General features: G+C 39.9%; 2 protein-coding genes and 1 long non-coding RNA gene across 3 annotated transcripts; 2 read left to right on the top strand and 1 right to left on the bottom strand.

Moving 5' to 3' along the window:
- The first annotated feature begins 770 nt into the window (after positions 1 to 770).
- Positions 771 to 3,075, top strand: LOC144702717 (thylakoid lumenal P17.1 protein). Its single transcript, XM_078574730.1, has 4 exons — positions 771 to 1,106; positions 1,246 to 1,282; positions 2,145 to 2,228; positions 2,732 to 3,075. Exons 1-4 carry the CDS (start codon positions 861 to 863, stop codon positions 2,782 to 2,784), a joined length of 420 nt encoding a protein of 139 aa, XP_078430856.1. The 5' UTR covers positions 771 to 860; the 3' UTR covers positions 2,785 to 3,075.
- A 16,735-nt stretch (positions 3,076 to 19,810) lies between these two features.
- LOC144702609 (uncharacterized) lies at positions 19,811 to 26,095 on the bottom strand. Its single transcript, XR_013581278.1, has 3 exons — positions 25,878 to 26,095; positions 24,292 to 24,367; positions 19,811 to 19,981 (listed from the first exon to the last, which is right to left on the bottom strand). It is a non-coding gene; the product is annotated as an uncharacterized LOC144702609 (long non-coding RNA).
- A 498-nt stretch (positions 26,096 to 26,593) lies between these two features.
- LOC144701875 (uncharacterized) lies at positions 26,594 to 30,851 on the top strand. Its single transcript, XM_078573675.1, has 11 exons — positions 26,594 to 26,693; positions 27,254 to 27,357; positions 27,447 to 27,661; positions 27,774 to 27,897; positions 27,981 to 28,052; positions 28,129 to 28,252; positions 28,356 to 28,641; positions 28,897 to 28,984; positions 29,214 to 29,389; positions 29,666 to 29,755; positions 30,509 to 30,851. Exons 2-11 carry the CDS (start codon positions 27,337 to 27,339, stop codon positions 30,618 to 30,620), a joined length of 1,308 nt encoding a protein of 435 aa, XP_078429801.1. The 5' UTR covers positions 26,594 to 26,693; positions 27,254 to 27,336; the 3' UTR covers positions 30,621 to 30,851.
- The last annotated feature ends 20,684 nt before the right edge of the window (positions 30,852 to 51,535 follow it).

The following is a 51,535-nucleotide window of genomic DNA, read 5'->3' as shown; positions in this document are numbered from 1 at the left end:
AAAAAGGCAGACTGCTGGTCTGACCTAACTTTGGTCAGACCCATGACATACAGTCTAACAGCCAACTGATTTTCCCTCTAACTACAATCCATAGTGCCCCCTGCACACTTTCTCCGGCTCATCTCCCTCCTTGATCAGGACTTGGTAATACCCGCTCTTTCAGTTTGCACGCCTAGGAGGTGAATCAGACGGCTTCCACTTATAGTTCCCTATCGTCCAGGACATGACGAAGATCATCCCGTCCAATGTTCGGAATCAGTGCAGGAATGCGGACGAGATGGTTTTTTCGTCCGAATGGACGAAAACTGTCCCGTCCGAAGGTCTTTGGACGAATTTTCGTCCCAATTTCGGCCAACTTTGCAGACGGGACGATTTTTTCATCCTGGAAGGATAAAACCATCCCGTCTGCATCCCTGCACTCTCTAGTTCCGGATCGTCAAGGATGTGGACAATGGACGGGACAAAGATCGTCCCGTCCGACGTCCAGAATCACGGCCGCTGACGGGACGGTTTTTTCATCCGAGTGGACGAAAACCGTAGCGTACGGAGATCTCGAGACGAATTTCCATCCAGATTAACATCCAACCTCGCAGACGGGACAATTTTTTCGTCTTGGGATGAAAAAACCGTCCCATCCGCAGCCCTGCACTATATTAGTTCTACTGCAGCCATGTAGAGATACTTGGCACAGCCCAGTGGTGAAGAAGGTTTTATAATTGGCAATTTTAGACGATTTTTCTCAGATCATGTATTATGAAATTGGGAATTTCTCAACATGAGAGAGAGAGGTAGGTAGAGATAGAGAGGGAAAGAGATAGAGATAGAGAGAGAGGGAGAGAGAAGAGCTCGAGCACGTATCCATGGCGTCGATCTCCTCCTCGCAGCTCCTCTGCTGCTCTTCTTCCCTCTCTTCTTCCCCCTCTCCTCGTAAAATTCCATCTTTTGGTTTCCCCGGGAAGCCCAATTTGACGGGAAGAAGACCCTTGCTCGCTGGAACCCGGCATGGCGGGGGTTTTGCTACGAAGTTCTCGTTGGACACTCAGACGATCATCGTGTCGGCCAGCGTCCTCGCCGCGGTCTCTCTTTCGCTTCTCCTCGGTCTGAAGGTAACCATTGTGGTCTCATCTCCGATGATCAGTGCAAATCTGATGGTTTAGTTCCTACTTACTGTTATTTTGTGCCCTTTTTGGTAATTAGGGTTAGAGTTGTGACGTGGGGTGCTGGTGTTGGTGCTGGATTTTGCAGGGGGAACCCGTTCCTTGCGACAGATGCGGGGGAAATGGTAATGATTTTTTTTTCTATCATTTGCTTCTCATTGTTGCGTTTGGATCCTCGTTTTCGCCCAATTCTCTCGGATTTTTTTGATGATTAAGATAATTAGGGAAATTTTGATTCTTACTTCTTGACTGCGTTACATTCAGGTGGAATGCTGTGATATTTCTTCTCATTCATCCATTTTAATTTGTTTCTTGGCCAAATATTGGTCACCTTCATTATATAAAATCCAAATTTGTGATTTTTAACCTTTGTATTGTTATGTCAACAAAAATAAATTTATTTTATATGGAAAGAGAGGAAGAAAATCCAGGAATTGGGCTCTCTTTTGGGGGTTTAGAATTATGACGACCCGGAGGTCTTCTTAATTGAAGAGACATTTGGCGATATGCTTGTGCTTTTTTTTGAGAAATCATCATAAATTGTTTAAGTATGTTGTTTTCGGAATGTAAAACATTCATCCAATGAAGAAATCAAAGAGAATCTTGTTCAAATTTAGATCACTCCCTCGTTGCCTTGTGCTCCTTCAATTTGCATTTTCTCTTATCATTACGGAGGATGATTGGAATTCATTTCAAAATTGATTCTGAGAAAAATGTTTGGTGACTGTTGTCACGCCCCTGATTTGACTACTACATAAAATACTACCTTTCTATTATTTCTGCACAAGTGAAAACTTGCTAGCTCTGTACCAAGATCATTTAAGTTTTGTGTTAGTATTTCGGGAATATTATTTGGTTTCTCATAAATTAAGGTTACTCGTTTCCATTGGCCAAGCCAGTGGCTTCTTGAATAAAACATGAGCTCTTCTCACATAATACAAATTCTTGCTGATTTGGCCAAACTCTTACGGTTCATCTTCATGCTAGGTGGCACAAAATGCGTATTTTGCGTTGAGGGAAAGATGAAGATGGAAACAGGGCTGGTTGATTGTCGGGTGTGCAAAGGCACAGGTACCAGTTTGCAGAAAACATATTCTAATTTATCGTATAATATCCTTAAAGGATCAAACTGGGTCAATCCTATTGAGTATTTTTCCTTTTTTATCCTTGTAGTCCCATGATAAAAAAAATTTAGTCTAATGTTGATCCATTCGCCGACAGGACGAGGCCTACTAGGAGACAGAAAAGTAGGATCATTTGATTTGTGTGCATGATCAGATGAGTGAATCTATATTTTATTGATGAAAGTACCTCTGCTAGCTGCTTATGCCATTATCTTTTCTTCTTATTTCAACCCGTTCATAGAAAATTTGGCTACACCACTTTCCCATGATTTTGACATTCCCTGGTGAGATCTTTCATTTTTTCTCAAGCTTTGTTCAAAGGTTCACCAGGACCTTGAAAAAAATCTCAAACAGCTCTTCTTTACGGATTAGTCTTTCCAAAGATGCGTAAAGATGATTAATTCTGCTGATTTCATATAATGATGATCTGCTGTTATTCTTTTCCACCAGGGCTGATTCTCTGCAAGAAGTGTGGGGGATCAGGATATTCAAAGCGCTTGTGAGCTGGCCATTACCTTTTTTTCCAAGAAAAAAATCGAAGTATTACCTGCATTTTTCTGCCACTTCAAGTCTGACGCCACTGCCAAAAGCATTCTTTTACTGTCGCTCGTAAGGTGAAGTCTTCTGGTTCTCATGGTGTTGGAGTTCAGACTGGGAAGAAGATTTTGTGGCTTACATCTAAATCCTTATTGGAGAGAATCTCTGATATTTGATGGAATTCTTTTTATTCTGTATTTAAACGTGTAATGATGTCCCTTTTGCTGCATGTTAATGAAATCAAAATTTCGTAATTATTTAGCTGTTGGAAATGCTGGATATGATTCACCTTATTACATAGGAGGGGTTTCTTTCTTTGTACAAAGCATACTATAACTTAATATTATAGCTAATTGGTGAAATTTCAACAGCATGTCTCCCGCAAAATCAACTCATCAATTGGAGATAAAAGGACCGAAGTCTAATTAATAAGTGTAGATTGTCTATTTTTTTAGATGACAGGGGGGGCGTGCTGTTCAGTATTTTAGTTGGGTTTTTATTTCAAATATGCTTAAGGCAAATATCCTAAGTCAAATTTGGGTTTTAACCCCAATTTGTTTTCCAAGGCAGTGGTAGGTCCAACTCAGCAAATAAGAGAATAACCCAAAGAAACTTCAACTGACCCAAAAACCAAATATACCAAGCCATCAAAAAACACCCAAAAGAAGATGCAAGGAACTAATGAGCTCAAATTTGGGTGTTTAATTTATTGTTGATGATTGAGTTAGTTAATAACTTTTATTACTCATACTGAGTATACATTTCTCAACCTTTTGGCTTAGATCAAGTGTAATATTAACAATATTGATTAAAAAATGATTAGCTAGCTCTGAGAAAAAGTTCTCCACATGGAATGGTGATTAAGAAATTAACGACTTTTCAAATAATGATCAGTGATGAGAACGTATAAATTGTAAGATAATAAATAAGGTGGGATGATAAGGTGATAAATAATACTTGAAAATAAGTAAAAAATGTTGGGTTCTAGCAGCCTTGATCTCAATGAACATGATAATTCCATGCAGCGGAAGACAAACATAATCCTAACGACATCAATAAAACATTCAAACAAAGCACCTATGCATGGATCTCATTTATGATTGCTTGGATCATCGAGCAAGTCGAGTCAAGCTGCTCATGTGTGCAGCCTCTCAACGTATCCACGCGATCCTCGGCACATCAAATCTCCTCCTCCACCTCGGTGAGCTCCTTTCAACCTCTGTTGTCGTCGTTATGTCATCTCGATCGCATCGAGAATGGAGATGATCCATTTGGAGAAGGGAGAAGAAGGGGAAGAGACTTAAATAATTCTGCCTAAGGTGAATTTTGTTCAAGACCTTCCCCTATTTATACTTTCCCCTATTTTTTCATAAAACCCCAAAAACTTAAGTATATCTTCTAACATCCAAAAGACCATTTGCATGTGACCCTCTAAGCCCATGTAGCTAACGACTATATCATCATATAGATTAATTAATGTGGGATCAATATAACCCAATCGATAGGTTGAGTCTCCAACTCATGGGTTGTCAAGCTACACCTCGTGCTCTAGAAGATTCAAAAGAGTGAGGATGGACACACTCATTTAACGTGTTCATAATTGGTTACTGTGTATGTATAGTCCCTAATCCACTTTACACTCCTAGGATAATTTAGGGTATGGTTAATTGTCAAACCCTAATCAGTAATCCGAGTCAGTACTAATGCGTTCAGAAATCATCAACTATCTCCTCTTATACCAAAGGTGGAAGATCCCATTTTGACCACTCAGTCATCTTCGTGACCTTCTTGATGCATCTGAACTAAGACTATTCAGAATCCCATGATTAGGGATATGTAGGTCATATTCAAAGCACAATTGTATGTCCACAAGACGTCTTTGGTATCTCAAGTCTAAGGACCACTTACACAACAATCATATGAATCAACCTGATTAAAAGTTTGGTTTAATACCATTAAGAGATTTGTCCAAATCAATTTAGTGAAGTCTTTTCGCTAAAGAGCACCCATCATGTATCCTTGGTGTCTCCACTCTAATGGCTAGGGGAATGGCTATACTCATCATATGAATGAGGTAAGATAATGCTTTTCTATCCAGATACTTCGATGTCCTTCTCGAGTATCCTTTGAATAAGAATATTTAGAACACATGCTTAAAAAAATAATGATCTCTTTAGTATGATCTTACCATAATTTATTAAGTCCGATCATGTATTCATGGAATTCATTATAAGCATCACACTTGCACTATGATGACTATGTTTATTAATGAACATGGAACGAGATATGGAGTGTGTGATTGGCTTGACGCCACATATATTTCTCTAAACCTTCCCCACTTGGTCCACCAGATTTGCCAAAAGAGACATCTAAATGGGGCCTAGGAATTGTAGTGAGAATCAGCCTGACGACAAACTACAATTCTCATAAGGGACAACATGAAGACTATATTGAGATAACACACATCTCAACAATTTTATATTTTTCAATCAATGCATTATTGAGCCACATGCAAGCTCCAATCAGCAGCCCAAAATAGTCCAATAATAGGGCTCGTTTGATATATCACATGGCCAAGGCCAAAAATACTAGCTCTCAAACCAAAACTGACCTGCCCCATGACAATCCATGGCCTAGTCATACACATAGACCAAGGCCCCCATGCGAAAAATGATTTATACACCAACTAGAGGAAAAGCTCATAATTTGTAAAAAAACATTAATAAAATCTTAAACCTCAACAATATATATGGTTTTAGCCTTTTGGATAATGAAAAGGTTTATTTTAATAAATTAAAATAAGAATAATATAAAGGAAAATAAATAAGAATAATACACACGATAAGAAGAGATTAATTAAGTATATACAGATTGATGAGTTAAAGATAGACTATTTATCTGATTGGAGTTTAGAAATAGATACATGTAGAGAATATTTATTTTAACTTTTAGTAGGATATGAAAATTTTGGTAGAGGAAAAGGGATTGAATACAATAGAGAGTAATAAGGGTGAATTAAGAGTTAATGATAGGGATAAAAAATCAAGGAGAGTGAATTACTTTCTAGAATAAGATGTGTATCAATGTATATATTTAAGAAGGAATTTTTGGTATTTTTTAGTATAAAATCAAAAATAAAGTAAGAGAAAACTGAAGACAAATTTAGATGAATCGTAGATGTTTGAAAAAATGCCACAATGATGTTAGTCTAACATGCTCAAATCAAAATATGATCTCACAGTCGATTCAAACAAAGTCTTTGTTATACAAACTTATGAACTCTAATTAACAACCAGATTGACTTCAAATATTAACCAGATTTTTCCTGATTTTGAGGAGCAATGTTAGGGGTGTCGATTGTCTCCCCCAAACTTAAATGAGCTTTGATGGCGCGTCGCCACCGATCGTCATCGAGCCAGCAGCAGAGGAGCAGCAGGATGTCACCGACCCAGCACACGAGGAGCCGTCACTACCCAGCTCGCCACCGAGACGGATCCAGCCACCACGACGAGCCGCCGCAGCAACACGGGATCCCGGATTCCGTTATACGGCATGACGCAGACGCCGACCACCGGAGCACACCGACACCTTCGGTTACTTTATTCTATAGCTTTTCGCTTTTATCGTGTTGTCGTGTAGCGGGGGAAGGGCCCATATGAGGAACTCTTCCCCCCCCCTTTCTATGTTGGGCCTGACAAGCCTGTTTTCCTTATTTCCTTTCCTTTTTTTGTTTTTGTTTTGTTGTTTTTGGACTTAAGGAAGGGCCCATCTTCACCCATATATAAGGGGAAGAGGTGGGCGCTTCCCCTCACGCTTAACCTAATTTGAAGAATCGTACGTTGAAAGAAAAGCGTCAGGTCGTGGGGAGAAGAGGAGAAGAAAGAAGAAGAAGGAAGAAGAAGGAGAGGGAGGAGAAGGAAGGGGAAAGAGGGGACGGGAAGGGAACCGCTGCCGTGCCACCCCGGTCGAGATCGCACGGCCGCCAACCGAGCCCGCGCGGCCGCCGTTCGAGCCGCGCCGCCGCGCGACCGGGTTGCACCGCCGCGCGACCGGGTTGCACCGCGCTGCGCAGCCTCTTCGCGCGCCGCGCCGCGCCAGCCCGAAGCCGCCGACCGCGCGACCAGCCGCCGGGACTACACCGCCGCGCAACCTCCCGCGCCTCTGCGCGCCAGCCCGAGCCGCCGACGAGCCCGCGGCCGCCGCTTGAGCCGCGCGCGCGCGCAAGAACCGGTTGCACCGCCGCGCGCGATGGGTTGTACCGCGCTGCGCAGCCTCTCGCACCGCTGCTCGCACGGCCAGCCCGAGCCGACCGCGCGACCAGCCGCCGGGATTGCACCGCTGCCACGCAGGCCATTCGCGCCTCTGCTCGCGCCATCCCGAGCCGCCGACCACGTGGCCAACCGCCCAGGCCGCCGCGCCGGGATTGCACCGCCGCCGCGCAGCCTCACACCGCCCCTCGCGGCCAGCCTGAGCCGCCGATCGCGCGACTAGCCGCCCGGCCGCCCGACCCTCGTGCTGCTGCTTGACGGCCGCATCGCCGCGCCGACTGTTTTCCCTGCCCGGTGTTTGCGACTGGCGTACACCCACACCTCTGGTCCTTCTCGTGGAAGCTCATACACGAGTCAACCGTCGCCTCGCGACGAAGGTACTCTGCTTCCCTCGCTTCCTTACGTCATTTATTTCCTTCAGTATTCTTTCGTATTGCCTCCACCGCGCTCAGGTTAGATAGATGAGTGAGACAGGTTGAGCGAACGACGAAAACAAAACGAGCGTCTTACCCGTCCGGTACGAGTCGGGACACCCCGACGCGTGTGAGCAACCCAGTGGGGACTACCCCCCATTCGACGGCGTGCGCGCCCTCGACCCATCTCGGACGATTTGGAAGACCGGTTCGGCCCCACTTGGCGACTCCGTCCCTGCCCCGGGTTGGCATACCATCGCTTGTCGGCGCATCGCACGTACCAGATTAGGGCCATCATTCTCGTTATCGTCATACATACATTCCTGTTTTCCGCATACCCCTCAGTTGACGTCGCGGACGTGAACCGACTAGTTAGTGATCCGACACCGAGTTCCTACCCTCGGTGACGGTCGGACGCCGTTGAGACGACGTCCGGCATCAAATTTGTATCAGAGCCCGGCTGTGGTCGCCCACAGCACGTCTCCGACTCCGCATCGCATCGCATCGCCCTGCGCTGCCGCCCTATTGCTGCTGCTGACTGCGTCGCTACCGTGCCGACCATGCCAATGCCACTCGTGGCGCGTCGTTGTCGCGTCGACCTTGCTACTTCGCCTGCGCCACACCACTACCACCCAAGTTGTGCCACTGGCGCTGATAACTTGCAAATTAATATGATTAATTAATGAATTTTACACTCTATTTATGTGTTTTAATGATTTTATTTGCATATTATCATGTTAAAATAAAGATAAATCAGTTAATCTATCATTTTATTATTATTTCAGATTTTTTATCATTTTTTACATGGAATCTAACATCATTTCAGTGAAGAATTATTTCTTTGAGAGCTTTAATTGCTTGGTTTAAGGTCAGTAAGTGATCTCATGAATTTTGAGAATTTTCCACTATTTTTATATATTTTTCTGACCATTATTTAGCCAAGAAATGATTTTTTTACATATTTAAATAACATATATATTATTTATTTCGCATTTAAAATCTATTTAAATATTTATTTATGAATATCCACGTCATTCGCCCGAAATTCGGGCGAATGAAGGGATATATTTATTAAATAAGAAATGAGAGAGAGAAAAGAGAGAGAGAATGAGCGGAGGAGAGAGAGAGAATAGCGCCGGATATGTTTTTATTATTATTATAGAAGGAGGAGAGAGAGAAGAATGGTCAAAAATAACGGCTGCGGAATAAGAAGAGAAGAGAATAGCGCCTATGATTTATTATTATATAATAAATAGAGAGAGGACAGAGAGAGGAATAGTCAACATTAAAGGCTATGATTTAAATAATATAAAAGAGAGAAGAGAGAGAAAAGAATAGCGGCAGAAGAGAGAGAGAAGAACGCGGGCATTTAAATACCGAGAACAAAAGTTCTTTTTTGTCGTTTTGTGTTTTTTTAAAAGCAGTTCAAATGACGAGCGGCCGAGCGGAAAACGAAGCCTGCACGCGACCAGAGGACGGGGGAAACGAGGAAATCAACCCAGCCAACCAAATAAATCCGATTTTTAAGCAAATTCAAGAGATCCAATGGCTCAAAATTACCCTCACTAAAACCTTGATATCTTGAGATTTACAAGTCCGATTGGGCTGACATTTGAGGGTAGGTTCGTCTTTTCCTCCTCTACAATCCAGACGGTTGGATCTTTAATTGGAGGTCTAGAAAAGGGCGAAATTCACTTTTGGATGATCTCCCCCAAGCAATTGGCCAGGAAGGACACAGGAGGGATTCTTGAAGTCGACAGATCTTGCTTCTGAACTCCAATTTATAAGTCTCTGATTTGTATTTCAATCATCTTCTTGAACGATTCTAAAACGCCAAGGCATGGGCGAAATGTACATGCCCTAGAAGTTTGTTTTGAATGAGATTAGCACTTTGTTTTGATTCCGATTCAAGATCTGGTTTTTGATCCTTAATTCTACATCAATTTACAACATTTCTGCTTCATTAGATTTTTGATTTTGGGTTGGATTTCAATTTTTCCCCAATTTCTTCAATTTCTCTCTCTAGGTTAATTTGTTTAGTTTCTCTCTCTAGATTTTGATTTTGATTGTTTAGGAATTTAATTTAATATATAAAAAAACCTAAAAATAAAATTTGAATAAAAAATTCATCTATCTTGAACTCCAATTTAAAGTTCTCTTTATTGATTATTTAATTCCCAATTTTAATTCATAAAATTGTTTTAAAATTTATAATAATTGGGAAATTAATAATATGAATTAATCTGAGCTTAAAATTATAATATTCCTATCTTGAATTTTCTGACCGAAATATTAAAAATCAAAATTAAGTTTTACTTAATTTTGATTAATTAAAGAATATTATTAAGGATAATTAAGATTTATTAATTGCAAAATTAATTCATTCTTGAAATTAATTTATTCAAATTGGATAAAAATTCTCATTTGTTTCCTCCCTGTGGTTCGACCCCTTACTTGCTCTATATTCATATTTAGTGATTAAGGGAAATTATAAATTTTATTGCATGTCTAAAAGCCCAAATAACGACATATTTTACGTACATTTTTAGGCTTATCAGGCGCCCGCACTGTGATGTGGCCGTACCTTGAATGCACGCCTCTTTGCCCCAGATTGTTCTGCCGCACACATCCAATCGCGCCACCGCCAAACCGTCGCCTTGCCACGACCCGCTAATCTTGATGGTCTAACACCGCCATCACACCTTGACCAAAGACAACGTCGACACAGGCAGGACACAGGTTAAACTCTCATTTCCACCATCAAGACCGCCCAGGCTTCAGCCTGCAGTTATGCTCACCACCGCCCCTTTTAACATTTTCTTACTACTTTCAGTACCTCCCAAACACGTATCCATCATCATGGTTCGGGTAGATATAGATAGGGATATCGTTTTGAAGGCTAGGATTTCTATCTTAGCCCTTGGTTGGATCGTCGGGGTGCACGCACTAGTGGCAGTAGCCGTGCTTGCATCGTCATCCTTCAACTTGACGACCGAGTCATTGGGAGCCTAGTGGCATTCCTAGGTCCCTCTTACCGTGATTTAGTGGTCTCTTGTGTCTTTTGAAGCCGAGTCTGTACTTCTTATTGATTTTACCATCGCATTAGCATCAACATCCATTCGCATTTCACCCGCTTAAAGGATGTTAGACAGATCATTCAATCTTGACCTGTCGTTCCACATCACATGGCTATTAAGCCTATTTTTGCGGGCCCAAGCATTATATGTATATTGGTATGATTTAGAGTATATTATTGGACTGAATTGAAGGAGGTTTTTATTGTTCCTATTGAATAATTTATTTTGGCTTCCTATTGTACATCTTTGCAGGCTTCCACTAAATTATATTTGGCCCATTTTGAAGAACATTATTAAACTGATTTCAAGAATTATATTGGGCCTAGTTATAGGAGAATTTTAAGTTTCTTATTGGGCTCATTTTTAAGCAATAATTACTGGGTTGTTTTAAGTGAAATTGTATTGGAAACAATTAGAAGCCTTTAACGGGTCAAAGTTGGAGTGCCTTAGCGGGCCAAGATTTGAATCTTAGAGAAATTCTTTGTGTCTAATTAATTTTGGAAAATTAAGAGTTTATTTTATAGTTGATTGAGATCAAGTGACTCTAGAATTCAATAGAAACCAATCAAAGTCAAACGATAAATTTATAGGGCAAAGAAATAAACGCAAGTAAATGTATCAATTGATCTTACTTATCATTTCAACATTATTATTTATTTATTTTACTTGAAATATTTATATTAGTTTAGACTAGGATGAGTGGAAAACAGAGTGACATGTGTTGTGAAACTTGAGGTATTGGTATCCTGTCACGACCACAAAGGGAACGAAGTGAAGTGACATGTATAATCCAAAGAAAAGGAGGTGAAAGTCTCAATCATTCGACATGGCTAATGCCATGGAGGACATCAGAAAGACAATGACATGTTCAAGTTTTTGCTTGGGGATTTTTTGAACTTGGGTTATGTAGTTATTAAACAATAGCCATGATATCTCCAGGAAAGAGGTAAGGTTCTGGACCTAACATGTGTAAAATTTGTAGTGTCAAATCTCTTAATCCTCCACTCCTCGAAAAAGGGTACATCATCAAACTGATAGGTTAAATTGACAAAACAAAATACTTCAAAAGGGATAGCCTACGGATAACTAGACATATAAACCAACATCTTGAAGTTCCCAAGCTCCTACAAGTTTGTTACCACCCTTGGACACATTGAGTTGTCTTAGAAAGGGTCCTTTATTGTGATTCTTTCCTTGTAATGAAAGATGGAAAAATCAAGGTGAGAAGAGAGTGTTATTGTTTGAGAGAGGCTTCTCTCAGCCGTAGATCATGTGGACCACCCCATAAGGCTCTCCCATCAACCACAAAATTGAAATAAGGCCTCGTTCCCATTTGCCAGCTGATGGAGATGACGATCAGTCAGGGATCAGAATGGCTTTACCCCTGGCCATCTGATCTCCCTTATAGGGGATCCAATGGATGTCATTAAGCTGCAGCCTTGGATATCTTTTATTTTGGTGTCCCTGCCCCTTTTTACCATGTCAGCGCTCATCCATGTCAGCATCCAACCTTTTGATTAGTTTCTCGGGCAGCCCTGTCATCTTCAACTATGGCTCCTCATGAATCAGAAGCCTTCACAACAAGTAATTATGGAATACAAAGGGATGGACATTTAAATACCCCCATCTGATACTCCTTAAGAAGATCTAGTGGCTGTGATTATATCATATCTCTTTAAATATAGTCCATGAACATGCAGGCTTTGGCCCCCATTAGCCCAAAGACCAATAACCTTTTTTCATGTTTTTTTAGATCGTTGCCCATTATGCCATGATTTTTCGTCTTCCTTCCTTGGGTCAGCTCAGGCTTCAACTTAAAATAATCCCATAAATTAGTCCCGTATGGAAAAAATAAGAAATATTGGCTGTTGTATAAATTGATACCGTTATTTCATATTGAATAAAATAAATCTCCCTCTCCCTCACGTGGGGGCTCCACGATGTGAATGGGCTCTAAGGGTCCACCTTTCTTTTATTCCCCCTTTTCTATTTAAATTCAACCACTCAAATATTGGGCATGTGAATCATATATAATTCATTATAAAAAATGTAAACTTAACATAATGGACTAATTAGTGCCTGAAATGTAATTTTACATTAATATAAGATAGAGAGGTGTATGATTTTATGCGTCAAATTGAATTGGACGCCCAAAATATCATATCTACACTTCATCATTTAAAATTCTTTGTCACTTCTATCATATGATCCTTAGTGTTCATCATATATTCGAGCAGCTCATCTTTACTCAATCCATGCATTCTCCATTAAATACTTCCTCTTTCGTGTTCCTTGATACAATCCCAAATCAAGATTTGTAAATGTAGATAGATTTCAAGGCAATCAATCTGAAGGCTTCCTTTGTACTTTTTTTTTATTTTTGATTTTTGAAGATAGTTTCTCTCTGAATCAGAATCCTTCTATATCTATCACTCTAAAAACTTATAAATGATTTTTCATTGTACATAAGATAAGAAATTTAGGATGTTCATAAAATCAAAATATAAATACTTTGGTAGAAAATATTTGTGATTATCAATTACTTACCAGTATCAACCATTTTATGTAATTATATTTGACATGCATGCAAATCACACATTCCTCATTGCATTTAGTATTTATTAATACAAAAATGTTCATTATTATGCATGTGTCCTGCCTATAATGAAGTCTGAATATATATAAGATGTGATGACATTAGTATGTGCATTCCTCATTCATTGAGATAATAATTTGAGGATTTCTTGTCTTTAAACATATATTCTAAACATTATAATAAATAGGATTTTCAAAAATGGCACGTAGGTATCAAGATATAATAACATTATTTGCTTCCACTCCTGCGATGAGAATGTTTGACCTTGAAGACATTTGTTTGAAAATTATAAGAATAGATGGATTCTCTTCAGGAGAAAAAATATTAAATTTTTTAATAAGAATCACCGTATGGTTTTATACTCAATTGTTAAACACATCAATTCTATTCATATTTTGTAAAGTCGTTGCTTGACTTGACAGAAGACATACATCTTGTGGGCGGTCTCTTGTGTTTTTCCTATGACGTATGAGTCCATATTAAGGTCTTACATGCAGTCTTAGCCCAAATGAATAAATAACTCTACAAAGATTATTAAGTGGCCAATATGGGATTGTCCTCTCTTGATTTAAGAAGATACATCTCAAGGACCATGGTGTGATGAAGTCTTCGACCCTAGTAGTAGATATATCTGAGAATGAGTTACCTAATGGCTTCCAGATGCATCATCCCCAATGATAACATCGAATATGATCAGTACAACTACAATTTTATACATATTTTTTACCACATATTTTTAGATTTTCACTAGCATTATTCACCATTTAACGATAAAATGAGAACTTAGTGATTTATCTTCCTAAGCTATATTTTTATAAATATTATTGATTTTTGAGACTAACCCTACTTGACCCCTTAGAGTCAAGTGGATTTCTCACATCTTCTTGTAGTTTTATTCAAATGAATAGGACTTAGGTTAATACAATGGTAGATTCGGGATACAAATGGGATGAAAGGAGAAACTTAAGCGATCTAATAGATAATAAGAAGAGGCCCGATACACAAGAAGCCTACTTTAGAAGCTCATTCAAACCTCCTTAAGGAACAGGTCAACTAAAGTCATGAATTGTGGAACTAGCCCACAATTTGAATTTGAAAGCTTCATTTTCAAGTCTAGGAAGGAGAAAATGTGGATCCAGGCTGGAAATCAAGAAATCATAGCCCTCCAAATCTTTGGAATTAAATCCAATGGGTAGGAGAGTTAGGGCACTTCTATTTATTATGAACTCCCTTTTCTTGGTATCTCATCTTAGATTTCTGCTCCAAACTTGTCGTTGGATGCCTCATGCATCAGATTTCTTTGATCTACTCTTGTTTTACGGGAGAGTGTGAGTGAGAGTTCAAGGGTAATCAAGCTTCTTAGAGAAGAACCACTTGGCCCCTAGGGGAAGTGACAATAAGGTTCGTGTGATCTCCTGAATGTTTGATTTAAATTTTCTATTATTTTTCTCTAATTAAAATTCCAGTAGATAGCTTACACTTCAAGATTTACAACACATCAAACATCAGTGAAAAAATCCTCATGTAGCAAAAGATATAGCATTTTCAGACAACTCCCCTCAATAGAGTGTAACGGCCCACAAATTGCGGCCGAAGGTTTTTTTTAACATTCAATCTTATTTCTTGCCCTAAAAATTCTCCCAAAATTCCAAAAAATCATATCGAATTGTTAGAACTTATCTACAATAAAATAAATGTATATAATTCATTTATTTGAAATCGTTTTGACTCGTTTTCATTTATTTCATTGTTTTCCCTGCTTAGAAAATCTTAAAGATCCAATATATAATAACCTAAAAGAATTATTTTAAAATATATTTTAAATGCAACTTACTCTCTCATTACCTGCTCCTTGTGGATTTAACCCTTTCCCAATTCTAAGGAAAATTAATAAATATTGGTGCATAAATCAGAGCTTTAAAATGACTTATTTAACCCTAATTCTGGTTTATCACCTAACTAGGATAAACAATTATAACTTGGTAGTTGAGCATACCAGAAGTCATTATATGAGTGACAGGCAGATGAGGGGTTATTCATACATTACACTATTACTTAAATGACACCATGAACGTGTTGATGAAATATATTTAATAATTGGGTACCAGTAAAGCAATAATAGGCCCATAGATTCATTAAAGGGCCTTGGGGGTGATATAGATATGTTTCATTAGATGTTTGAGAATATACTTAAATTATAAGGATTTTACGAAATATTCTTTTAACTATAAAAGGAAGTAAGCCCCAAATGAAATATGATCATTCCATTCATTCTTTGGGAGCTTATCTTTCTTCTCTTTTTCTTCAAGATCCCTTCTTGATGCTACTAGAATTGTGAGAAAATCATCCTAAAGTGCTGCCAAAGCTCAACATTTTCAAAAATGGAGGTCAATTGTGTTGAGGATCATATGGATTCTTGTAGCAATTAGACTTGTGAGGCTTGCAATGACTCATTGAGAAACCAAATGTGATGGAACATGACAGGCGCCGGGATCGAACGGCTCATGTTATACCACAAGAAGGGCAAGGGCAGTACACCAACGACCATTCAGCTACATGGAAATGACACTAGGCTCCCGACGATCTGGACATCGGGTTGAAGGTCGACCGTGCGGGCTCAGCTAATGTCGCTTTTACGCACGTCCTCGATGGTCTCAACCAAGGACGTACTGATTGAAATCTTTATCCTCAGAACGTGAATCCTATATATCACTAATCTTAACCTGTCAGTGGAGAAAATGTTTGGAGGCACTAAAAGAAATAATATAACGCCAAGAGGGAATTGATGAGCATACCAGGCACGGTAGGCCCGCACGGTGTCTGATTCGGCAGCAGTGGGGCGACCAACATGTAGACGCGATGGCGATGCAGGTAGGTGCGGCAGCAAGCACACACAGCGGCGCAAGTAGGCAGCTAGGCACAGCGACGGGCTTGATGGCAAGGCACCGCAACGATGGGCGCAACGACGAGGCACGGCGGTGGCTGTAGCGACGGGCACAGTGGCGAAAGTGCAGCTACGGGTGAACTCTAGGGTTTTTTTCTCTCTCCTAACTTCATAGTGGCATTTCGTGAATATGACAAAAACTAAAAAATCAGAAAAAATCCTTTAAAATCACATTTTCTTCTATCTTTTCTTCCTCTTCTCTTCCTATGGGTGGACCCCACCTTTTAAGGCAAATATGGTTCTCCCTCTCAGAAATAAAGGGGAGAAGGCCCAATTTAGAGTAATTAGGGCCCCCTAATAGGAGAGAGAAACCCACTAATACGCCCATACATGAGCTCACACGCGAGCAAGCGTGTAGGTCCATACAGCGATCCAAACACGTGCGAACAAACAAAAACAATCATATACGCGGCGGACATACATGGCCTACTAAACAAGGAAAATGCACGTAAAGATAACGTCAAACCTTTGTGGCCTGTTGACGAGGCCGTGTACTCCAAAGGCTAGGTCTCGCGGGTGAGCCCTCGCTCAACAAACTGGTTTGACGGGGTCTTCAAAACTGTGGATGGTGCCCCATCAAAATGTACAGAACATTCATTTTTGATATATGAATATGACACCAACCTCAATGTTGTAATGGGCTGTCACTACATCAAATTTGGCGCAGGCGCAAGGGCTGTCTATTAAGTCTAGTAGTGCCATACCCAAAATGTAAAATCTTGCTCACAACATGTACAACTCTACCTTACGTCATTTTTATATATCTAAACCACATAGGGTCTGTGTACAGCGCATAGTGTTTATGTAAAGCTAGCATGGCATGATGGTTCAACACATATGACATGCTTATTTTCTTCATTATAAAGGGAACATCTTGGGTGAAGGCTCCATAGTTTTCAAGACCAAGAGAAGAAAATATTTCTATTCGTAGAAGTCAAGAACCATTGGCATCCTTACACTGTGAGAGAACAAGATAATAGTGTCAGAACAATGATGAATTGGGTCAAGCAGCATAAAATTTTATGGCGTCTGAAAGTTAGGGATTGAAGAATGGTTGTCAATGGAGCTAGCACGTCATGTCAGAAAGATAAAGTTGGACATGTATGAAAAGCTTTATTGGATCAGCAGCCATACTGGACCTATTGCAGAAGGGCGTAGTGCTAGAAAATAAAAACAAATAAAGTGGCAACATGAATGTCTTTTAGCGCTTCTGTGTTCTCCATCTCTCATCTTATTGATGGAAACACAACCATTGCCTAGAGTTCCAAAGTATCCCATATAATTCCCATAGATATCCTTGAAATATATTGGATCAAGAACTTTGAAGTCAAACCACATGTAATACTGGGACTCACAAATTCATTAATTCTTATAATGTATAACATTAAACGTTTCCATTTTTTGGTCTCTAATAAAAAAATCAATCATAAGTATTTTAAAAATATAATCTATAGAAAGTGCCATAAAACTAAAAGCAGATATCATATAGATTGCATTGTCATATAGTCCTGATACTTAATAATTTTATTAATATCACTTTAATAAGACACTTTTCCATATTTATGGTGTAAACACTATTATTCATACTCAAAGGTAAAAAAATTATAAAAATATAAAATAACTTTTAATATCCATGATATTATGTGTATTGTCTTTGTGGAATCCATTTTTCAAAATGTTGGGCTATAGAGCATGAATTAAATATTTTTAAAATTTTCAATTTATCTGTCATTGACATCACCTACAACAACAAAAACATCACAGATCAAGAACCTCCTTGCATCCCACACATCAATTGAATGATTGAGGCTAGTGTATCACATCAACATCAAATGTTGTCTTTGTGTCAGCCGTTGCACCATTGTCAATATCACTAAACTTCAATGGTAGCAACAAAAACACGATGGTACATGTATGCTAATTCCTACATATAGGAAAATGGGTTGTGGGGTGAAATTTGTGCAGTAGAATTTTAAATGAAACTTGAAGATTTTATATTTAAAGATAAAATTAATATGTTTAAGGATTGAAAGTTATTTATTATCAAGTTATATCAATAAATTATTAGTTGATAGGGAAATTAGATCAAGTGATTGCTTGTCAACCTATATTTAAGGTTTAAAATAAAATTCTTGAAATAGGCAACAGCCCAACTACAGCCAATCACTGGAACAAAGTCTTTACCCGACGAATGAATTTTTTTAAGTCATCGCAAGTGATACCTTTTACTTGGATTTGAGTATGAAATCAACCATGGAAGGACACTGTCCGATTTACCTAAACCTAGACCTGCAATTAGTTCCTGTCTCTGTCAAGGTTCAATCTCAATTTGGTCAGGTTGACTAGTCAAAGTCAATGTTAAAAAATCAATGTAAACCTTTTCAAATATTTCAAGTGAATATTAGAGATGTTAGAAGTCAAAATTAGAAAAATGGTGCTCACATTTTTAATGATTACACTAAAATTGCTCTTCCTCTCTCATACTTTAGCTCGCCTTTGCTCCACTTTGTCATCTCACCGCATCTGACTAGACTTCATTTGAATGTTGCCTTGGGTGCCAAGTAGTGGTTGATATTGTGTACCCCAAAGAAGCAATAATATCCATCATACATCAAATCATAAATAATGATGCAAAAAATAGAAAATAATTTCTAGAAAAAATAGTAGAGAACACATGAGAGAGTGAGCGAGTGATAGAGGAAGATAGTCAGGGGGAGAGAGTGTGAAGTGATAATGAAGGTGAGAATAGTGACAGAGTGATAGGGGGAGAGAGGTAAAGTGAGAGGGACAGAATGCAATATGAGAGAGAGGGAGAGAGAATGACGAAGTGAGTGAGAGAGAGAGAATGACGAAGCGAGTGAGAGAGAGAGAGAATGAGAGAGGGAGAGAGTGCGAGAGGTTGAGAGGTTGAGAGTGGGAAAAATCTGATACCTAGAGGGTGAGAAACAAAGTGAAAAAGGGGTGAGAGAATGAGAGAGGGAAGTATTGTAAATGAATGAAAGGGAGAGAATGAGAGTGAGATAGTAAGAGAATGAGTCTTTGGTCCAGTTCAACGCAAGAATGGAAAGTGGACCAGACTTTGCATCTGACCTAGAAAAGCAGACCAACCGGTCCGGTCAGGTCTGACCAAGTCTCCCCTAAATTCAATAAAAAAAAATAACAATAATAATAATAATACCAAGTCTTCGGTCCCATTCAACGCGAGAACAGAAACCAGACTTGAACTTTGGGACAGACCAAGAAAAGTGGAATGACCGTCTAGTTCGGTATGGTCTGACAAAACTTCTGTTAGACCGAGTCTCCCCTGATTTCAAGTGAATAATAATAATAATAATAAATATAAATACTGAGTGTTTGGTCTGGTCCAACGCAATAACAGAAATGGGACTAGATCTTTGGATCAGATCAACAAAAGTGGACCGACCGTTTGGTAGAGTTGTTGGACGTATGATGGATGATGGTTTTGGATAGACAGAATAGGAATGAATGGACTTCTGTTGACTCATCCGTCCATAACACTTAAGTTCGTATGTTTCATCATACGTCTGGCTTCGTCATCGTCACAACTCCATTGTTCATCTTTTATAGAAAACAGAACTAATAACGCATGAATGGATGATGGAACAGTTGCTTTTTTCTAAATATATAAGTAATATAAGTTAAAAATATATAGAAGAAATGAGAAATCCTCTCTTCCTCTCTCGTTGTTCTAATTACTAAATACTCTCTTCCCCTCTTCCTAAATCAGTCGTCTGCCACAGCCGCCGTCACCCGCCGCTGCCCGCCAAGCACCGTCGCGCCATCGCCCGCCACAGCAGCTGTCGCCCACCATCGACCCATGTTATAGTTTGGGGTTGCATGCCATCTAGATCATTGTATCCTCAACCACATTAATATCAACAATCCTAGTGTATAAATTTTATCATCTCAGAGAGTTTTGAAATTGCAAACTTTATCATTGATATAAAATCATGGTTTATGTAGAAACATATTTCATTCCAATTTTGTCGTTGAAGGCAGAACACTTATATTTGCTTAATTGTTTTTTTAATGAATGAAGACAATCAACATATGCAATTCACAAAAGACTTATCTCATGACTGTCGTATAGTATGAGAACGTTAGACAACACGGATTCAATGGCTATAACACCATTAGAAATATTCGTCTTCATTAGTGGAAGAAGGAAATGAAGGCAAAGGGATATATTTCTATCTATCATAATACATAAGTGGAGACCACGCCTACCAGATATGCCTAGCGAGAGATATCACTATTGGCTTGAAGAAATATTCATCTTCATTAGTGGGGAACACGCAAAGGAGATGGACTAAGCTGGAGCGTTATAAAACGAGCCAGTTTCGCCTCGCAGTAAAGTTTATCTAGGGCAAAACGGAGAGATCTCCGTTGACTTCTTTGTAATGTTTCAGAGACCCATCAACGTTGCCACCGTGAAAGAAGCTCTTAAGTCCTTGGCCATAATCTGCCCTCGTTTGCGCTCAGCGGTGAGTAAACACAAGTTACCTCAAGACCAAACTCCTTTATTTGGGAGGATTTTCATATCAATGAATAAGAGAGAGAGAGAGAAAGAGAGCGAGAGAGTGATGTAACACGACGTGCCAGGATCGAATGGCTCCTGTTACAACACAAGGAGAGAAGGGCTGATCAGCAGAACGGCAACACAGGGTGGCCGCATCGGTAACGGTGACGGGATGAGCCTCGGCTATGGCTCACAATAGGCAACAAGACAAGCATCGACGATGTAGAGCGGTGGCCGTATATCCTGCGGCGACATGTACTTTGCGGCAGTGAACTAGCGGCGGCATGTCATCCAGCGAGCGTCTCCCTTGAAGCTTCTCTAGGAGACTGTAGCGGCGGGCATAGGACGACATAAAGTCGCAGCGGCATAGGGCGGTTGCATTTAGGTACTATTTGACGTTGGCGACAACGATGTCTGGCGTCGCTTCTAGGGCTGTAAGCTAACTACTGGCGGACAGAGGTAGGCAATCGGTGACGACGGTGGCGGTGGTTTCATCCTCTGGCGGCATGTACTTCGTGGAGGTGAAGTGGCGGCGGCGGGTCGTCTGGCAATTACTCTCTTTGAAACTATGGAACACTAGGCGTGCATGTGGCGCGTGTAAAAATGGCACTGGGCTCGGAGGCGAGCATAGTGGCGAGGATGGTGATGGCACAGCTAGGCACGGTAATGGGCTCGAAGGCGAGCGTGGTATCAAGGACGATGGCGTAACTAAGCGCGGTGATGGGCTCAGAGGCAAGCGTAGTGTCAAGGATGGTGCCGTCGCAGTTTGGCGGGGCGATGGGCTCGGAGGCGAGTGGGGTGCCACGGACAGCGACGGCACATGTAGGTTGAGGGCGGCCAAGGGCGGCTAAGGGGAAGCTAAGGGCGGCAGAAGGGCAGACCAAGCGGCGACCGAGGGCGGTCGAGGCAGGTCGTGGGCGGCTAAGGGCTGCGGGCATCGGGGGCGGCCGAGGGAAACTGAAGTACAGTCGAGCTTGGCCGAAGCGACGAGGGCGGTCGAGGGTGGTCATGGTCGGCCGAGGTGGCCGGAGGCGGCCAAGACGGTCGTGGCGGCCCGAGGCAGTCCAGGCGACTGACGAGGTGACCTGCCTGAGGCGGGTGAGGCGGCCGAAGGTGGCCGTGGCGGCCCGAGGCACTTGAGGTGGCTGACAAGGGTGGATGAGGTGGCCTGAAGCGGCTGAAGGGGCTGAGGGGGCCGAAGGTGGCTGACGAGGGTGGCTGAGGCAGTTGGGGTTGGTCGAGGTGGCAGGGGTCGGCCAAGGTGGCCGTTGCGGGCAGCTCCAACCATTTTGGCGGCTACAGCCACTACGGGTGGCTGCGGTTGTTCTGGTGGTTGCGACTGCTGAGGGCAGCTGCGGCTGCTCCGATGGCTGTGGCCGTTGCGAGCGGTTGCGGTCGCTCTGACGATTCTGGCCTGCTCCGGCGGCTAAGGTTGCTCTGGCGGCCGCGGGCTACTCCGATGGGTGTGGTCGCTTTGGCGGCTGCGGCCGCTGCGAGCGGCTGCAATTTCTCTAGCAGCTGCGGCCGCTACGAGTGGCGCCCGCTGCTCGCGGCGGCGCCCACGGCTCGTGGTGGCGCCCACTGTTCACGGCGGCACCGCTGCGGGTGGCTGCGGGCGGCCGCGGGGTTGCGGCCTGGTCCGGCGACGGCAGATACACTCTGATTAGGCGGCGGCAGAGATGACGTCGTTGGCGAAGGCGGCAACGACTCTCTGGCGAAGTATCGATGGATGCCCTAACCCTTCTCTCTCTCGTAAGGGAGATTCCGTAATAACTTGAACTTTAAACCTAAAAAAATACACCTAAAATAAAACCAAAAAAACACAAAGGACTACATTTTCAAAACTTTCTTTTTCACTTGGCTCTCCTCTTTCTTACGATGGACACCCCCCCTTCTTATAGGGGAAATATGGGCGTTCCTCCTTAGAAAAAAGGAAAGACGGCCCAAAAGTTTAAAAGGGAGGCCCCAATTAAGGAAAAAAGTACATATACACACCGGGTGTGCGAAAAACATCTATGATACGCCTATAAGGCTGGATGGTCCCCCATCAGAGAGAGAGAGAGAGAGAGAGAGAGAGAGAGAATGTTCATTTTGTGGTTGCTTAAGATTGCATATTGCAGTCATCATTACCTTTTTGTAGTCTTAAAAGTATAGATAAGACCTTGATTATGTGTCAATAGTAAGCTTAATTAATCAGCACCAATTTAACGTATTCGTCCCCGCCCTTGTCAGTGATCGTCATTCCCCTCCTTTTTGTCGTTGTCCCCCTCCGTGTCCTTCACACTCGTCCAGCCGTAAGTTGAGTGAGTCCACCCCGTCCTTGGTAATCCTTGTCCTCACCCTCACTTGTCGTCATCCTTGTCCTCTGCAGTCTCATACGCCCGTTGCTTATGGCATTGTCTGTAGTGATAGTGCCAACCTATAGTGAAAAACTGTGAGTTATGCAATAAATAAATATACTACAGAATGAAGCTTGATAGATTGTCTCCAACCTTTGTCCTCAAACTGAAGTCATCCAACGCTTGGAGCATGACTGTGCTCATATTCTCACCATCGTGTTTTCCCACTAGCTCACGCATCGCAAGCACATGTTCACTAATTCACACTGGTTGTTTACCCAATGAACCTTGATGCCCAGAATACCACATGAATTCTCAGCAGTCCACGCATCCACTGTCAACGAGAGCTTGGGGACATTTGCTAATAACTCTATTAGCCTCCCTTTCATGACCACGTATAGCTTTTGTGTCACAACCTTTATTGCCTTCGATCCTAGGGGGTCAATTGTCGTCTCACAAACATACTTCCACATAATCTTGAACCCAAAATTATCTGCGATGGCCCATGGGGAGTCCGTGAGATTAAAAATTGTGCTATGATCTCCTTCGTCTTCTCTAGTGTCTTTGTCACTACAACGCCCTGTCTGTATGCCTCAGCTATCGAACGTTTATCTGAATGAATGTCCTTCAGCTTAGCATATATTCTACCATGAATGAACTGCAAATGCCTCTATAATATGTTCCTTGACCCATATTGGCACCTCTTCAACCTATTTCGTACTTGGTCAACTTTTTGGTCGCGGCATAATAGGCACACCCATATGCATGACCCAACCTCCATGAAATATCTCAATACGTCTTCATTCCCTTTGCATTTGGTACACGATGTCCCAACTAATGGCACAGGGGTTTCCCAAACCTCGTCCACCGATGACTCTCTAGCTGATTCAATGCACACATAACCATGCAGAAATTCCATGGAACACTAGTTCATAGAGACGAGATAAACTCTACTCAGCTCATTTAGATAAATTTGAAATCATTGCGTTGAGCTAAATTCAAAAAATCCTCATTTAGCTAAATTTAACACTAACCGCATTTACCTAAATTCAAACATTCATATAATACATAACATAAAGTGAACATTGAATAAGTTTCCATGAAAGAAACAATAAGAGAAAATAAACATTAAAAAATCCATTGAGAACTTCATGACATGATGATACCCAAATTTATTACTCCAAACACATAATATCAGGAGAAGGTCATCGTATATTAGCATGTATTGTGGTTTTTAAAAAATCAAACATTCCAGGGTAAACATTTCAAAATTATTCTTATCCTTAGAGGACAAACCTTTGGGAGAAGGAAAATTTCTCTGAGATTAGAGGACAAGCCTCGGAAATTAGCCAAACTCGCCTTCATCTGCTCCCTTTTATTATTTTTGTCAAAGATCAATCAACAAGGATGAGAAGCAAGTATAATTTATGATAGATAGAATGTAAATTCACTGAGATAATGAGAGATGGGAAGATTGATTGATTGATATAAACCAAACCTTTCTTTATTTCAGAGATCAATCAACAAGTAAAATTTTTGATAGATGGGTAAATTGATTGACAGAGATTTACTCATAGATAAAAGGTAATTCACAGATTAAGAGAAAGATATGTATGAATATTGATTCATTCATTCATTAGGGGTGCACAGGAAAATGTAAGTATTAGAACAAGCGAGAGAAAGATAAACAATTTAATTTTCTAGAGTCACCAATGTCTCATTTTATTTTTTTTGAAGAAAACTAACCAATGTCTGTAAGATTCTAAATATTTCCTAATTCAACTGCAATGAACAAGGTTGGCAATATAGAAAAGAAGTTGATCAGTAGTTCTGAATTAGATTGGGGGGGGGGGGACGTAGTTCTGAATTAGATCGACCTCAATGCAAATTTAATCACCAAAATCTCGAACGACTTTTCAACTTTGTCACCATATTTTTCAACAATTTTATATTGGTCACTTTTTATCTGAGTTAGACTTAGTACAATGAGAAGCCAGTAAATAAAATATTCTAACTAAGGTGAAATGGTGGAGGCTGAATCTACGGAGGACCAATCATCTTCTTTAAGGAAGAAAACTCAAGGCTTTCCACAAAATCGATGGTAACAAATATCAGAAAGGGGTATTCTTCTAAATAATTGTGCGTCTTTCTTTCAGTGGTCTCTGCATGCATAGTTTTTTTTGGTAAGGAGGATAATTTTTCTTTTCTCACCATGTCAGCCCGGAAGTCAACATTCTGGACTACTATCGAAAAAAAATTTTAGCAAAAAACCCAAAAAATTCATCGAGATAATTAGATATGGGAAGATTGATTGATAGGAAGAATTGTAATAGAAACTGAACACTTCTTTATTTCAAAGATCAATTGACAAGTATATTTTGCGATAGATGGGTAAATTGATTGACAGAGCTCTACTGATTCATTCATTGGGAGTTCAGAGGAAAGGGCAAGTATTAGACCAAGTGAGGGAAAGATAATCAATTGAATTTTCTTAGAATAGAAGAAATCAGAAAAGAGGTTCCACGATGATCATAAATATTACAAGATATAAAGAAAGATAAATATAAAGATTGATTGATTCATTCATTGGGAGTTCAAAGGAAAGGGCAAGTATTAGACCAAGTGAGGGAAAGATAATCAATTGAATTTTCTTAGAATAGAAGAAATCAGAAAAGAGGTTCCACGATGATCATAAATATTAAAAAAGGATTTTGAAGAACAAGAGGAAGAAAATGAAGAAGAATTAATGGAAGATCACGGTGCACAATATTTGCGGGTGGCGCCATTCAATACTAGCTCAGGATTGCCATTCATCGCCATAACCTGAACCAAAGATCTTTAATTTGAACCAAGGACGAAGGAATTATCGCTGTAGAACTCACGAGGCCCTGGTTGAAATGGGTCTGGACGACGGTGGGAGGGACGTCGGAGAAGTGATGCTTTGCCCAGATGATGATGGTGACACGCGAGGCCTACGAGTTCTTCCTGCCGAGAAGAGCATTGAGGTCATCGGAGGGAAAGGGGGAAGCGAGAGGAGCTGCCGCGGCTTGGGACCTTCCTTGCCAAGGGCATTTTTCAGGGTTGTTTTTCCTGTCACACAGGACGGTGACGCCATCCGGTGACGGGGACGTGACAGGACGCCGCAAAGAGTGGCGTGTGACACGAACGTGACGGATTTTTCCAAAATCCTAGGACATGTGACGGGACGCTGACGTGACAAAACTTTTGTCACATCACCGTCCGTCCTGTCACGTCCAGGGCGTCACGCCCGGGACATGTATGTCCCATTCCCTACTTGGCCATCAGCTTTTTAAATGAATAAATAGATTTTAAAAAAATTATTAATATTTTTTTATAACTCCGTCATCCGTTCATCGTTTCCGTCATCTATCATCTGTCACAGATGACGGATGACTAAAAGCTCTCCCTTCAGTCATCTGTCTGTGGCTCCGATTCGGTCGGGTCTCACAAAACTTCAGTCAGACCAAGTCCAACCCTAAAGTCAACTGTTTAATTTGTATTACTGTTATTGGGCCTTCCATTTTGGCCCAATAACAAATTCCCCTATAAATACCACAGGCCCTGCAACAAATGGGTCTTTTCTGAATTCTGAATTTCGTAGAGATCGCTATCTCCCACTTGCCTTAGGTTGCGAAGGCCAGCGATGGTGGCGGAGCACAGCGGATCTGCGCTCTGAGGTGGTCTCCCTTTCCCTTCTCCTACGCCTGAATGTGACGGTCTCGGCTTCATCTCTGATGTTCTCTGCAAATCTGATGGTTTAGTTCCCATTTGCTGTAATTTTGTGCCCCTTTTGGTAATAAGGGTTAGGGTTGTGATTTTGTGGTGATATTGACGTGGGATTCTGGTGGGTTTTCTTGATTTTTCTGGGGGAACCCGTTCCTTGCGACGGATTTGGGGGGAACGGTGATGCGTTGTTTTGGGTACTTCGCTTTTTTTCGCTGGCAGTTATCTTATTATGTTTTTGAGGATAATAATTAGGGAATTTGGATTCGTAATCCTTGACTCATTCTCTCATTCATCCAAATTGAATTCGTTTATTGGCCAAGTATTGGTTGAAGCTGCAGATTTATCGTAGCAGTAGGAATCATTCTGTTATTTACTTGAGATAAATGCGAAATTTTTGTCAAGAAATACTTCTCAGATTTCTTCAAATGGAGAGTATTTGAAATAGAGGAGGATTGTATTTAGGAGACAAGATGCGTTAAATCTGTCCAATCTGACTGTTCATTGTGTTCAGCTTTTGAAGTGGACGTGCTAAAAGTTGGCTGGGCGGTTTTCTCTCAGTTTCATCCAGACTTGAGCGGCAAAGTGATAGAAGCGATGATGGCGCACGATAGATATGTAAGATCTCTCCTCTTTATCCCCAATCTTGAAGAATACTCTGTCCTCGGAATCCTAAATGAAGCTGACCCACTTCTAAAACTTTACAGGTACCGTATGAAAGGTACGACGCATACGAAGATTATGAGGCAGAAGAGGATGATCAAGAAGAAGAAAATACTGAACCCAGCAAAGAACTGGTGGATTTTCTTAAGTTGCGCCAAAAACTTAAAGAAAAAATTAGGCAAAAATACAAGAAGGAAAATGCTGTTGCTCTTGGTACCAGTCCTTCATCAGTCAAAAAGGATAAGACGCCAAGCAATGCGTAAGTGTCTTGATCGACGAGTAATTTTTGTCACCATTCAGAAGCTTATCTGTACCTAATTGGTGTCAGAGATCATATCGTAGACTAATCGATGATCTGTGGGGTGTACCAGCCAATTTGGCTCTTTCTTCGGCCCTTCGCAACGGGTAATTGCAACTCGGGTAATTGAGGAAAGCAAGGCTATCAGGGAGACAGATCGTCATGTTGCCCGACGGCAACCCTCATCTGCTCCAACAGTATTGTCCTTTTGATGATTCTCTCTCTATCTCTCTAGCTCTCTCTCTTTCTTTGAGAAGGGCATTATTGTTTGTTCATTTAGGCAAGACAATCATCCTCAAATTCTGAGGGGAAGCATATACCGAGGGAGAGACCTCGCCCAGTCATTAACGAGGTAGATGAATTTTTGCTCTACGATGATGATCTGTAAGATCTGCATGTTTGAATGGTTTTTTTTCTCCTATTTGTAGGTGCAGAAGAAGGTACAGACGCTCAAGGAGACCCGGGACTACTCGTTCCTTCTCTCAGATGACTCTGATCTTCCCGCTCCCTCCACCGCGCCTCCGAAGGCTGCCGCTTCTTCAGCTCTTCCTCGTCAGTTAGCTGACCTTTTTCTTTTATCTTAGGTAGTTTGAAGAAGATTAAAAAATCTTGGTAGCTATCAAGGATCTTGTTGTGAACTTAGCCCATTATTCAGGTCGTGGGTCTGGGCAGCAGCAGCAACACCACCACCAGAGAGTAGAGAGGCAAGCAAAGAAGTCAGAGCCTCCTCCAAGGGCTGCGCCTGGCAACCGGCAAGCCCAACCCGGGGTGGAACCCAAAATTGCACCACCCAAGGTCATTGGCAAAGCAGTTGCCGCCACCAGGCCGGCCGCACCTGCTATGAAAAGGCCCATCTCTTCTTCCTCGCAGGCCCCGTCGAAGAACCCTTTAAGTAGAGAGAGGCCACTAGCTCCCAGCACGTCTGCCACGGCATCTTCGCAGTAGAGAAGGGAGCCTCCTACGAAGCCCAAACAGCAGACCTCCCGTGGCTCTGCGCCCTCTTCTTCAAGAGCTCATCAGGTATTATTATACTCAACTCCTGGAAGTAGTTGGGTTTGTGAGGGGGACCTGCTTCGGGATACCATCCAAAACGGTATCTCTTTCAATTCCGGACCATGTTCCGTCCTCCATCCTGACCCATTGGACGGTACGGAGGGCTTCCGGCAACCTACATTTTGGTTGTGGCCTTCTGGCAGCAGGGCGCTGCATAAAACCTCTACAACCTGCCTGGCAACCACCCTGGATAATCAATTCTCTTGGGGTCAATATGGAATTGATGGACTGGTAGGAAATACATCCCATTCATGTTCTATACCCATGCTCGTTCCGTCCAAAACAGGTCTTGTACCATGTGATACCCAACTGGATGACGGGACGGGGTGACGATTTTGGAGGGAATGAATGATGATGGGTTATCATCGATCCACGGCCTGTAGGAAGGACATATTCTCTGCTATTGATAGGTTCTGCTAGTGGCTGGTTGGGCTGATCTGTTCATAGTTTTTTGGTGCAGCTGGTGCAGAGGATGCCAAGCCGGCCGGTGGAGCGAGACCGAGACGAAAGCCGAAGGCGAGAGAAGTTGCCTGCACCAAACCCGAAGAAGAGTATCCGCCCAAGGAACCCCTTTGACGATGATGACGATGATATTGATGACCCGATGAGCTTTCTGAGGAACAAGTTGTTGTCCAGGTACTAGACTTGGTCATTCTTTCCTCAGGAATTTCATTTTCTCTCACTTGCAGTTATAAGATAGAGAGAGAGAGTGGGGTGGGGGGGGCGAATTTATTTAGAAGCTGTCCTATGAACCAAAAAATATTATTTCTTCTACTGGGATTGAGTCGTACTTATGTTCCTCTCTCTCTCTATCTCTCTGGCCAGAAATGTCTTCTGATTTCACTGTGGCCGTTTCTTTGCTCTCTTTCTCGATCTATAACAAACGTTAAATTATGTTCTTTCATGTGTTAGGTACCAGTCGAGCAAGTACCGGGACGATGACGGGGATGACAGCGACATGGAGGCCAATTTTGATGACATCATGAAAGAGGAGAAAAGAAGGTGAAGTCTGTGGGGCGCCCCCTAGAGATAAATGTAGATAGATTGAGAGAGAGAGGGGAGCAAAGGAGGTGGTGTCGAGGGTGTCTTCTAGGTAGAAAGGGAGAGAGAGAGGAGCAAATGAGGTGATGTATATGGTGTCCTCTAGATAGAGAGAGGAGCGAAGGAGGTGATGTCTATAGTGTCTTCTAGATAGAGATAGAGATAGATATAGATAGAGAGAGAGAAGGAGGTGATATCTTGGGGTGTCTTTTAGAGAGATAGAGAGAGAAACAAGGAAAGGAGGTGATTTCTAAGGGTGTCTTCCATATATATATATATAGAGAGAGAGAGAGAGAGAGAGAGAGAGACGTAGATAGATAGACAGAGAGAGAAGCAAATGAGGTGATGTGCAGAGGCGCATTCTAGATAGAGAGACATAGATGGAGAGAGAAGCAAAGGAGTTGATGTACAGAGGAGCATTCTAGATAGAGAGAGAAGCAAAGGAGGTGATGTGCAGAGGAGCATTCTAGATAGAGAGAGACATAGATAGAAAGAGAAGCAAAGGAGGTGATGTTCAGAGGAGCATTCTAGATAGAGAGAGACATAGATAGAAAGAGAAGCAAAAGAGGTGATGTATGAGGTTGCCTTTTAGAGTGAGGGGTATTTTGATAGAGAGAGAGAGAGCAGGTTTTCTTGGTTTCTCTTCTTCTTGTTTACTGGTGAGAGGTTTTCCAAATTTTTCTCCTTGCTCACTGGGGAGGGTTTTTTGTGCAGCTCAAAAATTGCGAGGAAGGAGGACGAGGAGCAGTTGCGGCTGATTGAGGAAGAGGAAGAGAGAGAGAGGATGAGGAGAGACGCGAAGAGGCGGAAGATCATGCGCAGGTGAAAGGACCACCCAGAGAATGGTAGAGAGATATATATATACATTGGTGAAATGGGAGAGGAAAAGATGGGAGAGATAGATATCTGTTTATCCTGAGGTCTCCAACACAGCAAAGCTGATCCACACTGCACAAGGTAATAATGAATCAATTCATTTGTATGTAGTTGACATCGCCTACTGATATCCTGTACTTGTATTTTCACCTGATTGATACAAGCAATATCTTTTATCAGATACCATTACTTAAAAGATAAGAAAAAAACAGGTTTGTTCTCAAATATGAATGAAAATTTAGTCTTTACTACTATAGTCATTAATTGTTAAAAGTAGGTTTATTTAATAGCAAATATGGTGTATTACAAGTATTTATGGTATAAGGTGCTTTATTTGAAATATGGTATTCAGATTTGATGATTATTTAATGTTGAGAAAATTACAAAAATAGTCAAAAAAATTACCGTTTCAGAGAATAAATAGTAAAAAGCTCTTGGTGACACTTTTATCATAATTTGTAAATTTTTTATCGCAGTGGTTCTTCTCTGAAATCAACTGCACATCAGAAGACTCAATAAAAAAGGGGATCTTAAAATTGAAGGCGTAGAGTACCATATCACTTGGCACACTAAAACTTCCTCAATCACTTGGTTATTGGGATGAGTCTATGTGAGTCGTTCAGATGTCCAACTTCTAGACGTATCCACGCATCTTCGGGGTGCTACATCTCACTGTCATTCCCTCCAACTGTGGTGCAAAAAAATTTGAGTGCATTTACGCACTATCTAGTCTCACAATAATGCAACACTTGAAAATAGAAAGAGAAGAGAGAGGATTGCTCCCAAGAGTGTCATTCCCTATTTATGTTGTGAAAATTTCATAAAGTCCCCAAATTCAAAATACATCCACAAATGCCCAAAAATCTTATGCATGTGACCATCTAGGCCCGAATATCAGTCTACTTAATAACTTTACTGATCTGTATATATATATATATATTAATCAATTTAACTCATTTGATCGGTTAAATAGGTGTCACATGGGGGGCCAGCTACACCTCGTGCCTTTTAACATACAAATGAGTATGATAACTCTCTCATATAACCTTGTCATCATCAATTATCATATATGTACAATCACTCGTCCACTTGATGCGCTTGGGATAACTTAGGGTTTGACCAACTAATAAACCCTTATTATTCAGTCTACCTATCCATTTGGAAAATCATTGGATAAAACTTTCTCCAATATTCCATTCCCAACCTTATCAAGGATTTTCCATCCTAGGCAGCACATGAAGCACCAAGGTTCACCAGCAGTTCAAGAATAATCCTATAAATCAGTTCAAATTTAAAATAAGAGACAACCCATGAAAAATCAGTAAAAAATTAATTATCATGTATCATCCGTTGTTGTATAAAGATATACTGCAAAAAAATTTTGGGGGTTTCTTACATGGCAACTGCCACATGGCGCACAAGCACAAGAATCAAATACATTAGTTAAAATTTAAAATTAGAGACAACCCATGAAAAATCAGTAAATTTTAATTATCATGTATCATCCTATGTTTTATAAAGAAATATAGCAAAAACCTTTTGCTGGTTACATGACGACTGCCACATGGAGCACAAGCACAAGACACTTAGATGCTCGCACATTTCCTGAAGTAGATCCCAATTTATTTCAATGTATGGAGATTTATAAGGCAAATCAATCTTCCTATCTTTTCTTGCTCTTCCTAAGTGCTGCTTCTGTTGAGACAAAATGGAGAGGAAATCATAAGTAAATAACACAATTTGAGGGGAATAAAAAGAGATCCAACGCCCAAAAGATATCTTGGATACATTTAGATATGTGACCATTGAAAGGCTTGAGGATATTCAAGGAAGTGCATGTGCTTAGATATTTAAGGCATCGTCATTTTACAAAAAAAACAAAAAAATGAAATAAATTGGGATACTTATAGCGCATCAAATTCAGAATTTTTGTGATTCTTATTGTATTGAATGTTGGGTTATGAGGTCATGGTTGGGGTGGTACAGATATGATTTGGCTCTCATAAAATTTTATTCTATTTAGTTTTTATCATGAAAAACTTTCATATTTGTCTCATAAATCTTCGAGTTCTCATATGCCTCGGTCCTCAACTCCTAAAGCTCTTGAAGTTATAGCATGCAGTATTTTTTTATATCTTTTAAATAGAGATTCAATTGACTAATTTCCCAGTGAGCTTGATGCGCAATATCTAATGGAAGATGACAATCTTTTCCAAATATGTCCCTATTAGGGGACATACTAGTGGGTCCCGTATACATTATTCTATAAGCCCATAATATATCATGTAATTGTTCATTGCGATCCTAACTATCCGGCCTTATGACCTTTTTAAGTATATTGGTTTCTCGATTGGTAACTTCAACTTGGCCATTGTACTGGGGGTGATTAGGGTTGTCATATTATGATGAACCAAATATTTCTCAAGTAGAGACCTGAAATGTGAGTTGATGAATTGTGATCCACCATTACTAATAATTCCTCAAGGACACCCAAATCCAGAGGAAATATTCATCAATTACAAATTTCAATAACACCTCGTGATCATTTGTCTAAGTGGGAAATGCCTCAACCCACTTGGACATGTAATCTACAACCATCAGAATATATTCATGCCCATTTGATGGTGGAAATGTTCCATAAAACCTGTCTCATAAGTCAAATATTTCTCTCTCAGTAATTGGTTCCGAAGGCATAACATCATTCTTGTTAAGGTTCACCATGCATTGGCATTTCAAGTTCTTATAAAAATCAAATAAATCTCTAAATAAGGTTTGCCAAAAGAAACCACATTGAAACGAGAAAATCGACCACAAAAATATGAATGACAAAATTTTAAGATGATCATATGTTCCTTTTCAAGCACATCTCCTTGGACCATGGTGTGCACGTAAGCGAAACAGTTCAGAATCCTCCCCAAAATAATTCAAGCACCCTAAGAAATTTCTCTCGTCCTCACTTCATTGATCTGGGATTCATCTTGAAGCTAAATTACTCACTGTATGTCCAACGCATGCAGTTCTCCTAGTGCTAACTCTAAGAATATGGTCATCACGAAAGGTTTCAGAAATCGGTATTGCAGTGTTGATGTGTAATCTAGATAAGCGATCGACAATCTAAATTTCAGATCCATGTCTATCTTTTATTTAGATATCAAACTCTCACATTAGTAAGATCCACTTAATTAATCTAGGTGCTGCTTATTTATTATTCATCAAATATCTAATAACAGCATGATCATAAAAGATAACTATTTTACTACCTAATAAATATGATATAAACTTATCTAGAGCAAAAAAATGGCTCGCAACTCTGTTTCACTTATAGTGTAATGTAATTGAGCTTCCATTTCCATTTCCGTTTCAGTTTCAGTTATAGTGTAATGTCTTGCTAGCATAAGAGATGGACACCAATTTTTTGTTGACCAAGAACTGTGTCCACCATGAAGTTAGAAACATCACACATAAGCTCAAAGGGAAGATTCTACTTAGGTGCTTATATAATTGGAGATTTCATTCGAGACTCATTGATATACATCAACGCTTGCTTCCATGATGATTCGTTTCAAAATTCACATATTTTACTGATAAATTGGTCAACATTTGAGACAATTTTCCAAAGTCTATGGAAGCCTCTGTGGCCAAGGAATCCCCTGAGTTCCATGGTGTTGGTGGGAATTGTAAGGTTTTGGATCACTTCCACCTTGACCTGATGGCGTGGCACCGTCCGACACCACTGAGCCGTCACACGAGGAGCTAGCACCGTCATCGAGCCCACCACCGACACGTGTCCAGCCGACTCGACGAACCACTGCATCGACGCGCGACCCCGGGTTCAGGTACTGAGCATGACGACGCGCCATTCCCATCGTCGAAGCGTTCGATTTATCCACTTTTATTTCCCTTTATTTCCCTTTATTAGTGTAGTGAGGGGAAGGCCCATATGAGGACATCTTCCCCTCCCACCCATGCTTAGTGAGCATGCATTTTCTTATTTCCCTTTCTCTTTTTTCTTTTGTTGTTATGGGGGCCCATCTTCATCCATCCTATATAAGGAGGGGTGGGCGCCCAAAACTCTTCACTCTTGAAATTTCAGTAAAGGTTATAACATTGGAAGTTGAAGAGTCAGAACGTGAGAGGAAGGAAGAAGAAGAAGAAGAAGAAGAAGAAGAAGAAGAAGAAGAAGGAAGAAGAGGAGGAAGAAGAAGGAGAGAAGGAAGGAGGAGAAGAAAGAACCAGCGCCGCCGCTCGCCCTCCGCGACGCCGCGCGCCCGCCAAGCCACCGCCGCCGATCCCGCCGTCGTGCTAAGACACCGCTATGATAAGCCGAAAAATCACGTAAAATTACGTGGTCGTTGCGCTTTTTAGACTTATGCAATAAATTTATAATTCCCTTAATTACTAAATAAGAATATAGAGCAAGCAAGGGGTCGATCCGCAAGGAGGCAACAATTCAGAATTTTCAAACAATTTTTATAAATCAAGTCAAGTAATTTTGAATTTTGCAATATTTAATTCAATTAATATTAAATAATATTCTTAAAATAATCAAAATTAAGTAAAACTTAATTTTGATTTCGGTCAGATAATTCCAGATAAGAATATTATTATTATTTTAAGCTCATAAAAATATAAATTATTAATTTCCCAATTTAATAAAATTTATAATAATTTTCAGAATTAAAATTGGGAATTTAATAATCAAGAAAGTGATTTTTGAATTGGAGTTCAAAATGGATGAATTTTCGGTTCAAATTTTATTTTTGGGTTTTTTATATATTAAATTAAATTCCTAAACAATAAAAACCGAAATATAGAGAGAGAAACAAATCAAATTAACCTAGAGAGAGAAAGTGAAGAAATTGGGGAAAGCCCCAATTTCGACCCTAAATTAAAAATGTAATGAAGCAGAAATGTCCTAAAATGATTAAGAGTTAACTATCAAAAGTCAGATCTCGAATCCAAATCAAAAAGAAGTGCTGATGCATTCAAAACATGAATCTAGGGCATGTACATTTCGCCCATGCCAAGGCGTTTTCGAATCGTTCTAGAAGATGATCAAATACAATTCAGAAACGTACAAATTTGATAAAGAGATCCAGATCTGACGACTTCCAGAATGCCTCCTGTGTCCTTCCTGGCCAATTGCTTGGGGAGAGCCTCCAAAAAGTGATTTTCGCCCTTTTCCAGACCTCCATTTAAAGATCCAACCGTCTGGATTGTAGAGGGGGAAAAGACGAACCTACCCTCAAAATTTCAGCCCAATCGGACATGTAGATCTCAAGATATCAAGGTTTTAGTGAGAAAAAATCTGAGCCGTTGGATTTATTTATCTCTCCTCCAATAAGCTTGGAAATGGCGCGTTTTGATTGGCTAGCATGATTATTTCTCGTTTTCCGCTTTCTCGGATCACGCCCTGACACGTTTTTGTGCGCGTCGTCCGCCCGCAATCATTGGCAAGTGATTTCGTCATTTGAACGGCTAGGAATTCTCCACGTCACCCTGAAATAATAAAAACAAAAGAAAAGGACAAAAGGTCTTTTTAAAAAAAATATATATTTTTTTTTATTCTCTTCGCCGTAATCTTTGACCATTCTTCTCTCTTTTATTTTAAATCATAAGCCGCTATTCTTCTCTCTCTTCTCTCTTTAAATATTTTAAATCATAGCCACTTATGTTGACTATTCTTCTCTCTCTCTTCTCTCTTTTATATATTTTAAATCATAGCCGCTTATGTTGACTATTCTTCTCTCTCTCTTCTCTCTATTTTTTATATAATACTAACCACTCATGCTCTCTCTCTCTTTATTCTTATTTAAATAAATATATCCATTTATTCGCCCGGGCGAATGACGTGGATACTCCTTAGTAAATATTTAAATATATTATAAATGCCAAATAAATAATATATGTGTTATTTAAATATGTAAAAATCATTTCTTGGCTATATAATGGTCAAAAAATTATATACAAATATGGAAAATTCCAGAAAAATCATGGAAACACTTACCAACCTTTAGCCAAGTATTTAAAACCCTGTAAAAAATATTTCTTCACTGAAATGAAGTTAAATTCCATAAAAAATGATAAAAAATCAGAATTAATAATAAAATGAAAGGTTAAATGATCTATCTTTATTTTAATATGATAAATGGAAATATAGTCATTAAAACACATAAATATAATATAAAATTCATTAATTAATCATGTTAAATTGCAAGTTATCACGCTACTCCCCCGCCGCCACCGCCATTTCAAGCTCCGTCCGTTACCGCCGGCGCCGCCCGTTCCACCGTCGCACTCGATCCCTGCTGCGCCGACCCACTCCTCATCACCAAGCCAGCTCACTGCCGCCGTTCTCCGCCCCGTCCACCGTCATCCCGCCGGTCCGCGGCGTGCTCGATCGGCCTCGCTGCTGCCACCTCGGCCAACTCGCCGCCCCGCGCCGCCCCTGGTCACCAGTTCGATGCCCTCGGCCCAGATCGGCGCTGCACCCTGCACGGCGCCGCGCTCCCCATCGTCGCCGAGCAGCACGCTCGCGCGCTTGCCTACGCCGCCCACACACGGGTGCGTGCCGACGCCAGCACCCGACGCTGCGCCTGGTCACCGCGCAGTGCATGTCCGCTTGCCTAAGCCGCCCACGCCCGGGGGCGCACCATCACCAGCACGCCCGCGCCGCACCTGGCTGCCACGTAGTGTGCTCGTCGCCATCTTGACGAGCGACTGCGCGCGCGACCAATCCAGTGCCTGCGCCCCGCCTGCTCACCGTGCACCGCCCAATCAACTCCCGTCTCTCACCACCCGGCTGCCATCATCCCCTGTCTTGGGCCATCAGTCCGCCCCCGTCATCGCCATCGCTCCGGATCACTGTCTCCTAAGGTCCCAGTACTCCAGATTATACGTCTCCAGCATGACGAAGGTACTCCTCATTGCTCTCTTTGTCTCTTACTTTCTTCAGTGCATCTTCGTATTGCCTCCTCCGCGCTCGGGTTAGATAGGTGAGAGCGAGACATGTTGAGAAAACGACGATACTTTCACGATAGTCTTACCTGCCCGGTACGAGTCGGGTTCTCCCGACGCGTGTGAACACTTTTAGCAAGGTCTCCCCGTTCGGCGACGTACTCGCCCTCGACCCTCTCGGGCGAGGTTCAGGAGGTCCGTATGACCTCACTTAGAGCGATCCCGTCAATCTCTGGAACGGCACAACCGCTCGTCGGCGCACGCACGTATGACACGTAGGAACTCTCGCATTACACGTCATCATATATACCTGTCCACTAGCATCACCGGACGACGCTGATCGTCGTTGTCCGATTGAGAACTCGATTCGGTACCGAGCTGCTACCCTCGGTATCCTCCGGACGACGTCTTGACGACGTCCGGCATCATGACCTTTTCAACCTCTCGCCAAGACCGCTCATTAGATGACCCAAGACTATTTACTCTAGAACCATGAAATGGGACTTTTCCTAACTGAGAACCAGCTTGTTGGCCACGCATATCTGCGAACCTTTTCTAAGTTAGCCAAGCACCAAGCATGCATCAAAATCCTGACCAAAATCCAAAATGTCATCCATAAAAAATATAAGCAATTACCTACTATATCTGAGAAGAAGGCAACTCTCATGTTTCACCTTGAAGATGTGTTTAAATGTGTTCCATATATATCGAAATATGTTAAAGATGTTTGAACACCTAGGAGAAACCCAAAGAAGGTTCATTTTTCTGAAATGTTAGTTCTCTGCTTTCAAATTTATGCCTCTCAAAAAGAAAGATCATGGAGCTCCTTTTATTAGATTTGAAATTAATTGCATGATTTTTCCTAAATCGCTTTTAGATTCAGGATCGAGTGTGAATATTATGCCAAAAGTCCTGTTTGGTAGATTTAAATTTGGTGATCTTGAACTATATGCATGTATTTATTACTAGCTGATGGATCTGTGAGACAATCATGTGGAAGAGTGAATGATTCTTTGGTTAGAATTAAACAATGTACCTTCCCTGTTATCTTTATTGTGGCATATATGAATGTGAGTAGAAATTTTATTCAATCAACTATCATTTTGGTTCACCCATTCCTTGCCATAGCAAAGGCTGTGACAGATTGGGGAAAAAGGAACAGTCGAGTTTAATGTTGGAGAGGAGAAAATTGAATTAAACATGACCAAGTTCTTGAAATTTCCTAAGGTATTTCAAGAAGAACTAGGAGCATGTGATTTATTTGATGATGATGATGAATCAGTTGGAAATCTTCTTGAGATTCAAGATTTAAATCCAAAATAAGACCCTATAGATTCTCTTGCATTTCAAAGAGATACCTCTAATCAAACCCTTGAACTCATTCCATTGCCTTCTTCATTGAAATATGCATTTTTGGATTCTAACAAAACAATCCTGTTATTATATCTTCAGAACTAACTTGTGAACAAGAATGTGATCTTTTAAAAGTTCCAAGAGATCATACAAAACCTTAGGTTGGGCATTTGATGACTTAAAGGGCATTCCATCTCATGTGTGAGCATATAATTTTTCTTGAGGCAGGATCAAAACCATGTAGACAAATTCAACGTAGGTGAAACTCTCATTTCTGAAAAAAGAAGTTTTGAAATGGTTAGATGCTGCAGTCATTTATCCCATTTCTGACAGCTCTTGGAATAGTCCTGTTCATTTGGTTCCAAAAAATCTGGATTAACTGTTGAAATTAATGCTAAAGGTGAAGAAATTCAAAAGATATTGGTCACTAGTTTTGGAGTTTGCATTGATTATAGAAAGTTAAATTTAGATACAAAGAAAGACCACTACCCTTTGCCTTTTATTGTTCAAATTTTGGAGAGACTTTCTGGTCAGAATTTCTTTTGTTTTCTTGATGGTTATTCAGGTTACAATCAAGTGAATATTCATCCTGATGATCAAGAAAAGACTACATTTACATGTCCTGCGGGAACATTTGCTTTTAGAAGAACGCCATTTGGATTATGCAATGCCCCTGCCACATTTCAAAGATGCATGAATGCTGTGGTTTCTGATTTCATAGGTGATTCACTTGAGATCTTTATGGATGAGCTTTTGGTTTTTGGTAATTTTTTTGAAACATGCTTTGTCAACTTAACAAAAGTGGTTGATATATTTATTAAAACAACCTGGTTTTAAGTTGGAAAAAATCTCATTTTATGGTGCAACAGGGAATAGCGTTGGGCCACAAAGTAAGCAAGAATGGGCTAGAGGTAGACATGGCCAAGATCGAGATCATCAAGGAGCTACCTCTTCCTACCAACCTAAGACAACTTAGTGGATTTCTTGGCCATGCAGGTTTCTATAGGAGGTTTATAAAAGACTTTGTCAAAATTTCTAAGCCTCTTACTAATATCCTCTCTAAGGACACGGACTTTGTTTTAGATAATAGTGCATGGACTGCTTTTCAGGATATAAAGCGAGCACTCATTCAAATGCCCATACTCCAGCCCCTAGATTGAAGTTTACCCTTTGAAATAATGTGTGATGCTTCAGATTTTGAAGTGGGCACAGTCTTGGGACAGAGGAAGGACAAGAATCCGATGGTCATATATTATGTTAGTAAGACCTTGTGTGGTGCTCCATTGAATTATTATACAACTGAAAAGGAATTACTAGTTGATGTCGGACGTCGTCGGGGAGATCGTCCGGTTGACACCGAATATGATGGTTTGGTGCCGATAAGGGATGATGGTATTGAACGTCGACGGTGCTGTCGTCTGACGGATCTAAAACCCTAACGGGTCGATGTAACTACGATGGGATGAATGTCCTATGTGTCTTACGTGCAGGCTCTGACTCGAGGGAGGCGCCAAGCTTTGAACTTGGACGGGGTCGCTGCGTGACGGCGATGGAGGCCTCTCGAAACTCGTCGGAGCGTCCTAGGCGACTACGGCCAAACGGAATCAATCCGTTGGGCTCGCATGTAACGGACAGTCTCGGACGTACCGGTAAGACACTCGATTATGTCGTAGTTCTCTCAATTCTTCTTCTCTCACCTACCTAACCTGAGCGCGGAGGAGTCAAGACGAACGAGTACTGCAAACGGTAATTAAACGAGCGGTGGGAGCGGACGGCGTAGCTCGTCGGCACGTGGCTCGTCGTGTAGGGTCGTTGATGGTTGGCGACGGTCGGAGCGGGTGTGGCAGAGAATCACTGGAGAGACCACGGCGGCTCGACGAGCCAATGTAGATGCCGGAGCTATAGTTAAAGGTCAGAGGAAGAGGAGGGCTATGGTGAGGCCCTGGGCAACACGGCTCAAGCGTCACCTAAGCCTGGCGAAGCGACCATCTATGGAGGGGGACAGTCGAGTGCAGGCGGTTGAGGCGAGCTGGTGGCGTGCCAGTGGAGTGGCGCCATGGGGTGTCCGATGGAGCTGAGCCCTAGGAGGGAATCCCAGAACTGTTTGTGGGCAGCCGACTATCACTCTGTGGGGAATGCTTGCGGTGATCTGAGATGACGGGCACAAGTCGACCTCGTCCTACTACACAGAGCAAACTCAGACCGTCGTACAGATGAACAAGGATCTGAGACGGGACCCCCAAAAAAAATCGGGATTGGAAGCCGCGGATGTAGACTAATAGCCTCATGGCTGAGAATCAGTCCAGCTCCTTTTTTTTTTGGCGATCTTCAAAGGGTCGTCGTCACCTTCCCTCTCCTCCCCCTCTTCCCTTTGTATTCTTCTCTTGACGAGGGAAGGAGACCAGAACAAAAATGCAACACGATAGCTTCTTGATTCTTCCTGGTTTAAGGGATTAGGGCGCCCACCCCTTCCCTAATAAAGGGGGAAAGGATGGGCCCTTAATGGGCCATAAAAGAAGTCCATTAGGGGAGCCCTTATAAATGGGCTCCCCCCATTACAAACAAAGAAGAAAGCATAAGAGAACAAAGGGGGAAATTAAGGAAATGGGAAAAGAAAGGGAGAGAGACAAGGGGAAAGGGTCAAAGGAAGGCCCCTCCCCCTTGACGGCAAAACAGCGGGCCGACAAAACACGTCGCGAATGCGAAAAAACACGACGATGTGAAAGGGGAAAACACAAAAACAAAAATGATAACTCGAGCTACTTCACCCGATCTTCAACGTCGAGGGCACGTGGCCCGGGTGACGTCGTTGACGATCCTTGATGGCATGCGCCATCACTAGCTGTCATCTTTGCTTTAGATAAATTTAGGTTGTATGTGCTTAGTAGTAAAGTAGTTATTTACTCTGATCATGCTGCTTTGAAATATCTACTCAGTAAGAAGGAAGGAAAACTGAGACTTATTAGATGGATTTTACTCCTACATGACTTTGATATTAAAATTAAGGACAAAAAAGGATCTGAGAATGTATTTGCTGACCATCTGTCTAGGATTAATGCTGCATATCCTTCACTTATTTATGAATTATTTTCAGATGATCATTTGCTGACCATTCAGGGGAGCAAGGTACCTTGGTATGCACATCATGTTAACTATCTTGTTGCATGCATAGTTCCAATTGAGTGGATTTACAACAAGAGGAAGAAATTCCTCAAGGAGGTTAAATTTTATTATGGGATGAACCCGCTTTGTTTTTTCAAGATGCTGACCTTATTCTTAGGAGATGTGTACCAAAAGAAGAACAAAGAGAGGTGTTGGAATTTTGTCATCAAAACCAGGTGGAGGCCATTACTCTTGAAAGGTAACTGCACATAAAGTATTAGAATGTGGATTTTATTGGCCTAAGTTATTAAAAGATGCTCATGAATTCTATCTTGCATGCTTACCTTGTCAAAGAGCTTCAAATATTGGTAGACGAGATGAGATGCCTCTAAAACCTATTATTGAAGTTGAAAATTTTGATTTATGGGGAATCATTTTATGGGTCCACTACCAAATTCAGAGGGGAATTTATATATTCTTATGGCTGTGAACTATGTCTCTATATGGGTAAAGACTACGGCTACTAGGACATGTGATAGCAAAGTAGTGATTAAATTTATTTGAAATTTTTTTTTTACTAGATATGGGTGTCCTAGAGCTATCACTAGTGATGGAAGGTCACATTTTACTAACTCTAAATTTAAACATTGTTCGAAGAAGTATGATGTGCATCATACGGTAACTACTTCTTATCACCCACAAGCTAATCGACAGGTTGAGGTATGCAATAGAAAAATTAAGAAAAATTTGCAGAAGGTGGTAAGGGTTGATGGTAAGGATTGGTCGAGGAGATTATATGAAACATTATGGGCTTATAGAACAGCTTAAAAGACTCCTTTTGGTATGTCTCCTTTCAGATTAATTTATGGAAAAGGTATCCATCTTCTTGTTGATTTAGAGCATAAAGCCCTTTGCGCTATAAAGAAGCTTAATGTTTCTCTAGATGATGCAGGTAAACATAGAATGCTTCAACTAAATGAATTGCATGAATTAAGAGAAGAATCTTAGGAGAACTCGCGGATCTATAAATCCAGAATGAAGAGGTTCCATGAAAAGAGTTTAAGCAGAAGATCATTCAGGGACGGACAAAAAGTTTGGCTTTTCAACTCTCGTTTTAAATTATTTCCTACAAAATTGAAGTCAAGATGGGACGGGCCTTACAATATATTAGAGATCTATGAATGTGGTGTTGTTTTAATTTCTAATCCAGAGACGGGGAAAAGCTTCGATGTGAATGGACAAAGACTCAAGCCATATTTAGAAGCAGAACAACTTCACAATGAGGAAACCATTTCATTTGGAGAACCTTGTAATCATGAAGAAGCCATCAAAAGAGCTTTAGCTGCTTCTTTCACTTTAGTTTATTTTCTTTTATGTTTTTTGAATTATGTAATTTTCTTTTTATCTTTATCTGCTTCGGAATTTCAAGGTTCTACTGACTGTAAGGTATTAAAAGTTGGATGCCATTACTCATCTAGCTTAATGAACAAAATGAAGAAAAAAAATTACCCCTCACTTTGCATTTCATGAACCTTTTGAACCTTTTATCTTCATCGCATTGAGGACCATGCTTGGGGGGGAATGCTTATGATTTTATAACTACATGCTCTCTTTCTATATAAATTTTTGGGATTTGGGAAAATATTTCAGAAATGTTAGATGCAAAATAACCCAACCTTGAGGATACCATCCCATTCTTTTCTTAAAGAAGGAAAGTTTAGAAGTTAAGCTCTAAGAGTGCATTCTCTCACATCTTATTGTTGTCTAATACTTCTTGAGTAGCATGTATTAAATCTCCACATAACCAGGATATCTAATGGTTTGAGTTGGGGGTTTAAAAAATTATCAAAGGATAAGGTGTTATGGGTAGAAAGTGATGAGTGTGTGTGAATTAGAAAGGAACATTTTTCCAGTCAAATGGTGGATATCCGATCTTGCTTATGTATTTAGCTCTTCCATTCAATTGAACCCAAAGTGGGGTAGGGGCATGCACAAGTTCAAAACCTAAGCACAGAATCTCCTTATTCCCTTTTGGAAACCTAAATATATGTGGTTGAACACTTTTGTTTGTATCCTCTACACACAACTATCTCATACCTACCCTTCATCCGTTATCCGGTTCGTGTGTATGCATTATAGGAACCTTCTATTCCTGCCCTTATTATTACTAATATGGATACATCCCAAATCCATCTATCTCCCTATTTGTGACTCTATTATAATGTCAATCCTCTTTTCTTTGATATATAAAATTTCACTCTTCCTCTCCTAATCTTATTCTTCTATCTACTATACTTTGTTTGTTCAACATCTTCTCATATTCTCACCTTCTCATGTTTCACATCTTTTTCTTCAATTAGTATCGATGCAAAATAATTCTACCCCATCCAAAAAATATATATAAAAAAAAATCATGGACGTCCTCGACATCAAGGAAAAAATCCGAGGAACGAAAAAAAGAGAAAAAAAACAAAAAATAGAAAAAGTAAAAATAAAATAAAATAAATAAAAAATGACGGGATGTTTTTTTTCCTATTATCATTTTCTTATTTGTTGAGAATTATTTTGATCTCTTCTTTCTTTCGTCTGTACTTCTACCTTCCTCAACTTCATTCTAAAATCTTGGGAGTAGTCTATTAGAAGTAGAAATTTCCTTCCACAAATTTATGATATCTCTACCACCACACATTCTTCTGGGCCATCCTTCTGTTCTCTTCTCTATTTCCCTTATAGGAGATAGATGGACGACACTTCTATTTGTTTGGTAAACAATTTGATATTCTATGCTAATACAAGAAGAGAAATTTGTATGCCCCTACATTCACCTAGGATGACAGATAGTGAAGATGTCTAGTGATAAGTAGTGAGCCTTCATAGATAGTGTCTTCTGATGGGTGAGGTCCATATTTGAATGAACGGTGTAACATCACCTCTGCCCATACCATCATACACACATATACAAGTAGATTTTCCCCTCTCAACACCAGAAGCGCTTTCCAAAGTTAGAGGAATTGACTTACATGCCTTGAATGAGCTAAGTACTCAAAGTTACTCCATATTAAGATGGCGACGATATTTATACTACTTCACTCATTACTTTATTGCATACGAGAATAAGTTTGACTCTCAAGTAAAATAAAGGGGCATTTCTAAGGGACTATACATTGTTTAAGTTGGTGGGCATTTGATGACATCGAATATCTAGTGATAAATATATGCGTTTCAATGATTTATCTTACTATTTACATCAAGAATATGAAAAAAAATTATCACTTATTCATCTTGAAAATGAAATTAACACTCAGTTTTGTAATTGGTCCTAACTAATGGGGTTTAATTATTTATGAACTAACCTCACTTGATTCCCTTGAATCAAGTAGTTTATTTTTCTCATCATTTCCTTGTAGCTTCAGTCATATCAGGACTCAGGTAATTGGATTATTAATTGTAGAGAAGAGAGGGACCTAAAGCACAATGAAGCCCATTATGGAGCATGCCCTATCCGGATCCCAAAAGGAGCTTAAGCCCAGTCAAAGGAGAGGCATATTTTTAAGGAAAAATTCAAGTGGGTGGTTGCTTTTTATTTTCTATACAGGGGGCACAAAATTGACTGGGCAAATTGAGAAATCCTGGCCACGCACTCTAGGTTTCTCACATTCAAAATCTAGGATCCTTATTTATACCCCTTTTCTCCCACATTGTAATCATCTTTGAATTTCTGTCCCAAACAATGTTTCGGCAGCCTTGAGTGCAGCAGTGTTTCTTAGATCCACTCTTTTTGAGTGTTAGGTTGAGTGAAGAAGGGAATCAAATCATCAGGTTTGGAGGAAACTGAAGAAGAATGTATCCTTGGCTCAAAAGGGAGTGACACCAGAGGTTCGTGCACACTCGGAAGTTCCTGCCTTACACAATTAGTTTTTCTAGATTTATTATTACAGAAATGATAGCCAAGTCCAAGGTCTTTCCAACGCTACAAATGGGGCTGAAAAAATCATCCTACAGCTCAAGTTATTGCATTTTTACTGAACCAAAAGACCGGAGATCCGCCACACGTTTTTCAGCGCCAACACACAACTCAGGGGTGCTCCTGTGGGGAACCCTGGCGCCCTCTGCTAAAACAAATACTGTAAGCTATTTTTTAGTTATTAATTGATTCTTAATATTACAATATTCAAGTAAAGTTTATCTTTGAAGTTATTCTGAACATTATTTTTTTTCCTTCATTGTATTTGATTAAAAAATAAGAGAAATATTCCCTATCTTAGAGTTAATTTTTATTTTTATCTTAAAAAACTATAAATATATAATCATATGGAAAAATATTCTAATTGATTTCTGGCTTCTGTGGTTCGACCCTTACTCAATCCATACTTAGTAAGGAAACATTACAAATTTGTTGTTTAATCCAATAATTAACAAAGACTTGAGATAAAATTTTGGGTTATCAATAAGGCTAACCTGAGAGCTATCAAAAATTCAGTAAAACAATCCAGCCTCCAAACATTTCAGTATTCCTTTTCTAACAACCTCTTTCATGACGGGGTTCAAAGTTCCTTTGCCATTCTCGATTCGACTTAGTATTCTAATCACTAAAAGTTCTCTTAACACATGTATATGGACAAATTCATTTAATATCACAAATAAAATGTACAATAGAAAATTTATAATTCCTAATCATGGTAGGTAATTTACTTTCTTGACATGAAGACAAGGATGATGAAATGTTAAGGGGAAAAATCATGTTTCACTCTCAAAAATGTATTTCCAATGGGATTTGTTTTCAGATAAAATTTTGAAGCAACAGAACACATATCATTTCCAAGAGAGATACCATCTCGAAAATCATGAGACCAGGAACACATAATGTCATATTTACTTTCATAAAGGAAACGACCAAGAAAATATCCTTATAATATATTTCAGGATATTTCATCCAATTAGAAGTATTGATTTATACTTTCTCCATCCTCATTGTCAATTCACTATCCCTTTTTCCCAATCCGTGTTTTCACTATTTCTGGATAAGAAAAGTCTGCCAAAGATTATAGAAGCATTCTTATGGTATTCAGTGACTTTTATCTCATCCATCATAGAATCTACAAGAAAATGATAATGTTATATTTTAACAACTATATCTTCTAACAATATATAGGGTTGCCTATTGGATACATCTTCTAGCTGAAGTTATAGAAAATTGGGTTCTAAATATCCAAAGTTAAATTTATCATATAAGACTTTGGGCAAAGTATCTACACTTTCTCCTGAATCAGTTGGTGATTTGGATAAAACCATTCCTCCTATTTCACACTTGATTAAAAGAGTTCCAGGATCCCTACATTTTTCAAGAAGTTTTTGTGAGATAGAACCCAAATTTTCATATAGTTGAATCATTTTCTTCTTTCTACTAGATAATCACAAATTTTCAAAATTTTAGCATACAAAGAATATGTTGAATTGTTTCAGTCAAATGAATTTTAATCATAGCTTATTTAAACATCTCAAGAAGATGCTCATCATTAACACTTTGTTTTATTTTATAAATTTTCAAAGCACCAAGAGATGGAACGGCTAGATGTAATCGTTAGGATCAGATTCTTTCTTAGTTTATTCTAGATCTTCATCAGACAATTCAAGTTCATCTTCTTTCTCAGAAATATCAGGGAGAACCTTTCTATTTGTCAACTTAGAAATTGCATGCATGTTTTCATGATGATTTCAAAAAAGATCATGGGCTCAATTTATATATCCAGTCCTATGGATGTACAAAAGTGAGAAAGAAGAAGGTGCCTCAAAATTTCAGCTCAATCGACCTTCTAAATTGTCGTATATCAAGCCCTGTCATTGGATAATTTTCAGCCTTTGATTTAATTCATTTATTTCTCTCCCCTCATCCTCGTCACTGCCACCACATCATTTTTTGGATTTTGTCTATGGTTTGACATTAAATATGATGATTGGCCATTTTTTTTTTGTCCTCCTCCATCAAGGTCTCACGTTATGCCAGGTGTCCTTTCAGTAAAAAATACAAAAAGGAAGGAATAACGATTGAAAATATAATAAATAACAAGACATGTGATGTGCAAGCTAGTGAGCGCACACCACGTCAATGTGACAAGTCGCACATGTGTGTCCCGCTTGTACACGTGGACGATAGGTGTCTCATGACATATCAGTGGCCAATACAACTCTTGACTAATCAGAAGTTAAAGCAATTATAAAATAAGGAACAATTCACATTTTCTAGATCTCAACATCATAATTGTTGTGATTAAACCTCACCTTTTTATGATTGGGACCTGTCATACCTGTAGTTAAAAAATAAGAAAGGCATGAGAAAAGGCATGATTGGGACCTGTCGTGCCATTTTGCCATAACGGTCTTTATATGATTGGCTGATGCTAATCATCAACAAGATTCAATGATTTGTTGATGCCAATATATAACGAATTCAATAATTGATTGGCGCAAATTGTTAACAATAATAATTAGTGGTCATCGCTCGATGAAAAGAATGGCGACATATAGCATAAGGAATTTTGAGTTGAGAAATATTTTATAAATTACTATGAAATTATTTATAGTTCCAAAAATACATTTAAATATACTTTCCAACTTAGAAAAATTGTATCATCATAAAAATAAAGTATAACAATTCAGAAAAATCAAATTTCAACTCAAAAAATCATTTTTCTTTTGGAATATAACATAAAAAATCCCAAAATACTTAAAATTCAAAAAATTCAAAGCATCGTGCTAAAAATGGATATAATCATTTTAGGCTTAAAAAAACTCATCTATAACCAATTTAATGTAAATAATGTCATATTAGGTTATTAAGAATGCGTTATCATATATAAATATACTTATTTAAGAGAATCTAGAATGAAATTGTGTATATCTGATTATTTATGGAATGATGTCTTCCAAGGGAAGGCAACCTACTTGTAGCGTTTTCATGGTGATGATTAGTGGAAATTTAAGAGTTTGGTAGCATCGGTGAATAGTGGGATTATGACTCATGGCTGAGTCTATGACCTGGGATATTGGGGAAAGGAGAATATTGCAGGTAAGGGGAACTTTTTAAATAAAAAATGCAATGATATTTGATAAAATAAAATAAAAATTCTTAGGACTTCATTCCTTGATCCAGTCCAAGTCTTGACTCATGATTGACTATAATTTTGGATGCATTAATTGTTTTAGTTTGATTTAGTCTGGTCTGACAAAAATTTGGTTCAATTTTGCTTAAGTGGTCCTCAGTTGTGAATTATGGATGGGGCCAGACTCAATACTGATGAACACTTGTGTAACTGTCCCATCAATGGATCTGGTTGGTAATTAAATATAAAGTCATCAACATAATCACACCCATAGATTTAGGACTAATGCATTATCAATTTAACCATCTTTCATTTGTCTCCATTCAGATGGTGGCGTGATAAAACATTCTTTGAATATGATTAGACGATAGTGTTGTGACTAGCTATTTCATTCTCCTTTTTGAATATCATGCTTATATTCTTGTTTACCAATATGCTTGTTTACACTTCCCTATCATGTTTAGGATAAAAAGTAGGGTAAATGAAAGTAAACATATTTAATTTTGAAATAATTAAATTCATAATTTGAGATGAAAATAAAATAAAAGATGTAATAATAGTTTTTTGGGGGGTGTTTGAAAATTTTATTTTTTGTACTAAGTCTTGGAATCAGGTCTGTGGAACAGGGGAAATTAAGAATACTTTACTTTATACATTTTACCAGGGAAGTTTTTTATGGTTGTCAAAACCCCCCCATACAAACCCAATTTAGTTATCAAAAAATGGATGGCAGGGTAAATTAAGAATGCTTTACTTTATTCATTTTTAAGAGAAAATATTTTAGTCAAACAAACGAACTATATAGGCAGACATTTTAATCCATTAACATACAATGTATTTTTTGGGTTGCTTGATTACATTAACAAATTAATAAAAAAGGAAAAAAGTTGGGGTTCAAAAGGACTTTATCAGGGACACAGGTTAATCGATTCCACTTACACAAATATAATTTCACTAGAAGTCACATTGATCAACATTGATACCTTCTTACACCTTGGTTACTCTTTAGGAGGCATCCACCCCAAATAAACTACCCACCTCACATTGATGCTAGGAAAATGGTTGAGTACTGAACCCCATATGGCGAAAATCCAGTAACCAAAAGCATCACTGATTTATGCTCTGACATAAGTAGCACAGGGCACGTGGAAACCCATGTGAATCAGCAAAGTCCAACTCTCAAGGCTAACTACTCGTGGACGACTGATATCGAAGTAGTACATCGAGGGAAAGGTGAAAAGAACCCCAAAATGGAGTGAAGTATAAAATGAAAACCTTATTTTTGTGGGGTAAAGGTGCATCCCCTATAGGGATTAAAGGCATGCATTACATACAAGAAAAAGTGCAAACCTCTGCTACCATGCCAGTTGTGTGGCTGTGTCCCTATGGGGGGACAAAGGCATGTCGGCCATCTCAAGGCCATGTCAATACTAAAAGCCCTACTCCACTCTTACCTGAGATGGCATTCCTCCTAAAATACGAACCTTCAAAACATATGATATTTTTGTGCTTTTTAGGCTCTAAGTTTGTCAGAAGGTTCTTACGGGTGGATTATGAATGCACGGGGTGCGAGTTTACAAGAGGGAGCGGAGCAGACGCAACGGAGTGAAGTAAAGAAGGCTCACAGCGTGCAGTGGATAATGAAGATGCAGAAGATGATAGCATTAAAGACATGAAGGGAGGGTGATGCAAGAGGATGGTGAAGGTGATGTTAATCATCATTATCCACTAATAAGATAAATAAACAAAGTCAAAGAAAATAAGAAAACACATCAACGATGACAAGTAAAGTAAATAAGTTTGGTGGAGAAAATCATTTCAAAATATCAAATTTAACCACGAAAATCCCCGTTAACAACATTAAATGACAACTTATATCAGACTATGTTACAATAAGGGTTACTAAATTTTTTTTCTTAAAAATCATTTTAAAAACTGAAGAACTTTTTGCAACAACGAGTCTAAGAATGTCTGTATATATTTTTATCTTCCAATTGTGTTTTTGATGCAGTTTTTCGGTGGGTAGATGTGCTAGTAGATCAAGAAGATGATGAAATGAGAAAACAACACTAAAATGGAAGATAAAATGAGTTAAATAGTTTCTCTATTTAGAAAGTTTGAAAATATCAACGAATGGGTTTCAGGGTGAGATCTATTGATCTATTATTCTTAAATGCTAAAATCCCACTCCAAATTCATGGCAAAGAAGTCTGAAATCACTGGCTAGCTTGGTTCTTCATAGATTGTTTATTTTTGTGTCAAATTTATGGCTTTATTTGGAAATGAGAAAACATAACTAAAGGACTATTTTGTCTTTTCCGAAATATCGCTTAAATAATGTACTAAAAAATTT

The sequence above is a fragment of the Wolffia australiana genome, chromosome 4, assembly GCF_029677425.1.
Source record: "Wolffia australiana isolate 7733 chromosome 4, ASM2967742v1".
In the NCBI taxonomy this organism is placed as follows: Eukaryota; Viridiplantae; Streptophyta; class Magnoliopsida; order Alismatales; family Araceae; genus Wolffia; species Wolffia australiana.
The sequence above is the reverse complement of the archived record's forward strand: the minus strand, read 5'-3'. Positions and strand labels throughout refer to the sequence as shown.

What these genes read in the sequence shown, in the direction of transcription:
- LOC144702717 (XM_078574730.1), top strand. Translation starts at nt 861, where the DNA reads ATGGCGTCGATCTCCTCCTCGCAGCTCCTCTGCTGCTCTTCTTCCCTC. An exon ending in CGCTTCTCCTCGGTCTGAAG is followed by an intron (nt 1,107 to 1,245) that starts GTAACCATTGTG and finishes TGGATTTTGCAG; the next exon opens with GGGGAACCCGTTCCTTGCGA. An exon ending in TCGGGTGTGCAAAGGCACAG is followed by an intron (nt 2,229 to 2,731) that starts GTACCAGTTTGC and finishes CTTTTCCACCAG; the next exon opens with GGCTGATTCTCTGCAAGAAG.
- LOC144701875 (XM_078573675.1), top strand. Translation starts at nt 27,337, where the DNA reads ATGATGGCGCACGATAGATAT. An exon ending in AACCCTCATCTGCTCCAACA is followed by an intron (nt 27,898 to 27,980) that starts GTATTGTCCTTT and finishes TTGTTCATTTAG; the next exon opens with GCAAGACAATCATCCTCAAA. An exon ending in CTCGCCCAGTCATTAACGAG is followed by an intron (nt 28,053 to 28,128) that starts GTAGATGAATTT and finishes TCCTATTTGTAG; the next exon opens with GTGCAGAAGAAGGTACAGAC.